Below are 71,725 nucleotides of genomic sequence, written 5' to 3' on the forward strand. Positions count from 1 at the left end.
TACAAAGTAAATCTATTTGTATTTTAGACATTATGAGGCTGTTGAGATGCTGGGATTTAGGCGCCTAGAGAGGTATGACAACGTCGTCATTCTCCCCAACGTCACCCTTTTTGGAGTCGCCAACGGCACACAAAAGTGTATCAGCGTGCGGCAAGGCGTGCGCTTCCTACCCCGACTGTTCACTGTTCTCCTACAACAGAATCACTTCCGAGTGCAAATTATTCCCTTTGGCAGTCTATCCTGCCGATACATTCACTTTAACGGCTACAACGCCAGGGCTGCGATATTACGCCCATCATCAAGGCAAGTTTAAAAATAATTAACTCTTTCTCTGGCTTGTTCCACAAGTGTTGTCTTTAAACCTGCTTGGTGGTAAAGACATCATCTTAATTAACAACTGAGGCGGCAGAAACTGACATTTTTAGTCCACTAGTCCTCATAATGATAACATATAGCAAAACCTTTTGGCAAATTTCTACTAGCCTTTATGATACCTTAACTATTGGGCAGTTTGGCAAGGACTACAGGACTAGTGCCAATTTCTAACGCTGTACGGCCCAGAGAAAGACGCAAGACGAGAAATCTATAGCAGAAGACGAGAAAGGATGACACGAGACGAGAAAGCGGTATAACTGAGTGTGTATTACTTTCTCACCTTGTGTTATCGCTTCCTCGCTTTCTCATGGATGTTATCAAAGGCGGTAAAGCGATGTCCTCACTTGGCCACCATAAGTTACTTTAGCCAGGGCATGCTTCAAAATGCTGAGGCTGTATGGATAATTTGTTTTATTACTATCTGTAATTCATGTACTTTAATTTCTCTGATGCGTTTTGGCTCACCACAATTCCATGCTGTAAGTGGCGACTAAAGGGATCGGGTGGTCATGGTCGCTGACTTTGTTGATGTATATCATCGTATCTCAATTGTGTAGATCAATGCTTATGATTTCAATAACTCAATTGTCTGGACCATACTGAATTATTCACAGACCGCCGTCATATCGATTGGATATTACTGGTTGTTGTTGTTGTTGTTGTTGTTGTTTAACGCAGCACCAACAACACGGGTTGGCTTTACCACAGCTTCGAGTTATGACTACGATTCAACTTTCAGATTGGTGCCCAGTGACGAATGGCTTCATATTGGACACGGAGACAGACCTATGTTTCTACGCTTCAGAAGTGAAGAAGAGCTGGGCCGATTCTATTACGGCATGCCAAAACATGGGAATGGGAGCACGACTTATGATCATTAAAGATGTCGATAAACAACAAAAGCTCACAAGCAGCCTTGCAAGCGATGGCAGTAAGTTGACACGGCTATAAGTTATGATGACATCGTACGAAGTGGAATGAATGGTAGTCATGACTACAGCGTCGCTCAGGTCTCATTCGAAGACCTCGTTTGGATTCCTTACATGAATTACGATGTTTTAAGCTCGTTCTTTGTGCACGTCAATACGAGATGACTTGCATATTGCTACAAGCGGCATATATCCATATTCAACCACTCGAATATCTCCCTTTGGTGTTTTGCATGAAGAACCTGATGAGTAAGCTTTTGTAAGCTACCACTGGCTATCGCCAAACTTCATAACTTAACATACTACAGCTACTCTAACATCTTATTGCGGTGATAATTAAGATAATGACTTTGTTCATAATGGTCGTACAGAAAAAAATATATTCAATTAAACCATAGTCACATTAAGTTAAATGAACGGTTTTTTTCTCGCTCTGCAGAGATGCATCCGTTAGACGCGCCAGGATCCGATGGTCATTGGGTCGAATCCCAGGCTACACGAGCATCATAAACGTTCTGTCACCACCACACTCGTGCTCGTGTTTTTAGCCTAAAGAGAAAATATCGACAACTTGGGTTTCCTTCAGCTACATCGGAGCTTAGTAAGGATGCCATTTATGGATGAACAACTTACACTTACAATCAGGAGCGACGTTTCGGTGAAGGTGATGGGGTTAGACCCTACACTGAAACGTCGCTCCTAATTGTAATAAAGAATTGTGCATCCATATATCTTATCCTTACTTAGTACTCCAACTTCTAAATGCCTATCAAAGAAGTTACGCGAATCTTATTGGTTGTGTCAATTAAACATTATTTTGCTATTTAATTCTTTGCTTTTTTAATTTAAAAAAAATGAAAATACCTTTTTCAAGTATTGCTACTATTGTGTTTAAAATCTACCATTAAATCAAAAAATGTTTTGCCACTGTTTTCCATTGTTTTATTCCCAAACATTCGTAGTTTTGAAACGTAAAAAATATATTTATCCCTGGATTTACCTGGGTCCAGTTCCTCAAAGCGACCTTAGTGCTGCGACTATTGTAAGCCAAATCATGTCAAAGTATGGGAGTTACGATCATCTTACAGCTAATATCATTTTGCGGAACGGGGCCCAAAATCATAATCATAATCATAATCATCAATCCAAACTTTTACTGACAGCAAATGGGCAGGATAATCTCTCTTCAATCATAAAATGCTTCTTGTCATTTCCTCAAAGTGTTCACACTAGAGTTGCCATGCCATTTGTCAATCCACGGCGTTTCTAGATTTTTAAACAATTGTGTATAACATGTCATGCATGGTCTACGTGTTATTACAAGTCCATGTATATTGTTATAGCTGTTAAGTTTTTATTGTATTTAAACCCTCAAATGCATGTCATTTGGGAGCAGGCATACCGTGCCGGTTTATCTCAGGCGCTATGTGGCTTGACATAGTTCCGGCCTGATTGCAATACTGCGCTGTGTGGAAAGATCATGTTTATCTAATTCATTACGTAAAAGAGGTAATCGCATAGTAGTCAAAAACATGGTGTAGGATTTGAAACAGAAAATGAATTAAAACCAATATTTTGGACAATTATTTTACTGTAAGACTTGTTTTGCCTCCGCGTTGATGCTCCTCAACAAAGTCTTCTAGTGATACATATGTCTTGCTATTTATTTCTTACAGCCGTGAAAGGTGACACTTTCTGGATCGGTGGATCTGATCTTAACACCACGGACGGCGTGTTACAGTTTCACTGGATAGACGGGACAAAGGTTGTGAACACATTCTGGTTTGGATCTCAACCTAACGGAAAACTGTACAACGAGAACTGTCTCTGTGTAAAAAAAGCCTGTTTGTATGACCGGGCTTGTGCCCATCTGTACCGATACTTCTGTGATATTCCAAATTAATCATATTAATGTTTTGGCCCTTGTACAGAACTTGTCCTGGTACCTTTTTTTCGAATTTGACCATATTCCTTTTTCTCAGGTTTTAGCCCGGGTTCCCGTCCGTGTTCTCTTGATGTACAATGAAGTAATATCTTTGCTAAACACTACCTTAGTGACCCGGGTTAGCATAGGTTCACGGCACTCTGTTACTCTAAATTGGATCTGGTGGTCAGGCGTATGGACTTGTTACATTGCGTGTCATCGTACGCAAAATGCATGGACGTTGCTCATGATATCATCCTCTGTTTTGTGTGGCCTAGACTCGATAGTTATAATTATTGTTGTTATGTAATTGGAATATTTCTGAATTCAGAGTAAAACAACACCACTCTCTCCCTCTGGCTGATTCAGAGCCTGATGCTTGTAACCATTGTACGTTTTATGTGCTTGAGTGAGTAAGTATGGTTTTACACCGCTTTTAGCAATACTCCAGAAATATAACTGCGGGTTACACCAGAAATGGGCTTCACACATTGTACCCATGTCGGGTCTGCGGCGTGACGGCCGAACGCTTTAACCACCAGGCTACCCGACCGCCCCTTTTATGTGCTTGAATGAGTGAGTTGGGTTTAACGCCGCTTTTAACAGTATTCAAGTTATATCGCGGCGTGACAGCTTAATGTGGGAGGAAAGCCCGAAGTGATGCAGGTCTTAGACGTTTACCACTTCGGTGAAACCCACGCGCACTTGTATGGTGCTGACAAACCTAGAAACATAATCGGGGCGAACCGGGATTCGAACCCACAATCATAGGTTTCTGGCGTGACCAAGGGACGCAACTCTGCACAGCGAATCGACTGGGCCACCCGTGCCCCCTATTATGTGCTTGAACTCACATGTTCCTCTGCTAAATAACTTCAAGACATTTGGTCCTTTGTCAGTAATTTTAGTCCAATTCAATCTTCGTGTCCTGAATGTACACTAAATATTCATTTACTCTAAAACCTGTTAATAGTTAATATAAGCAACCAATGAACAAACTTTCACAATACTGTCATTCATAAATATAAAAGATGAAACAACATTATTATTGACATACATACATCGGTTAGCCGGTTTTAAATCGGTTTGTAGGTTCACGACACAAACACGAGTTCGTGGTTCATTGTTCTTAACACATGAAAATGATCTATGAGGGAAGTGAAAAAACAGGCCACGACCGAACATTTTAAAATGATACCGTCAACATTAGGAGAAGACAGCGCGGTTTGCAGTCGATCGAGTCGAACCCTACTAAGTTCCCCACTTAGTGACGAGCCTTGCCGGTCTGATCCAGTCGTGTATTGGTAGATGGACTGAGAGTAAGTAAAACTAATGTGAGAATAAAGGGTTTCTTTATTATGCGAGTATAAATGCCGATGGAGACTATTCGGAGTAAGCGTCGATAGACCAATCACTCCTTGACTGAGATGACCTGATGCTGACAAGGCTTGCTGCACAGTCATGGCTTAACTTAACGACAATGCGTTAAGGTAACTGTAGTAGGGTCCTATTTGACGCCCTAAAGCAGTTACGACAATACGCACATCCTCACTAACCTCTTACATTGACATTCACCCCTACCCACCCCTTGTATCTAATCACACACACACACACACACACACACACACACACAACAGTGCCCCAGCGCAGATGCACTCATCAATACCCTCACAAACACACACGCACGCACGCACACACACAGACACTTCGTGGATGTTCAGACACACTACCTCACACCAACCTCTTGCACGCCCCCCGCCCCCAACACATACACAAGACACATAGGTGTATATATAAGACTATTGTATACCATAACTCTTGTGACCATTGCAAAATGAACAGACGAACTCACATATTACATCTTTCACCGAACATACTCGTGTGGTGGTTAAGTACAAATCAAACCTTACATAACTTTAGGAACATATTTGAGTTGTTCAGAAAAGTAAGCACTTAAAATGCTCGCGTTTACTTGCATTTACACAATGCATACACAACGTTTCTGTTGTTATATTTATTCTTCAAATTGTTTACTGTGATAATATTTAGTTTAAAAGTTTACGCTTTATCTTCCTAATGTGCTTGCTATTAAATATCCCTCGTTAATGTACTGAGCGTCCTTTGTCAAAGTTAACGAGCTGTGGCTTTGTTTACTCAGTCCACAGGGATATCGAGATCCAATTAATATAATCAGTTATATGTCCTTGTATTTCCCATGTATTTCATGAAATTGATTGAGCAGTGGTGCCTGTAGATGGCCATGAAAGGAAATAAAATGACACACAACTCATTGATTTTTTTTTTTATTTCTCTGAGTATTCAAATGTGTGGGTGCCAATCATATGTGCCAAACCTGCGTAAAGCATTTGAAATTGTACATTTTCCTATTTATTTCTGGAAACTGGAAATTTAAAGAAAATGTTTCATTTCTAACGTTTGAAATGAGGTTTGAAGTTCTATCCTGTCCATATTATTCCAGTTGGTGTGCACACACATGTAAACGTCATTAATATGGTTTTGTGTCGCTACCCCCTGGTATATATGACATTGCACCCCTGGCAGGATAATGTTTGTTTTGTTTGTTTGTTTGTTGTTTAACGCCGCACTCAGCAATATTCCAGCTATATGACGGCTGTCTGTAAAATAATCGAGTCTGGACCAGACAATCCAGTGATTGACAGCATGCGCATCGATCCACGAAATTGGGATCGATGACATGCATCAACCAAGTCAGCGAGCCTGACCATCCGATCCCGTTATTCGCCTTTTACGACAAGCATAGTCGCTTTTTACGGCAAGTATGGGTTGATGAAGACCTATTCTTCCCCGGAATCTTCACGGGTAGCCAGGATAATGGACGACTCTGGACACTGATGTAAATGTGGGAATTTCTACATTTCCCTGCATTCCCAAACTAGGCATACATGTAAATATGACCAGTTGATATTGAATACCAGGAAATTGGAACATTTTCATTAATACCAATACTATTCCAAAAATGAGGAAAGTGAGGGGGTTTTCATGAAGTGTCAATTTTTAAAAGTTGTAATAAATAAACCATTTCTTTTAAAATCAAAAGCCCTATTCATCAGTGAATGCGATTTCCCTTTCAACTTCATCTTGAGAAGTTGTGTGAAGGTGGGGTGACTTTTAACCTCCTCTGAGATAAATTCAAGATAATATTTTGAAAATTTCAATATCCACATGTGATTAAGTCCACTTGTCCGAAACAGTACTTAATCAGGTCTTGACTGTTGTCGGAATTTTATAATGTGAAGCCCGTTTATGGTGTCCCTGACGTGATAGTGCTGGAATATTTACTCACTCAGTCAACTGAAGGTAGCTGTGTATGAATGTTGACAGCCCGCACCTGCTCTGTTTCATACGAACAAAAACGAATCCCTTTGGAAGGCTGTATGCCACTGTCCTCCCCACAGGCATTTAGGTACGTCACGCAGCTCGCTGTCCTCGCTGTTGCTGGTGCTTGTATCAAGACCAGATGGTCAGACCAAGGTGCAGGAGGAGATTGATCAGCAGATCGACAGGAGTCGTCTCCCTTGTACAGACAATAAACATAAATGTCTTCCATTTGAGTTCCACGGGATCGGGTGGTCAGGCTCGCTGACATGGTTGATGCATGTCATCGTATCCCAATTGCGTGGATGGTTGCTCATGAAATCAGTAACTGGATTGTCTGGTCCAGACTCGATTATTTACAGACCGCCGTCATATACCTGGAATATTGCTGAGTGTGGCGCTAAACAACAAACAAACACACAAGACATATTTCTCAGATTTTATGGTACCATTCACAGGCATTAAAGTACACACAATGCTTGTGATGCATCCCCAAACATGGCGCCTTCATGCTCACCAGGACACCTCTGTTTCCATTTATCTTCACCCTTTCGTCAAACAGACCCCTTTTATATAGCTGGTATATTGCTGAGGGCGGCGTTAAACAACAAACCAAACCAAACCCAAAGCAATCGGTGGATTTAGTCCAGATTATTTAGAGGTCGTCATGATGTAGCTTGAATAGAGATGACTGCGACATAAAATAGCATTAGTTCACCGACTCACTCACTCACTCATAACACTATATGAACATTCAAACCCTTTCGTCAAACAGACCTCTTTTTGTCTCTGTTTCACCACATCGGAGTCTCATCTGAAAACTTAACCCCAACATGTTCAGCCGTCCTGTGCAATTTTAAACGACACAATTCCAATCTACGAATCCTATTTTCTTTTTACAACTTTTCTTAGGTAACCATGAAACCTTAAGCGTTTTTAAACACAATGTTCTTCTACCGCTATTTTGTACAATCGTAAAAGTTGCCGATCTCCCCGACTGCCACGCTTTCTGGGTTCGTGTCGTTTCCAGCGATCCCAGTTTCATATCGTTTTAGGAATTTTGCCAATGTAGATAAGTTAGTACGAAACTTTTCTGGAATGTTTGGACAAGTAAAGAGTGAGTGAGTGAGTGTGTATGGTTTTACGCCGCTTTCAGCAATACTCCAGCAATATCACGGCGGGGGACATTAGAAATGGGCTTCACACATTGTACCCATATTGGGAATGAAACCCGGGTATTCGACATAACGAGTGAACGCTTTAACCACAAGACTATCCCAACGCCCCTTGTTGTACTAACCTAGTAGTTTAATAAGCTCATAATTATTTGTTTCTTCTGTCTGCTTAATGCCTTTCTTTTTGGTGCCATCATGAAGCAGACGACATATAAACCAAGGACGACAATTTTACCAATTTCCTGTATTAACCTTAGGTGCTGACCCAAAGAGTAAACCAATGCAAAAGATTCTGCTAAAAAGTTTATCATTTATCATTGATTAGGTTTTCTAAAAATCAATACAACGGCAGCCATCTTGTGGAGATATTTCTGCCCCTTGGGTATATGTTACAGGTTTTCCATTTTCAATAGAAATCGCTGCCAAGTGCAAAGTCGATGGTACGATTCCGACTATATCATGAGCTTGTGTTTATGAATCACTATCGGATAGGGATGCTATCAGGTGTTCCCGAAAAGGTGGGCATATCCTGCTCAACCGGTGGCACTCGTCACAAACACACGCAAAAGCAAAAATCACGGAAACATATGGTCCAAGTCAAGGGAGTTTTGTCACACTAAATCTTTATGCACATATCTAACATGAAACAGAAGAGGCGGTTTGAACGGTGTCCTTTAGTTTTACGTAGCTGTTATCAAAGAGGAAGTCCGGCAATTCACATATTGTTTGCTCAATAATCTACTCCAGATAGCACACATGCTTTCGTTTTTTTCAAATTGCCCTGAACCTCTGAAGCTCCTCATTGATCATGAGGAATAGTTGAGTAAATGTTTTTCCACGTCTGAAATGGGCAACTTCTAGAAAATCTTTTGAATTTTCAAGATCCATATGTGATAAGCTCCTCTTGTGCCATATGTTCTCAAATAGTATTTAATCAGGTTTAAATTGTTGTTAGAATTATTAATGCTCGTACATGTGAAGCCCATTTCTGGTGTCCCGGTCGTGATTTGCTGGAATATTTACTCACTCAAATGAACTAAAGCTGATAAAGGTAGCTGAATATAAGTGCTGAGAGCTGAACAAATTTTGAAGCCCCTTTGAAGGTTTTTTTTCAATGTCCTCACCACAGGCATAGGTACGTCATACAGGTCGCTGTTGCTGGTCCTTGCATCACCGTGAAGATCCGGGGTAGAATAGGTCTTCAGCAACCCATGCTTGCCGTAAAAGGCGACTAACGGGATCGGGTGGTTGGAGCATGCCATCGATCCCAATTGCGTGGTTCGATGCTCATGATATCAATCACTTGATTGTCTGGTCCAGACTCGATCATTTACAGACCGCCGTCATATAGCTGGAATATTGCTGGGTGCGGCGTTAAACAACAAACCAAACCGAACGAAAACAGAACTCCATTGTTCACCATTAAACTATTTTATTCAACATAAACATAATGTAACAACAATATAAAATAACAATCTTTAACAATCTGTGCAGTGTAGAAGCCACCGGTTTTGACATTGTTTATAATAAACGACAAATATAAAGCAAAACAGTTGTGGTATAAAAGACATAACATTGTTTAACTAAAGTTTTGTTCATTGTCATCACAGATTCATAAACACTGATGCACAAATGTACACTTTTATACATACATAATATCTCCATATCTAAAAACATGTGATTGAGGTGTGTAGCCGGTTAGTAAACTGTAAATATACATATACATATATATTGCTAAAAAGAGGCAAGTACCTACAACATCTTACGTCTTTAATGAAAACTGTAACTATACATTAAACAGAATATGGCGGCCATTACTGAATCATTTTAATATGGATACTTCATGGATCATTGTTTGTTAGAAAAGCAATCCTTAAGCAGGCCTTGGTGAGATGTAGACCATTACTGGTTACCGTGACAACGTATGATGCTAGTTACTGGGGCGACAGTATCCAGGACTGAGAGTCGCCTTTATGAGTCGCGTGTTACCATTTGATAGAGTTGCGGGCGAGAAGATCAGACGACAGCAGGGGGTTTGAGGCTGGAGGTGGCGAGGGTGAAGGCTTGGGCTGGGGTAGGTGGGCCGGTGTGACCTAACTGATGTGGTGGCAAGGATTTGAGGGTGTGGCATGGAGAATTGTTGGAAGGATGGTGGTGAAAACGATATGGATAAACGTTTAAGGTATACAATAACCACGGGTTATATATAAATTTTGTCATAAGTTGGTTTGAAAATAAAATTACATTTTCGTTCATGGATCGAATATAAGCTGTTTCGAGTTTAGCTGCTTCCGAAAAAAACTAACCTGGCAGATCGATGAATTTCATTATCAGTTAAAGGAGAATATTCGACACGTCTGCTTCAGATCTCCATCTCTCATCCATAGTGACCATCCTTTGTACCCATCCATCCACTTAATTCATGTCACATCGGGTCCATCCTCTCTATTCATGTCGCCTCCTGCTGTTCTCAGAGGCTCTTGAGGTCCGCCCACTCTCCTGCTCAGCCTGGTGGTCACGTGGTACACTGCCGACAGACGATGTTTCATGGATCTGGGAGAAAACAAGTGGAATCCTGCTGCGTCGTCTGGGAGCGTCTGCACGTGGACCTGCCGGTGGGGTGGGACAGATGTTGCCCAAGGATGGAAGATGGGTTGGAGAGTTACCTCCCTTCTCCTTGGAAGACATAACGACCTTGTTGTTGTCTGTGATTGGCGGCAGAGCTGTCGTCTGCTCATCTCTAGTTTTGCCTGTGTACGGCCGTCTTCGCCTGTGGCCTTCAACTGGAGAAGGTGGCACCCTTGGGACGAATTCTGCCTTCGTCTCCTCGTTTTCATGTATGTGTCCATCAGCATCTAAGTTGAGGGCCTTGAATTTGTTGTTTTCCTTCTCGAGGCGAGTAATTGTGTCCTGCATTCGCCTCATCTGTCTCTGGTAGGTGTGCAGTGTCTGGACACGAGCCTTGAGGTCGTTGATCTCAGCCTGGTCCATGGTCCAGCTGAGTTTGTAATTGTTGAACTCGACCCGGTAGTGTTTCAGATCCTTCTCCATCTTAGTGTTCTTCTCTCTCTCCAGACGGAGTTCCTTCCTCGTGGCCTCCAGTTGCTGTCTGTAGTCCTCGTTGAGGCTCATGAGATGTTCCACAAAGCTGCATCAGGGAGAAGGATCATTACGATAAAGTCGGAAGAATACAGACATTTTCTGATGTAAAACTCAAATCAATCAAATATGTTCCTGTTTTTCAAAGATAAGTGCGTTTGGTTTGCCTGAATCTAACGTTAAGCCGAGTGTGAAATGTGCACAGTGTGCGAAACCCATGTTTGTGGCTCAAATATTTCTACAATGATGCTCAGTGCAGTGAAAAAACCCATCCATTTTATCTTCTATCACGGCGACAGTGGGCAATGACCTGAGCCCATGTTTCCAATTGACACGTTACATACGGGTTCAAATTGACATACCTTTCTTCAACGTTGATTCTTTGGCATTTAGGACTTTCCAGTGTACTGCTGACATCAGGCTGTGCCATACTTGTCTCTGTGTCAGTTATTGCTGTACTACCTGTGTCATGGTCAGCATCTGAAGGGAATAAAATGGTACATTTGTTGAGAAATAAGAAGAGAAAATGATTAAAATTTAGTTTTGCTATTTTCTCATTTTTTGTTAGTGTTGGATAGTGTTGAAAAAAACCCATGAGCTTATACATTCTGCTCTTTTCAAAAGTACAGAACGATAATTTATCAATTCATGCAATCAACAATATTATTTACAACAAACGTGATTTTTATGTACATGTTGTTCAAATTTTCAGTCAATACTAAGTACAAAATATAATACGTGTATGTGTCTGACCACGTCTATGGACTCACTCACCGCTGACTGGGGTGGGGGACGTGGATGGCGACTCCGGGATGGGGGACAGGACCTGTGTCCCTGCTCTCGTAGCTATCTTGTGTAGTAACCGACCCATCTGGGGAACAGGTATTGAAAGGATGTAAATACACGCCTGTGCACGTATACGTACATGATTTAATGGCCTTCATTTTTCAGCATTTTGTAGACAGACATTTAGTTTTATACAGAACAAGAGACAGACAGTTTTTAAAGCATGATCGTGCATGCGCATATTATGTCATATTTAGAATTGGGTGTTTTCTTGTTATAAATTTATTTACATGAAATAGGAATAGACTGACATTTCTGATAGCAAGATGGAAATAAAAGTTTTAATTGTGGGATCTTTACTAAAATATTTTACAATGCACTTGTTTCTCAATTCAGAGTAGGAGTGACATACATAGAAAATGTGCATTTCATCAACAGCAGATTAGCCTTTTAGCTTACATGACGTACAATATCTTTCATTATTATTTAAATCTTATATCTGCCAGTCTCAACAGCAGCTTGAAACTCAACATTTAAATCTAGAATAGGATGTTCGTAAATGTTGAGGATGGTCACCTATGGTTTAGTACTTTTCAATATTTAAAGTCGCTATATGGCTGAAATAATGCCGATGAGACGTTAAAATTAATTTTAACTCACTCATTCAATATTCAAAAGTGATTTAAACTAGTTTAAGTAAAAACACTAATGATTTGCTGGGTACCGTTTCACAAAGCAGTCGTAAGTGTTACGTGCGTGTAAAACTGGCGTAACTCGGAAATACTGAACTAGGGGCGTTTCACAAAGCTAGTGTAATATTACGTCTGTGTAAAATTGGCGTAAACTCTACGTGTGGTCTTGGGGTGGTGTAAATATTTACGCAAGCGATAAAGATGGCGTTCAATCCAAACACGGAACAGATTTCCAAAAAAGTATGTAAGCGAGAACGTGTTTTCCGCGACAGGTCGAACCCCTCGACGATTTGGATGATCATGACATCATCGAGAGGTACCGCCTATCACGACACATGATATTTTCTATCATTGGTAAAGTGAGTGACAGACTTGAACATCAAACCCAGCGTTCCCATGCAATACCACCTTACCTTAATGTTTTAATTGCTCTGAGATACTTTTCCAAGGGTGGGTTTTACAGTGAGATTGCCGATATCCACGGTGTGAGTAAATCCTCCGTCTGCAGAGCAATCCACGCAACAACAGACGCATTATGTGCAACCATGGGTGATTTTGTATTTCCCACAATGCCTTCCACTCAGAAGAGTACCAAAGAATCATTCTTCGACATAGCTGGATTCCCTAAAGTACTCGGTGCAATTGACTGCACACTCGTACCCATAATGGCGCCGAAACGTGACGAAGTAGCCTACGTTTGTCGGAAGGGTTACCACGCACTGAACATACAGGCAGTATGTGATGCCAACATGAGGTGAGATACATACACACATGGTAGATATGTCTTTTAGCATGAATCAATTATTCCTATTCCTCTTGAACAAGGCACGACAAAATGTAAACATTACAACATGAAATAGATGTCCTTGACATTGACGCATGCTGCGCCCCCTAGGTAACGTTTTGGGCGAGATAAGTCATGATGCATACCAGTAAAAATGAATCCATTGTGATAATGTTTTCAAATTTCCATTGTTTCAATGGAGTATAACTGTTCCATAATTAAAATGTGAATTAATAGTGTTTATTTGTAGGCAGATGTAGATCTCTCTATATATACATTAAGTAACTAAATACGTATATGAGCTTTAAAAAATTATGCATGTGCATTTTAAATACTGGATTTGTTATATTTTTCTCTCAGATTTACAAACTGTGTCTTCAAGTGGCCTGGCTCTGTCCATGACAGTTATATATGGAATAACTCTGCCCTTGGTCAGTACTTTGAAAAGAAGAATATTGATGGATGGCTACTTGGAGACTCTGGGTAAATAAAAATACAACATATATACCTGAACTTCACTTACATTTGCTAAATACAGTTGAATTTTACAATGTGTGATAAACAAATCTGACAAAACTGCACTCAGTAAAATATTGATAATATTTTGATGACCTGTCTGGATATAGTGTTATCCTTATTACTTATGTTACAGATATGCCTGCAGACCATGGCTGCTGACCCCTGTGCTCAATCCCAGCTCAGAAGGACAGGAGAAATACAATAGATGCCATATCAAGACACGGAACACAATAGAGAGAGCATTTGGCTTGTGCAAGTCAAGATTTAGGTATGGTTTTAAGTGGTAACAGTAAGTTGGTAATGTAACCAAGAAATTATTGTAAGTGAAATAGTTAAATATTGAAGGTACAGTTACAAGAGGAAAACATGTAATAGTATCTATAACATGGTATCATTGTTGAAAACTTGAAAAAAAATGGAGTTACTTCTTATCTCAAACTGAGCTTTTTTAAGTTTTTGTAGTATTTTAAAAGAATTGTTAAAAAACATTATCAACTTAATTTTGAACAAAGTGATAGCCTGTCTAACAGGGGTCTGTGAAGAAGTCGGGAAAAAAACTTATAATACAGAAAATGTGTTTCATCACATTTCCAGATGCCTTCACAAGACAACTGGTGTATTACAATTCACCCCAGAAAGGAGTTTGTGTGTTGTCCGGGCTTGCTTCTTGTTGCATAACATGTGCATCCATGAAAGAATACCACTTCCCCAGGGCATTGAGCTACTCAGAGGAGAGGGAACTGCCACCGAGTTGCCATGTGCTGCTGACTTCCCAACAACAAGCTCTGGTTGTGATGGACTGTCAGCAAGACATCAATTAATTTTGCATAAGTTCACTTAAATTACAGCCTTATGCTATTGTTTTCATCATTTATAATAAGCACAGGAATATAAATCATGAGATGTAAGTGACTTTCTACTCTGTATTACTAGACAGTCACAACTTAAGATAATTTCATATTATACAAAAATATAAAATTCACAGCTTTTGTCATAATCAAAAGAATTTTATTATGGGGGATACATTTTGGCCATTAAGGGGAGAAACATGTACAAATTCCCTGAGCAGCTTTAGCTTCTCCTCCTCAATCTCTACTCTTCTATTCTCAGCCAAGAGAATCTGGCTCTGTACAGCTATTAATTGCTTTATTGCGTCAGCAACTGGATCTGGTCCTGTAATAAAACATTGTCTAAATCAATATTGCAGTCTTGTGTATTTTAGGGTTTTTTGTAAAACTCATCACAGCTTGATATTCAGCCACAATTATGCAGCAAATGTAAAATTACAATATTTTATATAAATAAAACAAATCCTCCATGCATGTTAACAAACACATAACTTGACTTAACCCTGATAACAGGACCGATGAAGAGGAAGATATTTTAATGTCTGTTTTTACATTAATATTGCATTCAATTTCACAGCCAAGGGCACTTAATTTGGAATCCTGGATAAATTCCTACATTCATTATAAAGAAAATCATTAATCAATTTCAATGTGACTAACAGTGCCAAGTGCCTAACACCTTTGAATATACAAGCCCCAACTTGAACCAGAGCATCATTATCAGAAATGTATTGTGCTACATGGATAAGTATTACCTGATCTTTCTATACTGAACACAATGTTACCAGATTCGAGCTTCTGACACTTCGCTGATTGCACTTATAATTTAATAAAAGGTAATTTTAACTTTGTTCTGTTCACATATTGATAAACTGATAAAAATGTGTGACTAAATGTTGCATAAATCTTTACCTGGTTCACCTTGTGCCTTTCTAGCTGTGATGTCTGAAAATAAAATGTTTGAGCACATTTATAATATATTTTGTGCAGTACATTGTTCAAAACTGACAAATGTCTCTGATATTGGAGTACAATGACTGTGTTGATGCCAAGTTATTTATAACTTTATATGTATTATATTATAATATGATGTGATTTATTGGTAGAAGATCAATACCTTCCATCATAATTGAAGTTCCTGTCCCTGCTGGGGTGATACACATTGCTTCTGTTGTGTTGCAAGTGACTGTGTCTGTGAAAGAAAGACAAATAAAGCAGTTCATCATCAGAAGTAACTCAATTTGTGTGGATAACATTTGTATCTCCCACCAAAATAAATAAAGCAATTTGAAGCTGTCACATGTACACAAGTTTTATGACATGTCCATGTCAGTATTTAGCATATCATCAAACAAATGGGTTTGTTTAAAATTTGTTTGATCTATATATATCTTTCAGAAAATCAATGTTACTATGAATATCTGAGTTGAGTATCTGTTTTGATAGGACCAAATAACTAAAACATCAACTAGTCTAATAATGATTTTTTTAATGTTTGCAATAGTTATTATAATGCTTTATCTCAACTTATTTCATACATAAGGTCACAAACATTCGAAAAACTTATATTTGTGTATTATTTTTAATTAATGCCTACCATTAAAGTCACAGGTTAATGAAGATGTAGCCATTGCTGCTGTGCTCATATCAGGATCAGCCTCCAAAGCATAGTCCAGAAACGACCCATCAACTTGAAATATAAATGGTTCAACACATGAATGATGACTTATGTAAATTTGCTTATCTGGGAGCATATCAATGAGTTGACTATGCCATGAAGATAATGAAAAAAAACATTTATATGGTTTGTGAACCACAGTCACTATTCTTAAATCAGTACTGTCAAGAGAAATGGCATGGACATATTTACCTCCCGAATCAAATCCTCCAGCAATTCCTTCAATCTGGCAAGGAGGAATCAAACTCACAATCTATAATTAAAGAAATGAAGAACACAGTTAAATTACTTCATGAAATATGAGACAAGTAAATAACTAAATGGTATCAGTATTTTGCATAAATATTTCCCCTATGCCAGTAGAAATAAAGTCAATTTAAGCTTTTTATAAGTCTGTTATATTATTATATATATAACACAAATAACTAAGACAGGTAACATTTGTTTTTCTAGGTATCATATCACAATTTCTGGCCCAATCCATATGTTCATGCATAATCCATAGGTCATGCATTTGGGCAATTAGACTATTACATATGATCTGACATATTCTTCCTGTTGTGTTTCATACCTTCTGTTCAACAGTAGTGAGTTGTGTAGGAGGGCCACCTCCACCAGTTCTCACACTCTCCTTCCTCCTTGTCACCTCCTTCTTCTTGGCTGCAGCCCTGAGGTCCTGCCATTTCTTTTTCAGCTGAGGCACAGTCCTTACCTCCGTGTTATTGGCGTTGATCCTGTAAACAAAAATTATTTCAAAATTATAACATGTTTTGCTCGATGTCACCCATGTTTGACAATTGCCTTGTTGTTGTCTACCATTAAATATGAAGATGTTTAAAAATAAGTGATTCTGGCGTTTTTTGTTCCTAATCACTGAGCCGGACATTTAGGAAATTTACGTTTAGTCTATATGCAATTTGTTTTATAATGTGAAAATAGTGATACTTCCGCGACCTCTTATATGTGTGCATACATGTATATGCATATTTCAGATCCGTATCCCGAGCAATAACAATAATTCCCACCTTTTCAAATTTTGCACTATCAAAGAAATATAGGCCTCTCGCAAGTTCAAGTAGATCTACAGTCACCTTTTATCGCTATTTGTTTACTTCCGCATAACAACAAGCGCGATAACTCTAAATGGCATAGGTCTATCACTTCCAAATAAAACACATCCTTCATATGACAGATGTGAGTTCAATGCCGTGAAATGCACTCACTTTGTCAGAATATCCTCCCATATCTTCTTCTTCCGATTGTTTGTGATGCAAGAAGAAAAAGATGAAAACAACACATCTGAATTGCTGCCAACTTCTTCTGTAAGAATTTCTACTTCTGTGGCCGAAAAGTTTCTCTTCCTCGATTTCTTGTCGCTAATTTCATCCATTTTAATGCGCTTCGTCGTCTGCTCAGAGCACCTGCCACGGTAGACAACTCTAGTGCGGATTTTCCTACCTCACAAAGGGAAAGAGCTCCAATCGTATTTTTTACGTGCGTGTAAGTTGGCCGAGGTTACGCCAGTTTTAGCGTAGCTTTGTGAAACAGTCTTAGACTATGGCGTAAACATTGCGCAAATATGGCGTAAAATCTACGAGCGTGTAAATTTACGACTGCTTTGTGAAACGGTACCATGTGTACTTCTAGATATCAGCTGTAATGCGGCTGCTACACTTGCAGAGCTCGGACGAACGTAACTAATAACCACGCCTCCGAGGTGTGATTGTGATGACGTCATGTCATGTGACAAGTCGCTGAGGAAGTAGAATACACCGCGCGTCGAAATCGTATTTCCCGCGCGTATAACTCCATCATGGTACCGTTTCACAAAGCAGTCGTAAGTCTTACGTGCGTGTAAAACTGGCGTAACTCGGAAATACTGAACTAGGGGCGTTTCACAAAGCTAGTGTAATATTACGTCCGTGTAAAATTGGCGTAAACTCTACGTGTGTTCTTGGGGTGGTGTAAATATTTACGCAAGCGATAAAGATGGCGATCAATCCAAACACGGACGAGATTGCCAAAAAATCACGACACATGATATTTTCTATCATTGGTAAAGTGAGTGACAGACTTGAACATCAAACCCAGCGTTCCCATGCAATACCACCTTACCTTAATGTTTTAATTGCTTCAAGGGTGGGTTTTACAGTGAGATTGCCGATATCCACGGTGTGAGTAAATCCTCCGTCTGCAGAGCAATCCACGCAACAACAGACGCAATATGTGCAACCATGGGTGATTTTGTATTTCCCACAATGCCTTCCACCCAGAAGAGTACCAAAGAATCATTCTTCGACATAGCTGGATTCCCTAAAGTACTCGGTGCAATTGACTGCACACTCGTACCAATAATGGCGCCGAAACGTGACGAAGTAGCCTACGTTTGTCGGAAGGGTTACCATGCACTGAACATACAGGCAGTATGTGATGCCAACATGAGGTGAGATACATACACACATGGTAGATATGTCTTTTATCATGTATCAATTATTCCTATTCCTCTTGAACAAGGCACGACAAAATGTAAACATTACAACATGAAATAGATGTCCTTGACATTGACGCATGCTGCGCCCCCTAGGTAACGTTTTGGGCGAGATAAGTCATGATGCATACCAGTAAAAATGAATCCATTGTGATAATGTTTTCAAATTTCCATTGTTTCCATGTAGTATAACTGTTCCATAATTAAAATGTGAATTAATAGTGTTTATTTGTAGGCAGATGTAGATCTCTATATATTTACATTAAATAACTAAATACGTAAATGAGCTTTATAAAATTATGCATGTGCATTTTAAATACTGGATTTCTGTTGGATTTATATGGATATAAATTGTTATATTTTTCTCTCAGATTTACAAACTGTGTCTTCAAGTGGCCTGGCTCTGTCCATGACAGTTATATATGGAATAACTCTGCCCATGGTCAGTACTTTGAAAAGAAGAATATTGATGGATGGCTACTTGGAGACTCTGGGTAAATAAAACTACAACATAAATACCTGAACTTCACTTACATTTGCTAAAAACAGTTGAATTTTACAATGTGTGATATACAAATCTGACAAAACTGCACTTAGTAAAATATTGATAATATTTTGATGACCTGTCTGGATATAGTGTTATCCTTATTACTTATGTTACAGATATGCCTGCAGACCATGGCTGCTGACCCCTGTGCTCAATCCCAGCTCAGAAGGACAGGAGAAATACAATAGATGCCATATCAAGACACGGAACACAATAGAGAGAGCATTTGGCTTGTGCAAGTCAAGATTTAGGTACGGTTTAAAGTGGCAACAGTAAGTTCGTAATGTAACCAAGAAATTATTGTAAGTGAAATAGTTAAATATTGAAAGTACAGTTACATGAGGAAAACATGTAATAGTATCTATTCATGGTATCATTCTTGAAAACTTGAAAAAAAATAAAATGGAGTTACTTCTTATCTCAAATTGAGCTTTTTTAAGTTGTTGTAGTATTTCAAAAGAATTGTTAAAAAACATTATCAACTTAATTTTGAACAAACTCATAGCCTGTCTAACAGGCGTCTGTGAAGAAGTTGGGAAAATAACTTATAATACAGAAAATGTGTTTCATCACATTGCCTTCACAAGACAACTGGTGTATTACAATTCACCCCAGAAAGGAGTTTGTGTGTTTTCCGGGCTTGTTTCTTGTTGCATAACATGTGTATCATTGAAAGACTGCCACTTCCCAAGGGCATTGAGCTACTCAGAGGAGAGGGAACTGCTACATAGTTGCGATGTGCAGATGATTTCGCAACAACAAGCTCTGGTTGTGATGGACTGTCAGCAAGACATCAATTAATTTTGCATAAATTCACTTAAATTACAGCCTTATGCTATTGTTTTCATCATTTATAATAAGCACAGGAATATAAATCATGAGATGTAAGTGACTTTCTACTCTGTATTACTAGACAGTCATGACTTAATATAATTTCATATTATACAAAAAAATTAATTACCCAGCTTTTGTCATGATCAAAAGAATTTTATTATGGGGGATACATTTTGTCCATTAAGTGGAGAAACATGTACAAATTCCCTGAGCAGCTTTAGCTTCTCCTCCTCAATCTCTACTCTTCTGTTCTCTGCCAAGAGAATCTGGCTCTGTACAGCTATTAATTGCTGTATAGCTTCAGCAACTGGATCTGGTCCTGTAATAAAACATTGTCTAAATCAATATCGCAGTCTTGTGTATTTTAGGGGTTTATGTAAAACTCATCACAGCTTGATATTCAGCCGCAATTATGCAGCAAATGTAAAATTACAATATTTTATATAAATAAAACAAATCCTCCATGCGTGTTAACAAACACATGACTTAACCCTGATAACAGGACCGATGAAGAGGAAGATATTTTAATGTCTGTTTTTACATTAATATTGCATTCAATTTGACAGCCAAGGGCACTTAATTTGGAATCCTGGATAAATTCCTACATTCATTTTAAAGAAAATCATTAATCAATTTCAATGTGACTAACAGTGCCAAGTGCCTAACACCTTTGAATATACAAGCCCCAACTTGACCCAGAGCATCATTATCAGAAATGTATTGTGTTATATGGATAAGTATTACCTGATCTTTCTATACTGAACACAATGTTACCAGATTCGAGCTTCTGAAACTTCACTGATTGTACTTATAATTTAATAAAAGGTAATTTTAACTTTGTTCTGTTCACATATTGATAAACTGATAAAAATGTGTGACTAAATGTTGCATAAATCTTTACCTGGTTCACCTTGTGCCTTTCTAGCTGTGATGTCTGAAAATAAAATGTTTGAGCACATTTATAATATATTTTGTGCAGTACATTGTTCAAAACTGACAAATGTCTCTGATATTGGAGTACAATGACTGTGTTGATGCCAATTTATTTATAACTATATATGTATTATATTATAATATGATGTGATTTATTGGTAGAAGATCAATACCTTCCATCATAATTGAAGTTCCTGTCCCTGCTGGGGTGATACACATTGCTTCTGTTGTGTTGCAAGTGACTGTGTCTGTGAAAGAAAGACAAATAAAGAAGTTCATCATCAGAAGTAACTCAATTTGTGTGGATAACATTTGTATCTCCCACCAAAATAAATAAAGCAATTTGAAGCTGTCACATGTACACAAGTTTTATGACATGTCCATGTCAGTATTTAGCATATCATCAAACAAATGGGTTTGTTTTAAATTTGTTTGATCTATATATATCTTTCAGAAAATCAATGTTACTATGAATATCTGAGTTGAGTATCTGTTTTGATAGGACCAAATAACTAAAACATCAACTAGTCTAATAATGATTTTTTTTTATGTTTGCAATAGTCATTATAATGCTTTATCTCAACTTATTTCATACATAAGGTCACAAACATTCCAAAAATTTATATTTGTGTATTATTTTTAATTAATGCCTACCATTAAAGTCACCGGTTAATGAAGATGTAGCCATTGCTGCTGTGCTCATATCAGGATCAGCCTCCAAAGCATAGCTCAGAAAAGACCCATCAACTTGAAATATAAATGGTTCAACACATGAATGATGACTTATGTAAATTTGCTTATCTGGGAGCATATCAATTAGTTGACTATGCCATGAAGATAATGAAAAAACATTTATATGGTTTGTGAACCACAGTCACTATTCTTAAATCAGTACTGTCAAGAGGAATGGCGTGGAAATATTTACCTCCCGAATCAAATCCTCCAGCAATTCCTTCAATCTGGCAAGGAGGAATCAAACTCACAATCTATAATTAAAGAAATGAAGAACACAGTTACTTCATGAAATATGAGACAAGTAAATAACTAAATGGTATCAGTATTTTGCATAAATGTTTCCCCTATGCCAGTTGAAATAAAGTCAATTTAAGCTTTGTATAAGTCTGTTATAGGTTACATTTGTTTTTCTAGGTATCATATCACAATTTCTGGCCCAATCCATATGTTCATGCATAATCCATAGGTCATGCATTTGGGCAATTAGACTATTACATATGATCTGACATATTCTTCCTGTTGTGTTTCATACCTTCTGTTCAACAGTTGTGTAGGAGGGCCACCTCCACCAGTTCTCACACTCTCCTTCCTCCTTGTCACCTCCTTCTTCTTGGCTGCAGCCCTGAGGTCCTGCCATTTCTTTTTCAGCTGAGGCACAGTCCTTACCTCCGTGTTATTGGCGTTGATCCTGTAAACAAAATTATTTCAAAATTATAATATGTTTTGCTCGATGTCACCCATGTTTGACAATTGCCTTGTTGTTGTCTACCATTAAATATGAAGATGTTTAAAAATTAGTGATTCTGGCGTTTTTTTGTTTCTAATCACTGAGCCGGACATTTAGGAAATTTACGTTTTAGCAATTTGTTTTATAATGTGAAAATAGTGATACTTCCGCGACCTCTTATATGTGTGCATACATGTTTATGCACTTATGCATATTTCAGATCTGTATCCCGAGCAATATAACAATAATTCCCACCTTTTCAAATTTTGCACTATCAAAGAAATATAGGCCTCTTGCAAGTTCAAGTAGATCACAGGAGTCCGTATCTAAAAATAGACGCCCTCATGCATATTCATGACCATCTCCGCGAGCGATGAATATGCATGAGGGCGTCTATTTTTAGATACGGACTCCTGTGCTTCAACCCTAAAAACAAACATGTATATCTCCATGAGACACCGTGCAACTATTTATTCCCTATTTTATTATTTTTATATCAATAATTCGATTTATGATATCGAAAAATGCATCAGACTTTTTGGTATCTCAAAATTTGAATTCTTCCCAACACTAAGTTATTTTGTGATAACTAAAAATCGAATTATCAATATACATATATTCACAGACCTTTTCAAGAAAATGTCATTGAAAAGTCGTATGAATAGAATGAAAGATACGCTGCCCCTCAGAAACTCATCATCTTTGTCATAATTTACAACAGCATATTCTTCTAAAATAGACAAGGGTATTGTGAAACGTAAACTGTCAAGTGATGTATTCAAGATGGATAAATAATGCCGGTAACAAACAAACTAAATCAAGTGCACAAAAGGTAAAAATAAAAATCCTTTAAACGTCCCTTAAACGCCATATTATTAGCTGTAGAACAGTAGGATTGAAAACGTTAAACCCAACTCTCCACAAATTCAGGACATTTATTCAAACACATGCGGGGCCGTTTAGCCTGGTGTCAGGCTCGAGCACACTGGAACTTGAGGTCATGGAAGACTCATTGGTCTGACGAGAGTCGGTTTTAATTGCACCACACTGATGGTAGGACTCAAAGGATGTCTGGAAGCAAAGAGGAACAGTTTATCATCAGCGCAACATCCACAGTTCAGGGGACATTAAATGGACAAAGGTACTAAGATACCATATTGGGCGGTTTTTGTGTGCCCCACTTTGCCTTTAACTATGCACTGGCCACACGTCATGTCTTCATGAAAGACAATGTCCGACCCCACCGAGCACGATCTGTGACTGGCCATCTCCAGAACAACGCCATTGTGACTCTGCCTTGGCCTTCTCGAAGCCAAGACCTGAATCCAACCGAGTATCTATGGGATCAGTTGCGTCGTCCGGTTGGGGCATGGACCCTCCAGTACAAAATCTCGAAGAAATTACCCAGTCATTGCATCTGGAATCGAAACGCATCCCTAATTTGAGGACCAGACGTCTGATTTTGAGCACGAGAAGGTGTCTTGCAGGTGTGATCCGTGTACGGGGTGGCAACACTAGATATTGACTGTTGATCATTTAACTGTGGCATGGGTACAACGTTACCAAGACAAGTACGTGTTGATCTGTCCATCTCATTCCATACTTATACTGACTCTATTAATCCCTAATTACAGTCCTTGTAGTCTCTGGCGAATAAAAGTGGATGTGTCAATTTTTCCGATTATTCATAAAATCAACATCTTATTTGAACATTGCTACTTTTCATTGCTTTTGTTTCGCTATTCAGCTTCTCCTTACCCATTTTTTTCTGATTGGTGGGATTCGCTTTGCAGAGTTGCGTCCCTTGGGCACGCCAGAAACCTATGATTGTAGGTTCGAATCCCGGTTCGCCCCGATTATGTTTCTAGGTTTGTCAGCACCATACTCGTGCTCGTGGGTTTTACCGAAGTGGTAAACGTCTGAGACCTGTATCACTTCGAGCTTTCCTCCCACATTAAGCTGACACGCCGCGATATAACTGGAATACTGTTAAAAGCGGCGTTAAACCCAACTCACTCACTCACTCTGATTGGTGGTGCGATACTTTTGACGAGGTGTATATATGACGGACGATGTTTTTCTTACTATATGAGACGTACCTTTGGTATATTTTTATCTGTAAGCTTCTCTTTCAAATGTGCCTCCAACAAAGGTATCACTAAAAGATGCATTGTATATCAATACAAAGATTAAAGGCCCATTATAATTCCTTTAACGCCTTCTCGTTGCCTATATTTGTTTGTTTTGGCCCTATGGTCAATATTATCGCCAATCCGATTGTCTCGCGATCTTGTTACTGCCCGCAAAACATTTTTGATTCATTGTACATGTATTTAATGTGCATTTTCATGTGCTGTTTGGGATATTTTTTTCAGCACGGGAAGACATGATCCGGTATCATGTCACTCCTGCTGCGAGTTTATGACCGTCGCTGGATGAGGAATCCGACTGTGTATGTAGTTTATCTGGTCATACAGCTTACTTCTTCTTCTTGTCCATGTCTTCTTACGCATACAAGTGACATTAAATTTTATTTTCTGTGTTCTGGTGTGCTGAAAAAATCAGCCCGAGGATATCCCTCTCCCCTTTACACATACACATTTCTTTCTAACAGTCTATCAGCATGTTTTTCTTGTAATCCCGTCTCATGGCATGTGTTATCGGTGACTGTGCACTCTGAATTTCTCTTGCAATTTCCTCCTATAAACCTCGTCCAATGACCCTCCTTCCCTCCCCAACACAGAGAGACGCTACCCGACCCAGTCACCATCACCGTCGTCGGCCTCTACCCTGCACTTACTGACGACGACAGTGACTACTGGGTCTCCCAAGGACGAGGACAAGGATGACGACAGCTTCGTGGAGGACCGAGAGGTTTATCCTCTGAGGAATGCGCTGGGGGGAATAGCTGCCTTCTGGAGGATCCCGTTAGTCGCCTCTTAGACAAGAATAGTCGCCTCTTAGGAAAAGCATGGGTTATTGAAGACCTATTCTATCCCTGGACCTTCACGGGTCAAGTGCCAACTAAAACGATAATAATGAGGTTACAAAGTGTTATGATGCTGACATTGTCATCCCGACCTCATCCTTGCTCTTACTATAAAATACTAATGTTGCCTGGCCGATATTTTTATCCAGACGGAAAATCAAGGACTCCGGCGTAAAATAACGCTCACAGGCTTTCATACTTGCGTCACTGACAATACTAAATGGCATTCTTTGGGTGCTCATACAGTAGCCTTGAAACATTTCATCAAGGGAATGACATGACACAATCCAATCATTTTATACAAATATTTACTTTCGAAATACAATTTATACACACATATTTCACGGAAATGTACAGTAAACATGCCGGTTTAATACTATCGATAATGTAACCAGATCCTGAAATGAAAGACACTAAGAACTGATGAAACCAAAAAATCACTGTATCTGATTGACAAACAAAAGGACAGATTTTGACTTGCTTGAAACAGAAACCTAGGCGAGGTGTGTTCGACAGTATTTGTACATTTAATAAACCAGATATGGCAGTTTCTTCAGGAATGTGCCGTCTGTCATGATTAGATCACAGAAACTGTTAACAAGACATTAGAAACAACTAACACTTCTCTTGATAGTGCATAAGATATGTGTCCTCATACATCCTCCATATCTCCGGGGCTCTCATTGCGGTTAACCCACACTAACCCCTGGACCCGTGGACCCGTGAGGATTCCGGGGTAGAATAGGTATTCAGCAACCGATGCTTGCCGTAAAAGGCGACTATGCTTGTCGTAAAAGGCGACTAACCGGATCGGGTGGTCAGGCTCGCTGATTTGGTTGATGCATGTCCTCGATCCAAATTGCGCGGATCGATGCTCATGATGTCAATCACTTGATTGTCTGGTCCAGACTCGATTATTACCCAGCCTTGGTTTTCATAACATTTTACCAAGCAATAAAACTTCAAGATAAGGAAAAGGAAATGGGTAAGGGACTTGTCATCGCCAATTTTAATGGACAGGAAGGCAACCTTTCCAACAAGAAGATTCTTTAGGGCTTTTTGCGTGTCAATCAGTTTTTCAATTTTGAATTTCTCACAAACACTATCGAAATCAATGAGATCACCAACTAACATTCACGCTGGTTTGTAAATCGCATTCCAATTGGTCCGTCAGACCAGCAATCCGATTGGTTAAGGTATTCAGGGGCGGGTAATTTGAGATCGTGAGAACAACAGGAATGGATCCAGGGGTGAAGGTAGGTTTACCGAAATGGGAGCCCAGGAGATATGGCGGATTGTCCTCAGTGTCAGATGTCGACTGATGAGTTGGTGCAGTGATGGCAAGTGAATGGTGCCAAAGGTGGTCAGGGACCCCTAAAGTCATGCCTCAGACCCCAAAAATGTATTACTGTGAATCCCCTGGCAGGGTTAGAACTTAACACTAGCCTTCTAGTCCGGGTCTAGTACAAATTCCTGCTGGCTAGAACAAATTTCTAAATGTCCCCATTGTTTTAGCATTATTAGGTCATTTTATCTTTCCTTGGGCTAGTAAAGCTTGAGAGTTTAGCTCTAACCCTGCCTGGACTCAAAAATAGAAGATGAGTCAGGAAAATCCCTGCATATTATGTATCAAACAGTCATGTGTACATACACTCACCACTTTCTGCAAATAAGGAAGGACAAAAAATCATAGATGTCGAATCAGGAATTTCAATTTCAAAAGTTTATTTCCAGTTGTTTGATAAATTATAATAAATTCCAAAATATAACATACATTACCCTGTCCTGTGTTAACATTGTGAAGTTGTAGCCAGGCATAACACAAGATGGCATCTCGAGAAGAGACCTGTTCAAGTATTGGAGTTACGATCATCTTAGCACTAAGATCCCTACAGGGCCCGGGAAATCATCCAAATAAAGTAAAATGGGTGTGAAAAAAATGTTGTCTTTACACATAAAGATGATGCAGCACAAAACCATCAAGAACCAGTCTCCATAAGAAGAGCTCCATGCAGTAGCAAATGCAGTCATGAGCTGCTTAGGATGGACAGAGGTACTGCTGTACAGTGAGTGAGTGAGTTGGCTTGAATGTCACTTTTAACATTATTCCAGTTATATCACCGCGTGTCAACTTGATGTGGGAGGAAAGCCCGAAGTGATGCAGGTCTTAGACGTTTACCACTTTGGTGAAACCCACGTTGACAGATATGGTGCTGACATAATCGGCGAGTCGGGATTCAAACCCACAAGCAAAGGTTTCTGGCATACCCAAGGGTACTCTGCACAGCAAATTGCGGCGCCTTAGACAACTGGGCCACCCCTGCCCCCTGCTGTACACAACGTGGAGTAGGTTCACTGGACTCACAGAACAATGATGTCACGTCTTATTGCAGATTAATATTACATAGTAATCAAATATACAGTGCCTTACTTATCAATGACATAGAAACATTGCTACACTGGTGGATCAATAAGATGCTGGATACAGTCTCTTACATTCAGGGCTTGATAACATGATTACACCAACATGTAAGGACAACGTATTTCACAAATTGTCAAGTAAATCACATCGAGAGAACAGTTAGTTTAACTCACAGCAATATTCTAACAATATGATGGCGGCATATAAATAATCAAATCCTGGCCAGCCAATCCAGTGACTGATATTGTGAGCAACGATCCATGCTGTTGGGTTACGAGGACACGCCATCATGTCCGGAAAGCAGAAGCTGACAGTCATGTGACTTGGTCATAGATATATATTTCTACTCAGCAGAAAATGAGTGAGTGAGTTGGGTTTAACGCCGCTTTTAACAGTATTCCAGTTATATCACAGCATGTCAGCTTAATGTGGGAGGAAAGCCTGAAGTGATGCAGGTCTCAGACGTTTACCACTTCGGTGAAACCCACGAGCACGGGTATGGTGCTGACAAACCTAGAAACATAATTGGGGCAAACAGGGATTCGAACCTACCATCATAGATTTATGGCATGTCCAACGGACGCAATTCTGCACAGCGAATCACGGCGCTTTAGACGACTGGGCCACCCGTGCCCCCCAGTAGAAAATGAAGTTGATCAGACTCAAACACTGGGTACCCTCCTCCACAGCCTAGAACATGGTGGCTCATGGTTTTAGTGAACAAAGTTCAAAGCATTCTTACGGCCTTTCAAAGGTAATGATCACACTTTTCAAGGCAAAAGTGAGAGAATATATCAGGACATTCTTACTCGTTTCACTGTAATCGTCTTCCCAAGGCAAGGGCGTTAACTGACCATAAAAGTCCAGTTTCCACCCTTGCCGAACTAGGCTGGAATTCTGAAGTTACATTTTGGTGGAGTCTATGCATAGTTCAATCAAAATTGCGTAACGAACTAGACATCTGGTTCATAAACAACATGGATTTCAACATGCAGATTTCTGTCAACTGAAGGATTTGCAAAGCATGTGTACTGCCAACTGGGCGTCAACAGATATTTTGCAAATCTTTTCATGTTTTTAATCAGGGTGCTCAAGTAATCTGATGCACTTCGCAAGGTAAGGCCTGTCTTATTACAATACAGGTCTTGACTATCGATCAGATGATCTTGACTTGGTGCCGCCATTTTGATTGAAGAAATTGCAAGTGATAGAAGAGGTGGAATCTGATTGGTCAATGGGAGGGACATAAAAGGGACATAACTCGTAAAAGTCCCTGGTGGCGCTATGATAAAGCCTGGAAAATCCAGCCTAGCTCAACAAGGGTGGAAACTGGACTTTAAAAGTCAGCTAATGCCCTTGCCTCAGGAAGATACACTGTAATGAGTTCTGAGTAGTTGGTGCCTGCCCCTGATTATTAAGATTTTAATCTACACCAGTGTTTTCACATTACTTCTCCAGTGATCGACAAACCTATCTCTGACTTCATATCATCATAAAACCGTAATTGTAAAATATTTTAACCTTGCTTGTCAATTCAAGACATTTTTTAAAATCCAAAACTTTTTCAAGACATATTCAACCTTAAGGTCTTTTCAAGGCCAGACAGTCAAATTTAAGGCCCTTGCAACCCTGTGTGAACCTTGCAGTAGAAAGGCCAGTGATTGTTGCGGTACCTAGGCAGGGTTGGATGTTGTGTCCACAACACTACTTCCTGATCTTCTCTCATAAAAAACTTAAGTGTTGAAACGGAAATAGCACTTGTCGATGCATTAAAATATCCAGTCGTTATGTCTGTGCATGTGAGTAGTTCATTGTTTTTGTTCATTCCTTGCACACATCACTGTTTAGCTGTCGTCCATACTGGTCCCCAACTGAAGCCTGAAGGTGATGGAGGTGGGTGTGGTCACATCAGCTACATAGATCTCCTGACCATTACGTAGACCTAAATCTGAAGTGACACACAAATGAGACAACATATATATTCAGAATCCACACCTCAAATCACTTAATATAAGCAACAAAACCATTTCCTTAATCATAAAATACACCGCTAAAACAGAGTCAATTGTACAATTTGACTATGTCATCAACATGTGTTAATGAATCACCATCAAACAATGATGAAACAGGGTTTTCGCAAAAAACTAAGTGTATCCTTCCCCACCAGTGGCACTCATCACAAACACATGAAAAGGCAAGTCAATTGTTCACTAGGAAACATATGTTACATGTCAAAATAATGACTTCATTTCTGTCACTGCTGTATGAAAATTTGAAATGTCCTCCACATGTCTACCAAAGAACTTTTTGAAAGCTTTACTAAGGCCTTGAAAGTTGTAACCCTGATCAAACAACATTTGAGTTAGAGTCATATGGCACTCTTTGAAATTAATACAGAAAGTCCGAAGCTTCTAACTACCTAATAAGAAACTTATATGCACCGGTTTAATCACATCCCTTCTAATTTGTGAAAACACATGTTTAACATTAAAACAGAAAATCCCATGCCTTGGGTTACGTTAATAAGACAGTTAAATGCACTTCAGTTGAATGACCTAGACCCTCAATTTCAGCCAATCAATTGCTTGATTATCCACTAGTTGAAACCATGGGTGCTAGCTCTTAGACATGGCATACGAACACAAGGATTAATTCAGTACACAGTAAGAAGCAGAACTACTTTACGAATGACCATTCCATTGACCTTAAAGTTCAGTGAAGTCCCTCAAAGCCTTATCATTACATTGCCCCACCCTGAGGATGATATATACTAAATCCCTTACAAAGAACACTTCTTGAGTCATCATACGATTGTCCTAACTTATTACCCATGAGGAGTATTCAAATATTATAACTACTCCATGTAAAGAGACTTGAAACTATCTGCAGAAAAAGGCATTAAAGTTAAAATGGCAGACATACTTTATGAATGAGCAACACCTTACACATAAGGTCCTTTTCTCAGGCTCTGACCTTGAGGTTGACCTTGACCCTTGATATGACATTAAATGTTCAAAAGAAAATTCCCAGGAAATAAACATTATGTGATATCCTTGAAATGTCCAAGCTTGGCATATTTTTAAAACAGTGTTATCACTATACCCCACCATGGGGCACATTAGAATATATTTTTTTTCATAGTCTATATGCACCATTACAGGAATCGTGTCCTATTTAAAGCCTTTAGAAGTGATAAGACTTGGGCAGCTTAATGTCATCAGTAAGAATGAAGTGTTAAACTAGTATACACAAAAGGCCCCTTTTCTGGAAAAAACAACTCAGTCTTGATAAGTATCTCTTAGATAAGCTAACTTCAGTAGTTTCTGAGAAAACTTGTCCGTATTGCAGACACTATACACCAAGTAAAATAACATGGATCAAGGGCTGTAACTCTGTAAAAAAATAAGTTACAGCACAAATTTCTCAAACTCAGAAATGACAAGTATTGCTTAAATAAGCATGCAAACTTTCATTCATGTAACTTCAGTAGTCTGTGAGAAAACTTCCCCATTTCACACAGTATGCACTCTCTCGAAAAGCATGAAGCAAGGGCCTTAACTCTGTAAAAATGAATTTACAACACCAATTTTGAAATCATTGGACGTCATGACCAGTAATACCAGTGTGTTAAATTTCTGACTAAAATAGTTTTTGAGAAAATTTGTCCCCGTTGAGAAGCGGATGGATGGAAGGACGGACGGACGGATGGACCGACGAAAACAGTTCCTATATCCCCGCCCCACATCATGGCGGGGTATAATAATTAAGTGTGGCAGCAGTAGCCAAGTTCAGAAAAGATACAAAGCATCCTCATTTACACGGGGTTGCTTCAGAATCAATAACCTCCTCTAGGTTAACACAAATTCTGGAGAAAGTAATTCTTAAAAACAACATGTATTATAATGCGATATTTATATGAATGGTTTTAATGTAGATACTCACCTTTAAGACTTTTCTTTAAATTTTCTTTTGTTTTTTCTTCTATAGATTTCACAGTCTGCATGTACAGAGTTTTGTTTTTACCATCTACACAGGTAGTAATGCCAGGGGACTTCATCTGACTGAAACACAAACAATCCTTGAATCTGTGTGTACCACAACAGCAGGCCAGTATATAAGTGTGAGTAAAAAGAAGACTGGACAATACACCAAGTTATGCTACGATACATGTTGGTTGGTTGGTTTGTTGTTTAATGCTGCCCTCAGCAATATTCCAGCTATATGACCGCAGTCTGTAAATAATGGAGTCTTGACCAGACATCCAGTGATTGATATCATAAGCATCGATCCACGCACTTGGGATTGATGACATGCATCAACCAAGTCAGCGAGCCTGACCACCCGATCTCGTTAGTCGCATGGGTTGCTGAAGATCTGATTCACATCATGAGCATCGATCCACGCAATTGGGATACGATGACATGCATCAAACCAAGTCAGCAAGCCTGACCACCCGATCCCGTTAGTCGCCTTTTACGACAAACATAGTCGTCTTTTATGGCAAGCATGGGTTGCTGAAGATATATCATGATACAGGATGCCACATATCAGCATCCCATCAGACTTGCTGTTGCCTACATAGGAGGCCTCAAGTTGCAATCAAGCAAATCCTTTTACAACCGTGGCAAGTGCCCTGACTATGATGATGCTCTGATGTGTAGTGTTGGATACCTACTGATAAACAATGGAACATAATGTCGGAGGGTGTAATGATACACCACACATCTGATGCACTGCAATACATGGCCTTCGATATCATACATGGTACATGGACCTGTATCGTGACTTCCTATAGAAATGTGCATGCATTTGTGTATGGCTGCTTGTACTAGTCTTCGACTTATACCGGTTTTAAAGTGCTAACGACCTGAGAAGATCCGGGGTAGAATAGGTCTTCAGCAACCCATGCTTATCGTAAAAGGTGACTGTGCTTGTCGTAAGAGGCGACTAACGGGATCGGGTGATCAGGCTCCTGACTTGGTTGATGCATGTCATCGTATCCCAATTATGTGGATCGATGCTCACGATGTCAATCACTGGATTGTCTGGTCCAGACTTGATTATTTACAGACTGCCGTCATATAGCTGGAATATTGCTGAGTGCGGCATTAAACAACAAACAAACAAACAGAAAAATAATAGTGATAGCCCACTGAGATACCATGCCACAGCTTAACATGGATAAACGTTGAAGGCTTTTTCAGTCTTTCAAATCTGATTTTATGGAATAATACATAACCAATCAAAACATCAAAGACACAGATCTGAAAGTTTCTTCAATGCAAAAGAACAAATGTTAATGAATAATATTTTGATTTTATCTTAGAATCTGACAAAGTTCCGAAAGTACATGACTGACGATAATAGACTGATGTCTCCGAGGTGTAAAACTGGTCTGCTAGTCTGTGTACAGTGATGTAGGTACATATAAACTGTAGTCTCTGTAATTCCCTCATGAAATCTGAGGTGATGCTGTCCGTATTATTTCTGCAAAGTACTCACTACGTATTACTCTCGATGAGGTGTGTGATGACGTCCTGCAGCTTGTCGTTCTCGGAGAAGGAGAGGGCTTGAGGGATCTGGCTGCAGCCCATACAGTCCTCCTGATACAGAAGGATGGGGGTTAGAAAAGGATGTCAGCCAATATCCAAAACCAAAATTGTGGTTAAGTAACTCATAGAAATCTGCCACTGCTTATTTTAAAAGTAAGTAGTCTGTTTTGACATTCATTCATACATTGGAAGAAATATCTGGTGTCACACATGGTCACAGACCACCTACAGCAGGTCTTTTGTCACAGATTTCTACACACCACCTACAGCTGTGATATGCAGGTCTTTTGTCACAGATTTCCACACCACCTACAGCTGTGATATGCAGGTCTTTTGTCACAGATTTCTACACACCACCTACAGCTGTGATATGCAGGTCTTTTGTCACAGACTTGCACACCACCTACAGCTGTGATATGCAGGTCTTTTGTCACAGACTTGCACACCACCTACAGCTGTGATATGCAGGTCTTTTGTCACAGACTTCCACACCACCTACAGCTGTGATATGCAGGTCTTTTGTCACAGACTTCCACACCACCTACAGCTGTGATATGCAGGTCTTTTGTCACAGACTTCCACACCACCTACAGCTGTGATATGCAGGCCTTTTGTCACAGACTTCCACACCACCTACAGCTGTGATATGCAGGTCTTTTGTCACAGACTTCCACACCACCTACAGCTGTGATATGAAGGTCTTTTGTCACAGACTTGCACACCACCTACAGCTGTGATATGCAGGTCTTTTGTCACAGACTTGCACACCACCTACAGCTGTGATATGCAGGTCTTTTGTCACAGACTTCCACACCACCTACAGCTGTGATATGCAGGTCTTTTGTCACAGACTTGCACACCACCTACAGCTGTGATATGCAGGTCTTTTGTCACAGACTTCCACACCACCTACAGCTGTGATATGCAGGTCTTTTGTCACAGACTTCCACACCACCTACAGCTGTGATATGCAGGTCTTTTGTCACAGACTTCCACACCACCTACAGCTGTGATATGCAGGTCTTTTGTCACAGACTTGCACACCACCTACAGCTGTGATATGAAGGTCTTTTGTCACAGACTTGCACACCACCTACAGCTGTGATATGAAGGTCTTTTGTCACAGACTTGCACACCACCTACAGCTGTGATATGCAGGTCTTTTGTCACAGACTTCCACACCACCTACAGCTGTGATATGCAGGTCTTTTGTCACAGACTTCCACACCACCTACAGCTGTGATATGCAGGTCTTTTGTCACAGATTTCTACACACCACCTACAGCTGTGATATGCAGGTCTTTTGTCACAGACTTGCACACCACCTACAGCTGTGATATGCAGGTCTTTTGTCACACATTACCACACCACCTACAGCTGTGATATGCAGGTCTTTTGTCACAGACTTCCACACCACCTACAGCTGTGATATGCAGGTCTTTTGTCACAGATTTCTACACACCACCTACAGCTGTGATATGCAGGTCTTTTGTCACAGACTTGCACACCACCTACAGCTGTGATATGCAGGTCTTTTGTCACAGACTTCCACACCACCTACAGCTGTGATATGCAGGTCTTTTGTCACAGACTTCCACACCACCTACAGCTGTGATATGCAGGTCTTTTGTCACAGACTTCCACACCACCTACAGCTGTGATATGCAGGTCTTTTGTCACAGACTTGCACACCACCTACAGCTGTGATATGAAGGTCTTTTGTCACAGACTTGCACACCACCTACAGCTGTGATATGAAGGTCTTTTGTCACAGACTTGCACACCACCTACAGCTGTGATATGCAGGTCTTTTGTCACAGATTTCCACACCACCTACAGCTGTGATATGCAGGTCTTTTGTCACAGATTTCTACACACCACCTACAGCTGTGATATGCAGGTCTTTTGTCACAGATTTCTACACACCACCTACAGCTGTGATATGCAGGTCTTTTGTCACAGATTTCTACACACCACCTACAGCTGTGATATGCAGGTCTTTTGTCACAGATTTCTACACACCACCTACAGCTGTGATATGCAGGTCTTTTGTCACAGATTTCTACACACCACCTACAGCTGTGATATGCAGGTCTTTTGTCACAGATTTCTACACACCACCTACAGCTGTGATATGCAGGTCTTTTGTCACAGACTTCCACACCACCTACAGCTGTGATATGCAGGTCTTTTGTCACAGATTTCTACACACCACCTACAGCTGTGATATGCAGGTCTTTTGTCACAGATTTCTACACACCACCTACAGCTGTGATATGCAGGTCTTTTGTCACAGATTTCTACACACCACCTACAGCTGTGATATGCAGGTCTTTTGTCACAGATTTCTACACACCACCTACAGCTGTGATATGCAGGTCTTTTGTCACAGATTTCTACACACCACCTACAGCTGTGATATGCAGGTCTTTTGTCACAGATTTCTACACACCACCTACAGCTGTGATATGCAGGTCTTTTGTCACAGATTTCTACACACCACCTACAGCTGTGATATGCAGGTCTTTTGTCACAGATTTCTACACACCACCTACAGCTGTGATATGCAGGTCTTTTGTCACAGACTTCCACACCACCTACAGCTGTGATATGCAGGTCTTTTGTCACAGATTTCTACACACCACCTACAGCTGTGATATGCAGGTCTTTTGTCACAGACTTCCACACCACCTACAGCTGTGATATGCAGGTCTTTTGTCACAGATTTCCACACCACCTACAGCTGTGATATGCAGGTCTTTTGTCACAGACTTGCACACCACCTGCAGCTGTGATATGCAGGTCTTTTGTCACAGAATTCAACACCACCTACAGCTGTGATATGCAGGTCTTTTGTCACAGACTTGCACACCACCTACAGCTGTGATATGCAGGTCTTTTGTCACAGACTTGCACACCACCTGCAGCTGTGATATGCAGGTCTTTTGTCACAGATTTCAAAACCACCTGCAGCTGTGATATGCAGGTCTTTTGTCACAGACTTGCACACCACCTACAACTGTGATATGCAGGTCTTTTGTCACAGACTTCCACACCACCTGCAGCTGTGATATGCAGGTCTTTTGTCACACATTTCCATACACCGTCTACTGCTGTGATATACAGGTCTTTTGTCACACATTACCACACTGTCTACAGCTGCCATATACAGGTCTTTTGTCACACATTACCACACACCACCTACAGCTGCCATATACAGGTCTTTTGTCACACATTACCACACACCACCTACAGCTGCCATATACAGGTCACAAATGTCATACAAAGACACCCATTTCCACACACAACGTGATGGCCCATGTAACACATGTCATACCCAACCTACAGCTGTCATACACGAGTCAAACGTAATTAATAACTCCCTGTGGAAAATAGGTTCATGGGCTGGAGTTAACTAGAGAGGATCAAAAGGGCTACTAGATGGTTCTATGCTATCATATCACAACAGCATAGGTGCTCATGAACTCAACCACTGGTTTACCAGACCCAGGTTTATTACAGGCCACAGCTTTTATATTCACTAGCAATTCCACAGTCCCGCTTCTCAGTCAAGGAAAACTTCAACAACCCGAGAGAATAAGAATCTTACCCTCTTCTGTGCCTCGAATGTGAATGTGTACACCCCTTCTGTGTCGTTGAAGTTCATGTAGTTGTTGAGAGGATGCGAGCAGCTGGAACAAACATTTACCATGTGATGCAGATATGTAAAGCATCTTAAGGCCACAACAAATTAATTATTAGATGTTCATTCAATTCTTAATGCTCATGATGTCAATCACTGGATTGTCTGGTACAGACTCCATTATTTACAAACTGCCGTCATATAGCTGGAATATTGCTGAGTGTGGCGTTAAACAACAAACAAACAAACAATTTTTAAAAACACAAAGGCAGATTGCATATTATTTTTTATACATTTATTTTAAACAAACGACTTCAGAAATCACATGAATAAATTAATCAATGTTTCGCGAGGACTACATATTGTTATATACATGTACCACAAAAAGAAGTTAAGGACCACCCAATTCTTTCATATTACTATAGTTAATCAGCTTCCTCACATATATCCTACAGTTGCTGCTTCAATACACTTAGAATTTGCACCCCCCCTTCCAACCATGGTATAAAAGCATAGTATACGACAGGGTAAGTTTAAAAATTTGTAAATTTTAAATTAAATGATATATTTACATACTTATCCTATCCCACAACCTTTGTTTAGGCACATTTCAACTTAGGATTGAAAGAAGAATAAGAAATGCATAGCGCGAGATTATGATATTTTTATGATATAAATTTATTACAGCCTCATTTTATACAAATATAACCAGGGCCCACTTGCACACAGCGATCTTAGCGCAAAGATGATCGTAACTCCCATACTTTAACATAGGCTTACAATAGTCTTAGCGCTAAGATCGCTTTGTGCAAGTGGGCCCTGGTCAATATCTGTGCTAATCTACCTGACAAAGCTGCTAGTTGATTGAAATAAGAAAATACACAGCAAAGACCAATATGAAGAAAGTAACATCACAGGCTAGGTGATGTGAATTGGAGTTTATGTTCAAGATAACTACACTCGTAACACGAGTGTATGTCTGGCTGCTTGTACTAGCCCACTGAGATACCATGCCACAGTTCAACATGGATACTCTACTCAAGGCACATGATACCAAATCCAAGCCAAGTGGTCCTTGTTTTATCCCCTTAATGCAAAGTGCCAGGCAGGATAACAACAAATACCATCTTTTAACAATCTCATAAAAATCTAATCTTTCTGCTCGCTATTGCAACAAATAACAATATTGCAGCGAGCACTAAAATCTGATTACAATGAGATTGCATCCATAAACTTCCTTTGGTATGACACGGCCTGGGGATCAAACACCAACCTTCCCAGATGTAAAAACATAAGCTAGAAAGATCCTGTACCTTGTTGCCACCTTGAACACCTCCGTAGCACAGGCCGCTGGAATCAGTAAAACACTTCCATTATTTGACTACTATAATCTGTACTGTGAATCCATTATGATGTAAGTCATAGCCTTTCACTTCAGTTCATTAAAACTATTTCAAATGTTGCATTTACTGACATTTCCATTCTCATATGGCATATTACTTACATATTCTATTCAGACTCTCCATTTGTAAGTATCTTCATTCAATCACTGAGTTTTGTTTCAACAAGGAAATTCACCTCTAATAATAAGCGCAGGGCTTGTGATAATGCACAATGTTCTATATATGACAGTTTTAAAGTTTACTGTGTCACACTTTGCCAGCCTGTAAGGGTCAAGTAGGTGATGGTGGTCAACCGAGGATTCCTGTTGTCATACCTGGACTCCCAAAGCATTGCCAGGACTCCCACAGAGCTACACCAGGCAACACCGGTGGAGACTGTTTGCTCCAGTGGGTTTGGCTCTATGCATTGTTAGCAATATTTCAGCAATCATGTCAAGACACACATTGTGCTCATGTGGGGAATCATACCTAGGCATTTGGTATGACGAGTGAACGCTTCAACTACTTGGCCACCCCAGCGTCCCACAAGCCACGGAGCAAAAGATATGAAGTGTTATGAAGACAAGGATTTATTCCTTCATGCAACAGCTGCAATGGGGAACAGTACTGTGTGAAGCAATGGCGAACAGCCTTGTGTGAAGCAATGGGGAATAGCCTTGTGTGAAGCAATGGGGGAACAGCAGATATACAAAATCTCACCAATTATAAATGATTATATTGATAAAGATTGGTTTTCTTGTTTTTACCATGTTCAGATTACAAATCAAATCATTTTATTGTCCTGGATATCGTTCCAAGTTTCATAGCATGTGGTCCTACCTGCTATCACTGCATTAGTAGACGCCACCGCGGGGATGATTCTCTTGACAACACCTGCACAGGAGGAAGGAAGCATGTACAATAAGACTCCTACAGCATGTTGTCCCCACAGATATACATCCACAATTATCACATGTATCATATCTTCATTCAATGATGATAAATACCCTCGACCCACTCACCATTACGTTACACACGACATATCACTCACCCTGTGTGAGTCTGTACGTTACACGTGACATATTAACCACCCTGTGTGAGTCTGTAGGTTACACATGACATATCACCCACCCTGTGTGAGTCTGTACATTACACATGACATATCACTCACCCTGTGTGAGTCTGTACATTACACGTGACATATCACTCACCCTGTGTGAGTATGTACGTTACACGTGACATATCTCTCACCCTGTGTGAGTCTGTACGTTACACGTGACATATCACTCACCCTGTGTGAGTCTGTACGTTACATGTGACATATCACTCACCCTGTGTGAGTCTGTACGTTACATGTGACATATCTCTCACCCTGTGTGAGTCTTTACGTTACACGTGACATTTTAACCACCCTGTGTGAGTCTGTATGTTACACGTGACATATCACTCACCCTGTGTGAGTCTGTACGTTACACCTAGTATCCTATATTCATCAGCTCTCTCCTGGGACTTCTCAAGGATCCAGTTGATGTGTTTGGGGTCATCTCCATCTATAGCCACACCCTCTGAAACAACAGAGGGACATTGCTCCATCAGTTAGGTTTTAATAGACAAAACAAAAAATACCTTGCAAGTCCAGTTGGCCGCAATAAGGTTGTTCATTAAACTATTAAATTTATGAACATTGTAAGTATTATGCCACCATCGTTGACTCAATGGTACATATAATTGATATTTCTATTCTGGTAAAAAACAACACTCAAAATTCAGGGTGCCAATGGTCAATTTTCTTCAATCCAACATTGAAATCCCCATCTATAAGAGGCTAAATATGACATCAGTAAAATTCATAGACATAAGGTAAAGCATCCAACATCACCAGTTCATTTTCCAAGCAGAAGGATAGTCATGCTAACTTAACAGGTGAGCTTAGAAAATGTGTCATGGGTCCCGAACAATTGTTCAACTCCTCAGAAAATCCAATGGTCAGTCCCTACACACCACTACATATGCAATCACATCCAAATCAGACCATTTACTCTGATACGATTACCTCTCTACATGAAGATCTGACTACACCTCCATAGGGTGTCACGTCAGGTGAACTTTCTAATCAACCAATCCGTGTCAAGACTTCAAAATACACGGTGCAAGTGAGCAAAGCATTCAGACTGTATCTGCATATATCCAAAAGGGTGTACGATCAAGGGTATATTTGTGTTCTGTGGCAGTTTTCTATTGCTAGGATAGTAATTTTCAAATCAAGGTAGTAAAGAAATGCTGAATTCTTTTAGAAAGCTGACGTTTGACTGTCTCTAGATCCTTTATTTGATTGGGCAAAGTTGGCTCAGGGTCCACCTGATGGGTCCACCTGATGGGTCCACCTGATAGGACCTCCAAGGGATGTGTCCTCAGATCTTCACACAGCAAGGTATCATTTGAGTAAAACATCACGTTCGGTTCTAAATTCCACTTTAAACCTACAGGTATCTCTACATTGAAAACACAGTATGTTTAGCTTCTAATTGTAGGCCTCTCTGACATAACTGTAAAATATACCAACAACAACATTCACTATCCAATGACAGATCAGCACAACTCCATCACTAACACACAGCACCAGGGGTTCTGCTCACCCCCGAACGGCTGCTCCTTGGGCCACAGCAGGATCCTGACGTACTCTATACAGTGCTCCGGCAGCCGCGGCGTGTGCGCAATTGTGCAGAGGGGGAAGTTTACCTGGAAGAACACAAAACTTCATGATTATGAAGATTTACTTGTTCCCTGAATAAGAAACTCCGCTGATATCACCTGAACATGGTTCACAACACCCCACCCCGCATGTGAGTGAGTGAGTATGGTTTTACGCCGCATTAAGCAATATTCCAGAAATATCACAGCAGGGTACACCGGAAAATGGGTTTCACACAGTGTACCCATGTGGGGAATCAAACCCGGGTCTCCGGCGTGATGAGCGCACGCTTTAACCACTGGGCTACCTCACCGTCCCTGGTACATAAAACACAGCACGTAGTCCTATGTACCGCACACAGGTGAGGTGAGGTGAGGTGAAATTGGGTTTAACGTCGCGTCCAAGATTATTGCACTTATATAGCGACGTGCATGTACGTGTGAGTGTTTGTGTGTGTGGCTGCTTGTACTAGTGCCGATTTATAGTGCTAGCACACTGAGAAACCATGCCGCAGTTTAACATGAATACCCAACTCAGACACAGTATACTGACTCCGAGCCGACCAGTCCTTGTTTTAGCCCCTTAATGCCGAGCGCCAGACAGGGTAACAACAAGTACCATCTTTTAACGTCTTTTGGTATGACGCGGCCGGGGATCGAACCCCGGACCTTCTGCTCTCCGGACGGACGCTCTACCATTAGACCACGGAGGCGGTTACCGCACACAGGTCACAAATCAGGTGAAGTTAAGCAATGTTGGTTGCAGAGAGAAGTTGGATGGGTGACCATGTTAGACAGGTTGATTCCTGTGAGTTTCTAGGGCCTTGGTCCTGCCCCACACTGAAACACATATGTGGTGTCTCCTGGGGCAAGTGACATTGTTCGAAATATGCCAACGAGTGAATGGGTACCTGGTAGGATGGGATGGTAATTTGACTGTTAATGTTCTAGCACCTAACAGGCTGTTTGCGTTATATACTCCCCAGGGTGATGAGAATGAAAGTCGATGCTCATTGATTCACTGACCAGAGTAATAATGTAGGTCTGACATCGTCTAAGTGCATTTGAGAAGCTATAAATTGGAAAGTGTGCCACACAAATTCATTAATTAATTTAACACCAGCCCACATGGTACACCACACCACCCCATACGGTACACCATGTCTCCACCCCATGTGCACACCACCCCACATGGTACACCACCCCACCCCATACGGTACACCATGCCTCCAAACCCATCCCACCCCATGTGTACACCACCCCACATGGTACACCACACCACCCCACATGGTACACCATGTCTCCACCCCATCCCACCCCATGTGTACACCACCCTACATGGTACACCACACCACCCCATCCCACCCCATGTGTACACCACCCCACATGGTACACCACACCACCCCATACGGTACACCACCCCATACGGTACACTACACCACCCCACATGGTACACCACACCACCCCATACTGTACACCACCCCACCCCACATGGTATACCACACCACCCCATACGGTACACCATGCCTCCACCCCATCCCATCCCATGTGTACACCACCCCACATGGTACATCACACCACCCCATACGGTACACCATGTCTCCACCCCATCCCCCCCCATGTGTACACCACCCCACATGGTACACCACACCACCCCATATTGTACACCATGTCTCCACCCCATGTGCACACCACCCCACATGGTACACCACCCCACCCCACATGGTACACCCACCTGAGGGGGATACAAGTCCAGCGTACACTCTATACAAGCTGTCATCCCCGGCAGGACAACACGGGCGTTCCCCTTGAAGCCCTCTGTCCCCCCATCCACCATAGGGATGATGGACGACTGGTCCAGCTCTCCATCTTCATAGTTCAACAAGCTTATCTGCAGACATCAATAAATATTGCATTAAAATCAACTGCTTTCACCTGATTCATATAATAGGTTCCATTGTCCCCTATTTGCCAAACAGGAAGTGGTTTAACAATGACATGCAGAAAGGAGGAAGGATAACGGCCCTTTTTGGCCCACTTGGAATGTTGAAGTAGAAAATTGTGGAAATAATTATCAGAATCATCATAATGGCTAACAGCTAGCCTTGAACTTTTCATGCACTTGCAAGTGTTGGACTTCTAACATGATTAATACATGAGAATGCTTAAAATTAGTGAAAATTATGATTTTTCTAAACCCAACCACAGCAAGTCCATAACCCAAGATGATTTCTTCATCATGTTTATACTTATTCATCGAAATTCAGCTGGGGTCAAATATTAGAAGACAGCTTCCTGAACACCTGTGAAATCATCCTTTGTGACACGTTTCAGCAGTAACTGCTTGTTGCATGTTGTTTTAAGTCCCAAACATGCAAGAGTAAAGTCTAATACTCATTTACATGAACACATCGGATAACGCTCATAGCGATTTTGTAAAAGATGATCTCATTTCCTAAATTATGAAGATCTTCTGGGCCAAAAATGGTTCTTTTGATCACTTATCCTTTCAAAAACAGATGATTCTCAAAACTAAACACTGGCAGGACGTGACAACTTCGAGTTTTACAATGGCAACATAATCCCTGAACACCACCAGTGACCTTCACATGCTGTACCTTATTAGAGATTTGAACATGTGTTTAACCACTAGCACCCAAGCACAACTCCACCAGCAGTAGGAGGTTAAGAATTAACATTTGAGTATTTCTGCTCTGTGAAACTGTGTATTCAGGGATCATTCATACAAAGTTTCATCTCCATAGGTCTTGTAGTTTCAGAGTTGTCAAAAATGTAAAATTTAAAGACGAACGAACTGACAAGGTGTCACAACAAAAGCACACTTGAAATTCAGTCAGGTGAGCTAAAGAGTGCAGCGCTTTTCTCCACGGATTACCAGCATGCCGTTGATCCAGCGCCGCGCAATGATGGAGTCCAGGCCGCACACAATGATGTGGAAACCTGCAACATGAACAGAATTTGTCTTCACTTTCCAAGACTGCAATGAAGAGACTGCAGTACTGGGTTCAGGGATATATTTACTTTCAAATGTGGGCATGGCACTCATTACCATGCTTAGTGTTCTCTTTGCAATTTCAGTGAATCAAAAATAATAATCCTCTGATCCGTCTTCTACATGTTCAAACTTTGTTAATGTCAATTCACTGGAAACCACGGCAACCATAGTGCATCCTACTCACCTCTGTAAAATGCCTCATCATAGTCTTGAATCTTTGCGTAATGTCTGTTGGATTGTGTTAAGAAAATAGGAGAACTGATTATCTTTTAATTCAAGTGCAATCTCCAAGTCTTATGTCAGGACATCAGCCCACAGTGTCGTTACAAGTGAGTAAAACATTCAGACCAGCATATCTCGTTTCTGTATCTCAAAAACGAACTAAAACGACCAGTTCTGAATGTCAATAGTTCAGGTTGGATATTTTATACATCCTGTCATTTCTGAGCTCAATGGCATCTACACCCAAACAATCATCTGCTGATGGTCGCTCCTGACTAGCCTTGACGACTCTGATTCCGTAACTAAGACGACTCACAGAGAATGGCAACACTGAACCATGTCTAATGCCTGATCCAAGTGTAGATCTTTGCTAAATACAAGACAGGGGTACTGGCTGGGGACTTTCACTGTTTCGAAATTCCCTTTGCAACCGCTTGCCCCTAGCCAAATTGCGACTCAATTTGAATGAGACAAGCCCCCTCCTCTTAAGCATCAGTGGATTTATATCTTTAGAAAATGTCCTCTGTCAGGTTTACAGGAGAATCCTCACCTTAATCCAACCTTACATTAATCCAATCACACACCAAATAGCACTGCTTATTAGCGCTGAGTAGAGTACTTCCGTTAAACAATACATGCGTGCTGGCTTGTGTCGGCCTTTGACGCAGTCGCAAAGAACAAAGACACCATGTTGTGTGGGTGGCGTCTGTCTGGACCAGTGACCAGTGATGACATAAGTGAGTAGAACTCTTGTCTTGACCCCAGCAGTGACAATTCACAAGATGTAATTAGTGTTTGAAGAAATTGTTTATATACTTGTTACAAGTGCTGCTCAACAAAGTGACGTGGAATACATAGTTGTTTGTTTTCAGCGTATGTCTAAGTTGGTATGTCTTATTGTTGATATAAATGCGATGTTTAATAATGCGAGCAAAGACCACTTGCATTTTTCGCATTTAATTCAAGCTCGCATTAATTTCAAGATTTACAGAATTCAATTGACATAGTAGAGGCAAGCTAGTGAAATTCCACATCAGAGAGACTTGTCACCCTTCAAATCCTGGAAGCCATTTTCTGGGGTACTGGTGCCCAAATTAGTGGGCCTGTACTACCCCAACACTCAAGTGCAAGGTTATTGAAAGTGTTGGGCAAATGTTTCACCCCACAGTCAGCAATATTGCAGCCATATCACTGCAGCCTATAAATAATCACGTCTATCCAGGCCTTGAAAGCATCAAGATAGATTTAGGGCTGGGATGAGTCCAAATTTACTTCTTGGGTACCTGACCCCCTTTCACCCAACCCTACCCGTCGTAGGTCTCAAGAGCTGGCTACAAAATGTCTGCTTGCGAATTGTTTTACCGGAGCCCTGACAACAAGATACATATATGAAACAATCGGATCATGCATTCACTGAAGTTGACTGAAGCTTTATCTTAATTCATTGTTCTGCCGAGGCAGCGGCCTCATGGGATTCTTGCAATAATTTATTGATTGGTGCATAATATTTACGCTCAGTGGGACATCTGGTGCATTCATATCGATGGGTTTATTTAACATAACTATGGGAGTCACTGACTGTCTCAAATATATTTTACATCACTTGGACAGCTGCTTCATTTATTGAATGTAAACATCCAGATTTTCATTGTCTTATGTGTCTTAATTTACTCTCAGCGCATTTCATTGGCCGAAAGCAACAAATGGTCGAACAGAATCTGGCGTACACATTCAGTGTATTGCAAACGTTACGTGTGGACAGTGATTCTGCATTAATTACCTGCATATCAGGTTTTTAAGAGTGGCCCCATAAGTATTGAAAATGACCCCCTGTATTTGTGTTGAAGAGGTCCCTGTCCCCACTTGTTCAGTTTCTTGGCAGAACTCTGTTTTTTTCTAAAATATGAAAGTCAGAAGGAATGTGAGCATAGTCAGAAATAAAAGTAAACAGTGACTTTTTTTGTAATTAAACATATTTTCTGAGTTACCAGAGTTTACCGTCCCAGCCCTAAGATGATGTCACAAACAGTCTGATCACACATTGTAACACTCAGATTTTCAGATTGAAATTTTTATAGTACACTGGGGATCTATTCTACTTAAAGAAGGGGGCTCAAGACAAACATGGTGTAGAGTACTGGGGATCTATTCTACAGAAGATTCCAGAAATTGGGGCTTCAAACAAACAAGGTACATTGGGGATCTATTCTAGCCAAAAATCCAGTGAAGGGGCCTAAAAACAAACATGGTGATCTGGGGATCTACTCTATCCCATAATCCTCTTTAAGAAGGATACGCTGTGACTTTGCATCCTGGGACTCGATTGTTGACAAAATCAGCTGCAACTTCAGCCTTAGCTTTCCCAACATCCTTTGGTCTGAAACATGTAAATACTAAATACCTCACACTCATGAACAGTGGCTAAGCAGTAACAAAATACAATACAATCCTTTACATCGGCATGTTTAAACTACTTAGTAACCATCCAGTGATTCACATCATGAGCATCGATACACGCTATTGGGATACCATGACATGCATCAACCAAGTCAGCGAGCCTGACCACCCGATCCATTAGTCTCCTCTTATGACAAGGATAGTCACCTTTTACAGCAAGCATGAGTTGCTGAGGACCAATTCTTATCTGAACCTTCATGGGTTGGATATCACAATGACTTCAACCTGTTGTCAGACTGTTCGGCATCTTCTTACCATCTAAGTGAGAGAGGGCTGGGTTAACCGTCTCCCTGAACAGTTATATCACAGCATGTCAGCTTAATGTTGACCCAAAGTGACACTGTTATACACAAAACTGGTGGGAGACCATGGAACCATCAGGTATGGTGCAGACAAACCAAGGATGAGCATCAGGGTGAATTTGGGATTCAAACCCACGACCACTGGGTCATGGCACAGTTAAGGGAGTAATTCTCAGCTGCAATCATCTGCCCGTGGCTCTTATAGATATGATATTGCTACCCTGAATGCTACCCACCTGAAGAGGAACTGCCTGTTGAGATTGGAAACATCAATGATGTCCATATCAATCACGTCAATATTGCGAAAACCAAGCAGCGCCTGTCATGGAAACACATCTTCCTTGAAATCTCAAATGGCATATTTTCTTCTTTCTATGAGTCAATCATTACATTTAGCATGTTAAGCTAGACTGAGGCATATAGAAACATAATATGTCTGGGTTTTTGGTGGGTTTTTTTAATAATGGACTCAGCAATATTCAAGCCACATATGAATATGATGGCAGTCTGTAAATAATTGAGTCTGGCCCAGAAAATCTAGTGATTGATATTGTGAGCAACAACTCCAATCTAAGGATACAATGACACGCAATCAACCAAGTCACCAAACCTGACCACCTCTTGCAACAAGCGTAGGTTGCTGGAGACCTAAATTCTTATCCATAATCCCTCTTGCAACAAGCGTAGGTTGCTGGGGATCTAAATTCTTATCCATAATCCCTCTTGCAACAAGCGTAGGATGCTGGGGACCTAAATTCTTATCCATAATCCCTCTTGCAACAAGCATAGGTTGCTGGGGACCTAAATTCTTATCCATAATCCCTCTTGCAACAAGCATAGGTTGCTGGGGACCTAAATTCTTATCCATAATCCCTCTTGCAACAAGCGTAGGATGCTGGGGACCTAAATTCTTATCCATAATCCCTCTTGCAACAAGCGTAGGGTGCTGGGGACCTAAATTCTTATCCATAATCCCTCTTGCAACAAGCGTAGGGTGCTGGAGACCTAAATTCTTATCCATAATCCCTCTTGCAACAAGCGTAGGATGCTGGAGACCTAAATTCTTATCCATAATCCCTCTTGCAACAAGCGTAGGATGCTGAGGACCTAAATTCTTATCCATAATCCCTCTTGCAACAAGCATAGGTTGCTGGGGACCTAAATTCTTATCCATAATCCCTCTTGCAACAAGCGTAGGATGCTGAGGACCTAAATTCTTATCCATAATCCCTCTTGCAACAAGCATAGGTTGCTGGGGACCTAAATTCTTATCCATAATCCCTCTTGCAACAAGCGTAGGGTGCTGGAGACCTAAATTCTTATCCATAATCCCTCTTGCAACAAGCATAGGATGCTGGGGATCTAAATTCTTATCCATAATCCCTCTTGCAACAAGCATAGGTTGCTGGGGACCTAAATTCTTATCCATAATCCCTCTTGCAACAAGCGTAGGATGCTGAGGACCTAAATTCTTATCCATAATCCCTCTTGCAACAAGCGTAGGTTGCTGGGGACCTAAATTCTTATCCATAATCCCTCTTGCAACAAGCGTAGGATGCTGGGGATCTAAATTCTTAGCCATAATCCCTCTTGCAACAAGCATAGGTTGCTGGGGACCTAAATTCTTATCCATAATCCCTCTTGCAACAAGCGTAGGATGCTGGGGATCTAAATTCTTATCCATAATCCCTCTTGCAACAAGCATAGGTTGCTGGGGACCTAAATTCTTATCCATAATCCCTCTTGCAACAAGCGTAGGATGCTGGGGATCTAAATTCTTATCCATAATCCCTCTTGCAACAAGCGTAGGATGCTGGGGATCTAAATTCTTATCCATAATCCCTCTTGCAACAAGCGTAGGATGCTGGGGACCTATATTCTTATCCATAATCCCTCTTGCAACAAGCATAGGATGCTGGGGACCTATATTCTTATCCATAATCCCTCTTGCAACATGCATAGGTTGCTGGGAATCTAAATTCTTCTCCATAATCCCTCTTGCAACAAGCGTAGGTTTCTGGGGGCCTAAATTCTTATCCGTAAACCAAATGGGGGATAATTACAGTAAGACATACCAGGTTTTTCAGCAACTCACACCCAAGTCCTCCTGCTCCGATGACAAGGATCTTACAAATTTCTTGCATGAACTGCAGAGTCTGAAAGAAACAACTAAAATCATACAATACTGTCTTCACTGTATGATGCAAGCTGTCAGTCACTTCCAATATAATGCCATGAAAACAAATTTCACTATTTAAGGATTGACTGTGTATTTTTTTCGGTTCATTGAGGTATGAATCGAAAAACCAATGTGCAAACTGTATGAATCCGCGTAGCGGATTCTTACAAAAGTTTGCACATTGGTTTTTCGATTCATACCTCAATGAACCGAAAAGAATACACAGTCAATGCTTATAATTAAATTCGACAGCATAAAACATGTTTTATCTACAATAGTTTAACCAAAAACAGTTGTATATATCAAAACAGACAAAAATGACGAGATTGATAAACATTCCAGGTGTAGGAATACATACTGTGCGTGACATGAATCAGGTGATTGTTTAATTTATGCACATAAATTGACACGCCTACACTGTCAGTAGCCAATCAACGGAGAGCAGGATCAAAACAATGTTCATTGGACCTGTCAGTTAAGACAAGAGGCGAAAAGAACTGCAACAGTCAGACTGTAACGAACTGGAAGAAATATGTCCGGGAGAAGGCGGCTGTTTCAAATTACATGGTCAGTTACCGCCAGATTCAAACATTACTTCCCTGATTACGGTAAAACACAGTTGGAAAAATGCTAGTTAGAAAGGAAACCCGAAGACATGAAAGTTGAACCGAGGCGAGCAGAAAAAAAACAGGCGAGCGAGCCTGCACGTTTTCTGTTTCATTCATTCTCGGCCATCGGTTTCAAAGGGTAGTTTGGACAATGCATATGCATGAAAGTCGCTAAATGTCCTGTGCATGACGATACACGTGAGCAGAAAGGGAATTCCCTCGGCTTTAATATTGGGATTCCCCGACATTCCGAAGTAATAAAAGTAGTGCGCCTCGGTGGGCGTGGCTTAATTTTGTACATTCATTGGGAAATGAATGCAATAACACGTGACCAATTCAGCTAATCAGAATACAGGAATTTCAATGAACACAACAAAAATTTAATTATTTTGAAATAAACGTTGAATAAAATGATTGCAGTATATTGAGTACATTGCATCTCATAGAAATACAAATTGAGAACAAACAAAAATATATATTTACATTACAACGTCCAGTGGGACACAAAATAGTATGGCTGTTTGAATCATTAAAATGAATCAAAATTGTTGGTTACATGTTACCAATGTGACATTTCTATTGTTGTGCATGTTTTATATGATATAATATGTTTTAATTAGGTGTAGATGTTACCCAACACGGACATTTCCCCACACCTTATATCAAATTGGGTATAAATAACAAAAATTGTGGAACTGACATGTGGGGTGTTGACCATTTGGGGATGTCAGTGTGGGATAATGTCCGGATCCTGTTGTCCGCTCTAAGATCAGAGTGCCAGCGGTGGATTCTTTTCAATCTAACATTCAAATTCCCAAATACATGATCTATAATAGGCTGAATATTAATGAATATGTGCAATTATGTGCCACTAGTATAATGTTGGGAAATTCAGTGATCCATGCCACATGTTGCCAGCCTTGGACACACCCCAAAAAAAAAAAAAACAACAACAAAAAACTTAGTACTGAGAGACCCCTGGACTCAAACTTACAAAGACAAAAAGGTAAATCCAAGGGTATTCAGAACTTAATTCTAAATTGATCGATTATCATGAATTATGGATATTTTCCACATGGAATGGAATTTAGGGGTTTTCAAATCTCACTAGAAACATAACATGACACAACATGAGAAGGGAAGTCGGGGCTATAACAATAGCATGTCTCACTGCCAATAATTGAAAAACATCATCATAGTGGGAAAAGTCAATACCTCTGAACTTGGTTCAAAATCAGGGTGAGCAAAAGGTCCATCTCTTTCCAAGAATTTCTTGACATGGTTCCAGCGCCCAGGCCAATCACTTTCCATTTCTAAAGTTGCTGTTGGACCAAGGGTTAAATTTTAATGAATGGTATACAGGTTAACATTTTGATTGTATCACTGTATTGTGTCTGTGAAACATGTAAAGTAACACTGCAATACTGTACTTTGAATCTGTGTGAATTTTCAACAGAAATAAGAAACTACATTTTAGATTCATGAATGATGAATATTAAAGGGGCACTGATCTAATGCAATTCCCCGGGACTGGTTGTTGCCTTTGTTATTGTTTTTTCCCCAGTGAGTACCCGGATGTATAGCAGAAATCTAGACTAGTTCGCGACCTCTGCTGCACCATTCGTAAGCGCATTAGTCACTTTTATGGGTAGTAATAAGGGCGTATGGTCACATTGATCAACAAAATGAAATACAGTTTTCGAGATAATAAGGAAATGTAGGTATCTTTGCGGGTAGCATCGGTAATGGTGACGAAATTTTGATAAGTCACTTGCTTGGTAATTTTGCAATTTTCGTTTACACTATTTTGACTTGCAACACAAAGCAAATATTTCACCTGAGCATTGCTTTTTTTTATAGTGTGTATATTTTTTTACTGTCAAAATGTGTAACATTTTCAAATTTATTAAACGCCTAAATATTCAGTTATTTTACAAAGTGACTGAAAAACATTTCCATCGGTATTATTATGATAACGAATTCCAAACATTTTGATGTTTAATGTCATCACCAAGAGACTGAAAATGTTACGATGAAAAGTACATTTCTATGTTGTTTGGCTTCTAATCCAACATAATAATCTGTTGTGATGTTGTTAGGCCCTTTTGATCGTCTTAATCAATTTTAGTCAATCTGAAGAATTTCCCAACCAAGACGTAGAGGAACAAGAATGAATCGGTTCAATGCTACAGCGAATGAAGGAAAACAAAATGCAAATACCATAATTACAACCTACCAAATTTATGTGGATAAATTTTGGGCAGCTTCCTTTTTCGAGGAATGTATCCGTGAATATCCACACAAAGGAACAATATCACACTCGTCTGCAGCTGTACAAAGAAACTTATTCAATGTCACGTGTCTCTGTAACAATCAAATATTGTTAAAGATATATATCGTTTCGGGATATTATAACCCGTGTTCCTTTCTCAACTGATCACTTAGATTGTTTCAGGTGTTTCACATAGGTGTCAAGTCTCAAGGGTCGGCTGAGAAAGCCCACATGACAACTATTTTCATAACGTCCACGGTTCCTAAAAAATCCATTGAGTGATAGATAACAATGAGCAATCAATCAACGTATTATTAGTTAACCCTTTGAACAAAGTATGTTGTTTTTACATCGACACTTCACGCCATGATATGAGTGTATTCCCTTTGTTTTAGTAAACCTAGACATGTAAACACTCCCTTTTGACATATCCACTGTGCAAGATAACAGTGATTAATCAATCAACGTATTTTCTGTTAATCCTTTGATGACTAGGAACGATCCGTTGATTTACAAAAAAAGTAAATGAACAGATCATTCACCTCTTGCTGGGCTGCCACGTGCATATTACATAACACACATTTCACCTCACTTCAAACCTGGATTTAGATTGAATAATTACCCCAGACACAATAAATGCCAAATGGGAACCTTTGTCAGGTAATCTAAGTGGTGCTACCACTAATTGTACCTGTAATAAATTCATTAACTGAGCATCAAGTGTAGGGTTATACCAGAAAACGTGGATGACAACAAGGGAGTAGTAATCGTATTATCGACGCAATCCGAAATCCGAAAATGCTTTCACTGCATGGATACTTTTTTTTATTATCAAACTATAACCATCTGGGGTATTTCCAAATGACGACATACGATGAGCTCCGCCGTTCTTTTGTCTGTTTGTTTAGGCTGAAGAAATAAATTAACATGTGCCTTTTGTCGAAATCTTTATAGATCACAGTTAAACTAATCAGTGTTCAAAAATGCGTAAAACAAATATTGCCTCCAGCCTCCAAGTTTATTTAGCTGTCCTTGCAGACGGTAGCCCAGTCTCTGGTCACGCTCAGTTGCGTTGCGTATCATCCGGGTAATCACGGGGAAAAAACAATAACAAAGGCAACAACCAGTCCGGGGAATTGCGTTAGATCAGTGCCCCTTTAATAAGGAAAATTCTATGAGATACAATGACAAATTAATAAATTTTCAATATTATTATTACCATAAATATTGCATTATAGTGTAGGCCTATGCACTCATTAAGGGGGGCAAATTATTTTTCCTTGGAAAGTAAACACTGCCAAAATAAAAAATACAAAACACACTTATTTGTCATTGTGTTTGTATATTACAAGGAAATGAGAGCACATTTTGTAATTTATATTTTTTTTCACTTAAAATCTGCTTACTCATTTAAGTTAACACAATCGACACTAACATGCTGAATTGGACTTGAAAGAGTGGCTATAGGGTCTATTAGAAACCCCGAAGGAGTTCATTTCTACTCCTAATATTGACCCGATGGTCAATTCTCAAGACCCCTTTTCCACTTTTGTTCTTGACTCCGCAATTCATGTAACTGACTGCATCAGATACAGAATAGACGTTGACGATGAAAGTGAAAGTTCAGACATCTCTTCAAACACTTACAGTCACCTACGGACAATGATATCATTAGCCAAGAGGCGCGATGGAAACTGACAGTCAAGAAATGGCTGCGATGGTGTTCGACAGTCAAGACAAGACGCTACGATGCTACTGCTACATCAGGGTCATGTCATGTCTTACTGTCAGTCCCCATCGTGGCTCTAGGCTATGACATTATATGGTTTGAGAACTTATGACACAAAAAGAGTAAATCAGATGATTATGTTTATCATGAGAACAGTCATTAAGATACGCTGCACGTAAAATATACCAAAAGCACCTTTTCTCGATAGTTGTGCTTGAGGTCCAAACTATAACAGAGTTGTCGTTCTTTAACGGAAATCATTAAGTACTAGTCTACCTACGCTGTATAATATATGAGTAACTGTAAATAATTATTTTTTCCCCATCATGTGTGTTTAATATTTCAAAAGGTTATGCCAACCTTTATAGGATTTACAACATATTTTAAACTATTAAAGAAGAGACAAAAAATTACATGTAAGCTAAATACAAGATTAGGAAATTTGTCTATGTTATGAGTTTTAGGCATAATGTATTGGTCGCGATGTACCTTATAACATACGCAAATATATTTACCTATTGCCAAAACTAAAGTTTATCTCGATTTTCTTATAAATGAATATATTATATTCGTATGATTTAAATGGTCTCAGATGAACCTGGAATACCATAAAATTGTGACTGTAATTTATCTGCAATAGTAGAGGTATTTGTTAAGGACACAAGGGATTGTAAATTGACAACATGGGCGAACAAGTGCAGGTTGCCCCTCTCCGATCTTTGGGAGATTTTATCTTGGAATCGGCACGATTCCAGATCCCGAACATAAAAGATGCCGACAAATGGGCTAACAGGGTTTTGAACAATCTGCTTTATTATCAGACGAACTACTTCCTGACGGCGCTTATAGTTTTTCTACTCATTGGGTGAGAACCTATCATTTGTATATCTGACGTGATCAGTGACGTGGATAGCTGCGAAATCATAGCTATCTACGTAATTTCTCCGCTTTTAGTGTTCGACATCCACTGGTCGGTGATACATAGCTATGATCCATGCCTTTAATAAGTTCTACTAAATGTTGATGCTTATTTTGCACGGGTATTCCAAAGCTCAGTCAGAGTGCGAAACCGTCGAAATTTTTATACCCCTGCTGGTTGTAGTACGTTATGACGGCGTGTGTATTAGCTATGTATTTGCGACCCAAATATTATGATTAATGTACAGAAATGCAATATCTATGATGTGCATGCCATGCTATACATATAGGGACTTGCAACATAAATAACATTCAAACTGTTTTGTTTATGAATATGACCAGTGATAACATCCTGTGCCAAAGACTTTTTAGACTAGACCTACATTGCTCTTGGCTCATTTTCAGTAGAATTTAGTGTTATTAAATTACTATTATTTACTGAGCTTACACGATCCAACAGAACTGTACTAGACTTCGGTTTCAGACTAATGGCAAAATTCGCAGACTGGATAACATTTGTCAACTTGTTTAAGATTCTGTACATTTCCCTTATACACATGATACTCAAACAATGCTAATGAGAAGCATCTTAGTTTTGTGGCTAAAGACATTGATAAATGTCGACCAATACGCAGATGTAGGTCAGTTGATCTATTGCACATGTGGTCAACAAACAGGACCTGCACTTCTAAATCTATGTATGGTATTTGTCAAATATAGATAGATATGAACTGGTTAATATTTGCTGTAATTATATGAGAAATAACACATCACCGCAAACATTGTCAGCTCGACATTTCATCTTAATGCAAATAACCTGTCTGGTGATGTTTAGTGCACATGGTGATTTGCTACAGAACAATAATCTATTTTGTATTAGCTTATTAGCATCTCATTGTGAAATACTATCAGTCCCATCCTACTGATGCTCCAGTAAAAGAATAAAATTCCAGTTTAATGCTTTTTTGTTAACACCGAGCCTCATGATCACATTTTTTAATCATAAATCATAAATTGTTTTCCTGCCTGACTGAAACAAGTGATACGTGCCCAACGATTCATAATTGGTTGCTCGATAGGTAAATACTATTAATTGCTTTAACGGATTTCAAAACGGTGTGGCTTTGTTTGCATATAAATGTTACAAATATTTTATTGCAAGAGTCTAATTTATTTGTGTCGACTTTAGGTTTTGACAAACATTTGAGAAATGTAGTCCTAAACCAACTAATATATAAAAGAAAGGCCTTACAAAATTTCAACCTAAAATGAAGCTGTTCCCCCCCCCCAAAAAAAAATATATATATATATATATATATATATGTATGACATCACCGAGCGATCAGCATGGTCAGTTTCAACAAAATACAATTAAAAAAATATTCAAAACCCAATTACTTTCAATTAACTTGTGTACAGAAAGCATGCATTAAATGAAAAACTCAAATGTAAAAAACAGCTCACCTAAATACACAATGAAGCTTTTTCAACATGCGTACAAAGGAGCTAATTTCCGAAACACAATTACAAGCTAATTTACTTTCTGAGTCAAGCCTATATATTTAGAAAAGCTATATACATCTAAAACATTATATCATATTTTTTTTAAATCTTAAAATGTTAACTAATTTTTGGAAAAAAACAATAGAGTAATGAATAGATGAGTGAAAAAATATTGGTTACCCAATGAAAAATGTAATAACCCAATTGAAATAGAAACCCTAGAGTAAAAACTCAATTGCTCAAAAAGTTATCTGGAGCTCTGTATATGTTACATAGTAGCATATATATAACTCATTTACATAATTTTTTAAACTTAATTATATGTTACTGAAGATGGAACTGTAAGTTCCAACACTAAAATATATTTTTAAAAACTACATTAACTGTTTAAGGGGCGTTAGCAGGGCCCTTGAGGTTTGTTCCTATCAACATGGTTTTATGCAACGCAAAAATGAAGGGGAATGACGCATGAAAAAAGATGCTGCGTCCTGACGGATGCACCATAACATTCATTGTACCCAGAGCACAAGAGCAGTTATGGGTGTGACTGTCTGTTATTTCACCCATTAATCATGACCACTGTCCACATGATCAGTGATTCATTCCAGGCTCTAAAGTAATTATCTAAACGTACAGTACACTACACCATTTCTTTAATTTACAGGACCCAATTTACTGGGGGTCCTCTGAACTCCCAATTTTGTAAGTCGAGGAAAAACCCTGGTCCCCCGACTCGTGAAAATCCAGGGTAGAATAGGCCTTAAGGAACCCATGCTTGCCGACTTTGCTTGTCGTGAGAGGCGACCAACGGGATCGAGTGGTCAGGCTCGCTGACTTGGTTGATACATGTCATCGTATCTCAATTGCATGAATCGATGCTCATGGTGTCAATCACTGGATTGTCTTGTCCAGACTTGTCTATTTACAGACTGCCGTCATATAGCTGGAATATTGCTGAGTGTGGCAACAAACAAACAAACCAACTTACAGACTGTCATATAGCTGGAATATTGGAGTGTGGTGTTAAACAACAAACAAACAAACCCTGGTCCCCCGAAATCTTTAACATTAGGGCTATGACCATGGTAGCAAGGGCTCCTTGACTTACATACATTACCATTACTTACCGGATGTTTATATTTGTTTTTATACTGCAGAATCATCCATCCTGTAAAGATGGTGTTTGGGTTCGTGGCTATTGCTGTTGCGTTTGGAGGCTTTGTGTATTCCACCAACAATCAGTGGCGAACCAGGAAATTCAAGCGCGACCATCCCCTGCTCAGTGTGCTCATCATTCTGGCGGCCGGCTACCTCGTCGTCTACATGCTCGGCGCTGTCATCGTCTTCATGTTCGGAATAGCTTTCCCCTTGCTATGTGAGTAGTCAGCATATAATCACTGATGATAACTTGTAAATCAAGTGTGTGTGTGTGTGTGTGTCTGTGTCTGTCTGTGTGTGTCTGTGTGTTCTAGAGAACTATGAATGTCGTATCAGCATGATCCACTCATCCTCATGAGGATTCCGTGTTAGAAAAGGTCCCCAGCAACCTATACTGGTCGTAAGAGATGACCAAATCAGGTTTAGAAATTAACACTAGCCCGGGGCGAGCACAGATTCCTGTGAGCTAGTACAAATTTCCGAATTTATCCATTGTTAAACATTACAAGGGCAGATTTTTTCCCCGGGCAAGTGAAATGTTTGAGTTTAGTTCTAACCCTGCAAATGGATCGGGGTGGTCAGCCTCAGTGACTTGGTTTATTGTGTGTCATTGTACCCCTGCGTCAAGGATCATTGCTCACAATACCAATCACTGGATTATGACTGATTATTTCGAACCCGCCACCATGTTTCTGAGTGTGGGGTAAAACAAACAGACAAGGATAGAAACATATATATTTGTAACTCATGCGACTCATAAAAATGTTAAGTTGCCTTTTGGAATTAAAGTGTGCGCACTAGATGAATAATTGTGATCCATCATGAAACTCCGTGAATGTCATGTCACCAAGGCACCCGTGAAGATTCCGGGGTAGAATAGGTCTTCAGCAACCCATCCATGCCGTAAAAGGTGACTATGCTTGTCGTAAGAGGCGACCAACGGGATCGGCTGATCAGGCTTGCTGACTTTGTTGATGAATGTCATCGATCCCAATTGCGTGGATCGATGCTCATGATATTAATCACTGGATTGTCTGGTCCAGACTCGATTATTTACAGACCGCCGTCATATAGCTGGAATATTGCTGAGTGCTGCGTTAAACAACAAACAAACAAACAAATCATGTCACCAAGGCTGGAGTTGTAACTTTCCTCTCATGTTCATTATTTTACACATGTTTGTCATGTTTATTTGTGGTTGTCACAATATGCACACGGTATTGTTGTTAAAGAAATGGCTTTACCAAGTGTGCCCTTTGGGCACCAGATTGGAGGAAGTTATTTTGACCATGCCACTACAATTATAACTGTGCCACCAGCATTTCATTAAAATGAATTTGAATCCTGCACACAAGGGTTGCTTATTAGAGCAGGGCTTTTAATATAGTGAATACGGTACACATGGTACACGCAATGCAAACCTGTCACATAGAAATTGTATCCATGGTATGTGGAAAATCAACCAATTTTGAAGACATGATGTGGTAAAAGTGAAGTACTTATTCATGGTTAAATTTAGTTGATGTGTGCATGTTGTGACTTCTGTTTAAAAGTTTTAGGACAAAATGATAAAAGACAAATGATGATTACGTTTCCTCAAACGATATTTTATCAGTGGATCAGTAAAACATTCCTCAAAACATTCTGCGTTTTGCTATTAATTGTCAACAGACCCGTGAAAATCCGGGGTAGAATAGGTCTTCAGCAACCCATGCTTCCCGTAAAAGGCTACTATGCTTGTCGTAAGAGGCGACTAACGGGATCAGGTGGTCAGGCTCGCTGACTTGGTTGATACATGTCATCGATCACAATTGCGTGGATCGATGCTCACGATGTCAATCACTGGATTGTCTGGTCCAGACTCAATTATTTACAGACCGCCGTCATATAGCTCGAATATTGCTGAGTGCTGCGTTAAACAACAAACAAACAAAACAAAAATTGTCAACAATTCACGATATGGTAATATCCTCCACATTTCAGTGATAATCCTTCATGCATCTTTAAGAATGAGGAGCTTTAAAAACAAAATCACCAACAAGATGGAGTTTGTTGGCTTGAAACGGACTCCGATGGGTATCATCTTGGAGGGACTTGGACAGGAACAGGAAGCAGGCTCCTAGACTGTCAGCATCCATGGATACATTGTCGCTGGCGTTGTAACAAGTTGTCAAGAAATATTTTGTACTTCAAATATTTATGGTCATACGTCTTACGCTTTTGAAGTCTACTTTTTGCAAGAAAGCTTACAAATATAAGCTTACGTTATGAATGAAAGGTTCTATATTTGAATCTGTTTCTAAAGTTATTATGATGTAATTATGAGTGACAGGTTGTTATGCTGGAATTATTGTGTATGGTTGACACATATTTCATTCAGTCTACATAATTGAAGAAAAAAACAACTTATTTTTTTATGTAAAATTGTTAGATTTATTAACCTTTTCTCTGTGATGTAACTGGTGCTCTTGCTAACAGGCTGTAAATCAACTGTCATAGTCTGCTTCATGCAGATATCAGGATCAGTAATAATCAGTAATAATGTTGTATAATAATGATAGTGTAATAATGGAAATGTAATGATGATAATGTAATACCGTATTCGACGTAATAAGCACCCTGCTCTAATAAGTGCCCACAGCGATATTTACAAATATATTGGCTAGTGAACAATCCCAATTAGCACCCCTTCCGATTGATCAATGTACACTTATTTATTTGTGCATAATACACACTAGTGTGTTATATGCCCCCTTAATAATGGGCAATTAAACTCTGGAAAATATATCTGTCGGGTATGATAAGCACAGACTTTTCTTTGATATCATTTCAGGGTGTGAGCATAAACCAAAAAAATTGCGATCTTTCAACTTTCTCACCATATATTCTAATAAGAGCCCCCTATTTCTAATTTTGAGAGCGTCCTGGGCACTTATTACGTCGAATACGGTAATGGTTATGTAATATGGTTATGTAATATTGGTGCTCTTTGAAGTCATTCATTTAGAGCACATTACGATATTTGTAAATAATTAAGGGTAGGCCCTTACTAATGACTACCTACTTCATTTGGTTTAATTAGGTTAAGCTGTATTTTTCCCTGGTTAATCTTGGTTTTTTTAATAACTTGGTTTTCATTTAGCTCACCCAAAATAACAAAAATGTGGAATATAAAAAAAAATGAATTGATCATTAATTAAGTCATGTGAAAAAGTTGGTCAATGCTAAAGGGACGTAACCTTTTCATTTATCATTAAAAAGATTGTTTTAATTTTTTTTATAGATTTTTAAAAATGTTTTAGGATGTTGGCAAAAGGTTCCGCAGACCAAGTGAGTAAGATAGAGGCTGAACAAAGTGTGCCATGACCATAGTTTATTGCTTCTACTGTTTGGCACGGGATGGTCATTCTTATGGATCATCCTATCCAAACATACCAACATTCTCATCATATACATGGCAAGTATAGCATGTACCTTACAATTGAGCTGGAGTGTTGGAAGCAACAGATGATAACAATAACAGGCTCTTATGTTGTTTTTGTTCAGCCTTATCAAAACATTGCTGTGTCATTGATAATCTCCATCTTTGACAGTCTGGATGATGGTTCAGGTTTTATCATCGGACTTACAGAGTATTGTAATGACATGCTTTCTGCAGTATAACAGTACAGTTTGGCGAATATTTGAATCATGTATTACAAGTTTATCCTTGGGAACGCATGGATTGTGTTAAGAAGATGCGAAATGAGTTTATGTGGATTTATTAGATCTCTGTTGTCAAAACATAGTGATCACTTGATAAAAAAACAGGGTGAAAAGATTAAAAAAAAAAAACCCAGACAGAGTTCAAACCTTTTGACAGTAGTCTAGTTTGACAAATGGCAGTCAGTTGTGATACTGATGATGATGGTGGTGATGATGATGATGATGATGATGATGATGATGATGAACGAGGGCTTCCACTGGACCTGATTTGTCACTCAGGAATGGTTTCATTATTTGTGCCCTACAGTCATCCTTGTTTGATACAAGTAAATAGTTGTCCACCTCTGTGATAGTTATATAACATTGGCATAATGATACAGGTGATAACTTTTGAAATGTTTGTTTTTAAGATGACTAATTAACCTATCGCCGGAGCAGAATTCAGCACACATGAAAACAATTGGGAGAAATAGTCATATAAACATCTGATGTTTTTGTTTTAATATATATATCATGATATATGACACAGTACGTTTCCGAAGATACTGATGTTTTATGCCATGAGTGACCATATTGAATGTATTTTGCACATCTTCATCTGAATGAATAATTTATGTATATATTTTTTAAATGTCAAGATAATCTTTCTCTCATTTTCTGTGTTTTCTGATTGTTCGATTTGTTTAGATCTATAAGATGAGGACTATATTCTACTGTCCAGAAAATATCTTGGATATAACCGCATTGTCGTTTGCATGCTGAGGTTTGACCTGAAACATCTAAGTGTCACATCAAATAAAGTTTTGAACAGGTTTGAAGTTGTCAAACAATATGGCGGTTTGTGCATCACCTTGGACTTCCTGATTGGTCCATTATGTAGTTTGATTGGCAGGTGGCGATAGGTTAATTGTATAATTTACTATTTGTGAGATTGTTTTGTTCGTAAGATGTTAGAATGTGTTTCACTGACACCAGAACAAAAGGACTAATTCTACTTATTTTAATTCTGAAAGTAACAGTTGAAAGATACAAAGGATGATATGTGTTAATGAGATGATTGTATTGACATCAATAACAGCACTTTTTGCCTACAAATATATGAAGATTGTGGTTCGTATTACTCAAATAGCTGTGAAAAGATATTGTTTTATTTTAGCCTTAAGATTTGTCCATCTGGTGAGCCTTATTTTGTCCTGTTTTGCCTGGTATATTACTAAACAAATACTTACTGAAAAGGATGAGTTGACGAAGAACAAATATCTAATTAGTTTGCTATGGCATTACCATGGTAACTACGAATGGTCACTGACATGTAATTGATCTAAAAATGATTCTAGGATTGAACCTGGTGAAGTTACATCACGAATCTGTCATTGTTTTGGGGGAAATACGTTGTGGTTTAAAGGAAACATTTGTTCTAGTTATCCCACACTTGAAATTAATAAAGTGAGTGTTAATGTGATAGAAATGCTTATAGAGAGTAACTCTTCTGTTCCAACAAGATAATGTATTTATAATAGTGGGGATCCGTAGATATAGAAATCAGTGCAATATATAAATGCAATATCATGAAAGTCTGATCTTTTCCATTTATATGATACATCTCTACATGAAGACCTTACAAGCCCCCAATAGGAGGTCAGGGGTTAGGTGAATTTTCAAATCAGCTTTCAGAGTTGACGCTTCTGAATTCTTGGTAGGGAGCAAAGCAGTCTGATCCGACCATTTGATTTCTGTATCTCGAAAATGAAGTTCATCGGCCAGATCCAAATGTAAATGAAAAGGGCATTTCCATTCTATGTTTGTATGTGGTGAGGAAATTAAGCCAAATTGTTTTGGAAAGCTGTCATGTTGATTTACCAAAGGTACCAACCTATAATTAGAATGAACGGTCAGAGTCTGCTCCGAGTTTACCTGATGCAACCTTCTGTGGTGGTGTCCTCAGATCTTTATGCATAGAGGCATCACATCGAAGTGCCAGATCTTATTTCATTGAGAATGTATGTCAATGTGATGATGGGTCCCTATTGTGTTCAGGTGATACAATGTTGGCATTACTGCTACCTGACGTACAAAATAGCGTGTAGACTGCTAGAGTCTCAATATGTAATATCAGGACTCAGGATGTCACACAGGCAATTTCCTAGTTTATTTTAACCTTTTTAATAATAATACCTAACACTTGTTATGTGATTCAGCTTTCCACAGCTAAGTTCATTCAATAAAATTATGATTGTTAAAAATCTATGCTTGACAGCTTCATCTTTATTGGATTACAAATTTTTTTATAGAAAACCACAAGAAACTACACAATGTAATGATAGTGTGAAAATATCATCCTGTATTTAACAGTACAAGCATTTAATTTTCCCATTTCATCAGGCCCTCCCAAACATCTTCATCATGTTCATGCTAAATTCGATAACAAGCTATTGAGCTTCATAATGTTTTGTATTGGTGGTTTTTTTACAGACAAGCAACTTACGTATCAAGAAACTGTAAATCATAACATTAAAGTGTGGTGTTGCGCATCTACTTGAATCAGCAGCGGAAACTGATGCCACTTATCATGGTACTGTATTTCACCAAAGTCAGATTAGTCTGTCTCCCAGACCCTAGAGGAAAAGTTTAAAAAGGAGTCCAACTCAAGTCTAGAATGAATTTGTAAGTCTTGATTGCCTCAGCTCTATGGCGTCCTGAATTAAAGGATTGTTCTGGGCTCCATTTTGATTCTTTTTTATTTTATTTTGGAGGTATGTTTTTAGATAAGGCAGATGTACATTATAACAGATTTCCAAGGAATAGCTCTTATTAATAACTACCACCTGCACTTTATTTTAACTAAGGTTAGTTTCTGATTACAGACAGTAAGGAAATACATGTGTGTTATCTTGAGAATGGACACCTTGAGATTTGGTAGTCACTACATTAGGACCCTTAATAGAACAGGATTTTACTATGTTTAGTGCGAGATATTAACAAAGGGAAACAAACATTCCACATTTCTGTAAGTTCTTATTAAAACGGTAACTACTTAGTGTTATGCCAATCTGTTTGGACGAGAAGATAGGTGACAGATATTTGGCCTGTGAATATATAAATACTGTTCAATTAATTCGTCCACAGAAAGGAATAGAAGTAACCTTATCTCTATAAAGACACACCTTATTAGTCCGGACACTGTTAATCCGGAAACTTTGCGGTCCAGACGATTACTAATGGAAACATTTATATATGTGATATTACTTTGCACAAATGATTCACTTTTGTGTAAATGTGTTAATCTAGACAATATCAAAGGGAACAGCACTGTCCAGATAAACAGGGTTTCACTGTATGCATCTACTCTGACTTACTAAGTTATATTGTGAATTATCACCAACTGTTCCTACAACCCACTGCCTACACAATGTAACTTTTAATTACAGATTTGGTTTATTAAGTCATCAACATTATTTATTCCACGTTTCAAAATTGGACCTGTTTAATTTGTGGTTAGTATGATCAAAGAATTGAAAAATAGTTGACCTGATGAGAACTTTTATCAGGATAAGTATTGTGAAGCTGGCATTAATTGAAGAATATGTGTATGGTTTCACCCTAGATTGTCTACAGTTTCAATATAGATAAACAGGGTTATGTGAGCTCAAGACAGTATTACACTTTGTTTCATGGAGAGTTGAACATTTTCTGTTAGCGGGGCATGTGACATAAAAAATTGTAGAGCATGTGCTTATTTTTTTGTGACAAATGAAATAGTGCTGAGAGTGATGCTATGTTTTGCTGCATATATCATCATCATTTGGTTTTGATGAACATCAGTTTGCTATGGGACGTTCATTATGAACTTGGACCCTATGAATTTCCGTATTTGTAAAAGCTTTTTTGAATTTAGAATATTGCTCAAATATCTCTTGATATTCTGAGAAAGTGTCAGTTCAATCTAGTCTTCTGGTGTAATTTTGTTGTCTGCTGTTTAGAATCTTATTCCACAACGATCTTGGCACTATAATGATCTTAGTGCTGATATTCTTCTGTGGAATGGGGCGGTGTGTATCTTTTCACAACTGTAACCCTGGTAACTCATGGTTGGAGAGAACACACCAAGTTTGTTCATTTTTGAATTCGTTTTTGCTTTTGCATGTGACTGACATTTTGTTGTTTTATTATCCTTTGCTAAGTTACCAGTTTCTTGCTTGTGTTCATGTTAGCGATCTAGGTGTCTGTTGATGAGGATGATCATTATGACTGTGACTACGCAGTCCATTACACAAGATTTGACAGCAGTATGGACCTCATGATTTGTTACATTGTCAGTAATTCACGAGCTTGTATACACTGCATCCCTCCATCACCTGTGAATACATTTGGCCGAAATGCGGTATAATTGTGACTTTGGTCTATTTTTAATCAGGTGAAGGAACAAAGCCATTTACAGTGTTAGAAATTAGCACTAGTCCTGTAGTCCTTGCCAAACTGCCCAATAGTTAAGATATCATAGGGACCAGTAGAAATTTGCCATTTCTGAGGGTTTTGCTATATGTTATCATTATAAGGACTAGTGCCTTTATAACTCAACAAACCCTACTCTGTTCATGAACATTATGCGAACCTTACCATTGCCCAATATTGTTTGTTTGTTGGTTAACACCGCACTCAGCAATATTCCAGCTATATGACGGCAGACTGTAAATAATCAAGTCTGGACCAGACAATCCAGTGATTGACATCATGAGCATCGACCCACGCAATTGGGCAATACCATGACATGCATCAATCAAGTCAGCAAGCCTGGCCACCAAATCCCATTTGTCATCTCTTACGACAAGCAAGGGTTGCTGAAGACCTATTCTGACCTGGATCTTCACATTGAAGCAATGGGTAGAGTAGAGGCGCAAGGCTAGGACAGAGGATGCAGACGAAATACAGTCAGTGTAATTTGAGCACTCGTGTTCCACGTGGAACCAGGTCAAGGCTTGTTCTTTGGATAAAAAGGGGCGGTCAGGTAGCCTCGTGGTTAAAGCATTCGCTCGTCACGCCGAAGACCCGGGTTCGAATCCCGACATGGGTACAATGTGTGAAGCCCATTTCTGGTGTCCCCAGCCGGACATATTGGAATATTGCTAAAAGCGGCATAAAACCATACTCACTCACTCTTTGGATAAAAGTAGTAACTACACCGCTAATCACGGGGGATGAAGGAACATAGTGAATACAACTCGTGAAGTATTTAAGATGGATTTGTAAAGGGAGAAGTCAACTGTGAGAAAGATTCATTGTCCATACAAGCGTGTGTGTTAATCTTGTACTGACTTCTCCGTGCTGTGTTCCTGCTAACTGTTCACTCCTAACCATTGTGATAATCATCTGGAAAGTGTTTATTTTTTATGGAGAGTGTGACTGGTGTATTATTTTTATGGTGAATGTTTTGTACTTTTCGAAGGGGCATTCTAACATCCCATTAACAGATATTGTAATAACACTAACAATTATGGTCACTTTTATCAATGAATGTTAAACACATTGCTTCTGTATTAAACATATGGGCTGGAATCTCACTAAATACAAAGATGGATATATCACCTCTTGAATCGGATATTTTGTCTCCGAGGTATGAATGTATATGCTGTTTAATGGCACACTTCTTAGACAGAAAAAGTGTCCATTGTGTTCATGGTCTCTAAATTTATTAGAATATGTTCTTTAGGCAAAAAATAAATAGTCTTGGTTCTCAGGAGGCACCGCCCACATCATCATAAAGTCCGCCACACGTTTCGTATTTATTTCCATTTTTTTTCCCCGACTCGAATGCATGACCCCGGCACTGAAATGCTACAATACTTAAGAACATTATGATTTCACTGAAATTATTGTAAACAAAATTTGGTTACATACTAGCTTGAACAACAACAACAACAGAAAAGCACCACCTGCCTGCACGATATTTTCATAAAGCCATAGCCTAAGAACCAATTCTTTTATTTTTTTAAGCATTATATATTTTCAGCTTTAGCCTACTTAACAAGCTGCTTGTAACATGTTGATTTATATCATGTTAAGCTGATTAGATTTCTGCTAGTGAAAATGCGGAAATATCCATGGCATGTTTCTAGAGTTTTAAAGTTATAAGATATTAGGAATTTCATCTAAGGGGCTGACACAATTTTCTGGGGAGAGGGGATTTCATTTTTTGTGTAAAGATTATTTTTTCAGTCACTCCCTCAAGACCTTCAGTGAACAGTTTACTTTTGAGGGTATAAAACCTGAGGCAAAACTTTATTTATTTTATGTCCAGTGAACAGGTACTTTTAAAACCTGAGGCAAAACTGTTATTTTTTTAGTAATTTCATGAACCTTTTTTTTTAATATCCCCTGCTTCCCAAAATGGTCAGTGCCCAAGCATTGCTTATGTCTGTTAAGTGAGTTAATGGCACGAGGCAATCAGTATTATCAACTGTTTATATCTACATTCAGCAGACACCCTTCACTCCCTTTGTAGCCATGTTGTTTCCTCGTGCTTTCTCTTATACACTTGTAGACTATACCACTTTGTATACACGTGCTACTAAAGCACCTGCCTGTTTGAAGGACTTGATTCCATTGTAACCACGGTAACAGTGTGTACTGTTTGTATGTTCGTCACATCCAGGCTCATATTGCTAATGACCCAGGGCCCAGTTCCACAAAGCAGTCTTAATACTATGGCTGTTGTTAGGCTATGTTCAAGTATAGCTGTTAAGATAGTTGTAGTGCCAAGATTGCTTTGAGGAACTGCCCCATCATACTGCTATGGCTGTCATGATTTAATGCCGACTTATGTCGGTCTTAGTGCTAAGATCAATTTGTGAAGCCAGGCCTAGTAGTAGAGCAATCAAGTCAATGATTTCACCGTTTCATCCAGTCATAAAGTTTTTAGTTCATAGCAGACTGATAACATGAAGTTCAGCCATAGAAGGAATATTGACTTTGCAAGGTTATTGTAAAGGAGGGGCGGCCGGGTAGCTGAGTGGTTAAAGCGTTCTCTCGTCACGACGAAGACCCGGGTTCGATTCCCGACATGGGTACAATGAGTGAAGCCCATTTCTGGTGTTCCCCGCCGTGACATTGCTGGAATATTGCTAAAAGCGGCGTAAAACCATACTCACTCACTCACTCAGTATTGTAAAGGAGGGTGCAGGACCACTAGCATAGACTAGGATAATCGTAGTGCTAAGATGGCTTTGTGCATGTGGGCCCAGATCTGTCACCCCAAGCTGACACCTCTCTGTCGTCTCATATCTGAGGGAGGAATCAAAGTAACAGATCTGAATTGACGAGGCTGCACCCATGGAATGCATTTACTGGAGGAGGGTATTATATGGGGGTGGTGTTACATGGGGATGGTATTATATGGGGGTGGTATTACTCGTGTTCTGTACAGTTGTTGTTTTGTGGAGGCGATCTGCCTGGTTTTGTTTTCAACAAATAAAATGGCTTAGAGCGGTGTCAGGTATTACCGAACAATTGGTTTAATGTATTAGCAAAATAAGTTCTTAGATCTAGAATTGTTCACAATCACTTCTTTTAAAGTTTGAAGTTCTCAAATTTTCAAGATGTGGTTAGTATGATAAAACTTCACATATACAGATTAAGTGCAATTGTTGAGATTAGGTATCTTTGAATCACACCATACTAGTTTCTAAAATACATGTGTATGGAGCAAGGTCATACGTTGTAAATAAATCATGATTTCAAGACAAACAGATCTAGATATCGAAATCCATGAGCTTTGTCATTACAATGTGGATTTGAAGACAGCCCTGGGGTCTAGTGTCGAGTGAGAGCAGCCTGGGTGTGTTTGTGTCATTGTGTTGAGCACAAGTAGCCTGTGAGAACATTGTGTTATATGTAAGGTGTACATATTTGTGCAATATTTGCTACAGTGTCAGCTTTTGCTACAATCTGAATAACATGTATCTTAACATAAAGTATTACCTCTAGTTACTTCTGGTCAAACTGTTGAAATATTACGCATTTAGCTGTTATGGATCATTGAAGTATTGAGATTCAGAATATTCGACAGGGAATGTTTTCTTTAAACACTAGACGAGCCACTAGGTTCTGGTTTTCCCACCACACTATGTTGACTGGAGTGTACGTAGATCTTGGTGCCACAGTTGTTAGATCTATAGCTATACGGTAACACAACTTTCATCTTCCAGATGGGCAGGGCACAGTTGTTGAAATGTAAATCATCAATTAATATTGATTTCAATATATCATAATTATTCAAAGATTACATATAGTCATATACACCTGTCTATGAATTTGTCTATGTAGGGTAATCATTAGTATCTTTACCTCCTCTATTGAGCTGGCAGATACACACATGGGTTTTGAATGACTTGCTTGTCACAGACGTATTCTGCGGTACCGCAATTGCAGACAGATTTATAGAAAATGAAACTCAGAACAGAATTGCATAAACATGATAAAGGCTGCAGAATTTAATCAATACATTCATTTTATGGTCATATTTTTACTACACAATTTTGTCATTTTAGCAAAAGAACATTGACAATTATATTGCAGAATTCGTCTGGGACTGACTTGTGTCGAACTTGCAAACTGGCAAAATTTTTAACTCTCTTAAAGATGATGTAACAGCATCATCACGCCGATGTAGGCTCTTTCCCTGCCTCAAACAACGAACAAAATAAATAAAATGACTTGCCTCAAACTATGGATAATTATAGTTGTCATTGTCTCCAGCATGTACCAGCTAAAGGAAGCCATTAAACAATTCCCAAGGGCTGGAAGACCTATAAATAATGTGACCTAGAAACACCTCATTCTTTTACATCACTACAGCTAACATATCATGCTACGACTGATGAACTATAGTGATGTGAGGAAATGGTCTGTTATTTAACTAATTTGGAGTAGTATATGTCAGTGAAATTCCCTTTCTGCACGACACCAGACAAACTAGCTAATGTGTAGAGGAAAACTGATGCTGAAAAGTAGTGTGACAACATAAGTCATGATGAGGGATGTGCAGCCCTTGGAATTAGTGCTTGATGGCTACCTTTAAGAGGATTGTCTGCACCTACATGTCTATTTGGGTCCTTCCTTGTAATACTTGTACAGTACAGCAAGTTGTTTCTTCGGATGTGTGTTTGTTGTAGCGTTGCCGCTTCTCTGCTCATGCTCTAAGTGTATTTGCACCTTGATGGTGGAGAGCTACAGGGACCATCCTCGATGTGACAGTGTACGATAGTGCTCATGCTGACTGACAGTTGTACACACACTGGGTCATGTAGGTCTAAGTATCTATGCAAGTTCCCTCAACCCTGTTACAGTGTAGTGGTGTGTGGAAACAGGAATAAAATGTCCAATAAATGCAGAAGTGTTTGTTCTTTGTATCCTGTAAACCATTAAATTAGTGTGGCACCAATTTAATGCAAGTGTTGATCCCTGGCCTAAAATGGGCCCTGAACTGATTATTATACCCCTGACCCAAGAGGCTGGGGGTATATAGTTATACCAAGGAACTCTGTCCTTCTGAGCACATTTCTTTTTGGGTGACCTATATCTTGAAAACGACTGCAAAGATTCTTTTCAAACTTGAACACTTTTTATACCAATAGAGGTGCAGTGTGAGGTTTGATTTCAATATTTGGATTTTCTGGAAAAAATAGGTATTTTTCACTTTTTTGTCTTAGCATTTTTTTACTTACACATTTGTATGACCTTTTACTACTACATGTAGTCTGTTCAAATTTAGGGAACAGTTTCCAAGATAATAAAAGAGGTGCAGTGCAAACATGGCAAAGTTTGATTTTGATATGTGAATTTTTAAGTGTTTTTTCTTATTTGCTTCAACATTTGACCTTGCAACCTTGACTTGAGAACTACAATCTTTTTAAATTTAAGGAACACTTTCTATACTAATAAGAGAGGTGACCATTTGTGTGACCTTCAACTTAAAAACTCGAAAGGTTGCACGGGAATCACGCACGCACGATTCGCCAACGCTAACACCATAATCGTGCGTGCGTGATTCCCGTGCAACCTTTCGAGTTGAGTTGATTGGTTTTTATTCATGCACCGATTGTCTTTAAATGTAACATCCAGTTATGTATGACTGTTTACTAATCTCATACCAACTTTGACTCGAGTAGGTCCGATAGTTTTTTAGATATTGTAGTAAACGTTGGTACCTTACATTACCTTCCAATGAAGGCCAATTTAGGGGATGGTCCATGGTCTACTGACTACAGCCTGTGCCAAGGTCGGTGGTTCCCTGCAGTATGGTACATGTACTTGTTACACCTGGTGCTCGACACTGAGGGCATCAAGAAAGGACTGGTCGGCTCAGAGACTTGTTACACCTGGTGCTTGGCACTAAGGGCATACAGAAAGGACTGGTCAGCTCAGAGACTTGTTACACCTGGTGTTTGGCACTAAGGGCAGGCATCAAGAAAGGACTGGTCGGCTCAGAGTCTTGTTACACCTGGTCCTCGGCACTAAGGGCATCAAGAAAGGACTGGTCTTCTCAGAGTCTT

At 39.5% G+C, this 71,725-nt stretch overlaps 6 protein-coding genes across 9 annotated transcripts; 3 read left to right on the forward strand and 3 right to left on the reverse strand.

The window, feature by feature from the left end:
- The first annotated feature begins 12,592 nt into the window (after positions 1-12,592).
- On the forward strand, positions 12,593-14,650 carry LOC124126673 (putative nuclease HARBI1). Its single transcript, XM_046490173.2, has 4 exons — positions 12,593-13,091; positions 13,482-13,604; positions 13,774-13,908; positions 14,235-14,650. The coding sequence occupies exons 1-4, from the start codon at positions 12,673-12,675 to the stop codon at positions 14,479-14,481; spliced, it is 924 nt and encodes a 307-aa protein (XP_046346129.1). The 5' UTR covers positions 12,593-12,672; the 3' UTR covers positions 14,482-14,650.
- On the reverse strand, positions 14,627-17,817 carry LOC124112555 (nuclear apoptosis-inducing factor 1-like). Of its 3 annotated transcripts, none has more exons than XM_048401757.1 (7): positions 17,390-17,817; positions 16,738-16,900; positions 16,359-16,419; positions 16,086-16,178; positions 15,606-15,680; positions 15,410-15,433; positions 14,627-14,813 (listed from the first exon to the last, which is right to left on the reverse strand). In XM_048401757.1, the coding sequence occupies exons 1-7, from the start codon at positions 17,554-17,556 to the stop codon at positions 14,638-14,640; spliced, it is 759 nt and encodes a 252-aa protein (XP_048257714.1). In that variant the 5' UTR covers positions 17,557-17,817; the 3' UTR covers positions 14,627-14,637. The 3 variants fall into 3 exon arrangements, with proteins under 3 accessions (XP_048257714.1, XP_048257713.1, XP_048257715.1); XM_048401756.1 differs by having other exon boundaries at positions 15,401-15,433; XM_048401758.1 differs by having other exon boundaries at positions 14,627-14,817; positions 15,406-15,433; positions 17,390-17,816.
- Positions 17,818-18,320: 503 nt separating this feature from the next.
- On the forward strand, positions 18,321-20,156 carry LOC124151803 (putative nuclease HARBI1). The gene is made up of 3 exons (XM_046524440.2): positions 18,321-18,609; positions 19,026-19,148; positions 19,318-20,156. Exons 1-3 carry the CDS (start codon positions 18,401-18,403, stop codon positions 19,475-19,477), a joined length of 492 nt encoding a protein of 163 aa, XP_046380396.2. The 5' UTR covers positions 18,321-18,400; the 3' UTR covers positions 19,478-20,156.
- LOC124151802 lies at positions 20,041-22,342 on the reverse strand. The gene is made up of 6 exons (XM_046524439.2): positions 22,236-22,342; positions 21,894-21,954; positions 21,623-21,715; positions 21,142-21,216; positions 20,937-20,969; positions 20,041-20,354 (listed from the first exon to the last, which is right to left on the reverse strand). Exons 1-6 carry the CDS (start codon positions 22,338-22,340, stop codon positions 20,179-20,181), a joined length of 543 nt encoding a protein of 180 aa, XP_046380395.1. The 5' UTR covers positions 22,341-22,342; the 3' UTR covers positions 20,041-20,178.
- A 6,488-nt stretch (positions 22,343-28,830) lies between these two features.
- Positions 28,831-54,146, reverse strand: LOC124151800 (NEDD8-activating enzyme E1 catalytic subunit-like). 2 transcript variants are annotated; one of them, XM_046524436.2, is made up of 16 exons: positions 54,090-54,146; positions 51,109-51,215; positions 49,182-49,262; positions 47,343-47,425; positions 46,644-46,724; positions 44,310-44,353; positions 44,006-44,070; positions 42,845-43,000; positions 41,055-41,157; positions 39,870-39,983; positions 39,259-39,312; positions 38,350-38,386; positions 37,004-37,085; positions 33,344-33,444; positions 31,784-31,902; positions 28,831-29,789 (listed from the first exon to the last, which is right to left on the reverse strand). In XM_046524436.2, exons 2-16 carry the CDS (start codon positions 51,202-51,204, stop codon positions 29,686-29,688), a joined length of 1,320 nt encoding a protein of 439 aa, XP_046380392.1. In that variant the 5' UTR covers positions 51,205-51,215; positions 54,090-54,146; the 3' UTR covers positions 28,831-29,685. The 2 variants fall into 2 exon arrangements, with proteins under 2 accessions (XP_046380392.1, XP_046380393.1); XM_046524437.2 differs by having other exon boundaries at positions 54,081-54,105.
- Positions 54,147-54,570: 424 nt separating this feature from the next.
- LOC124151799 (PRA1 family protein 3-like) lies at positions 54,571-59,991 on the forward strand. The gene is made up of 3 exons (XM_046524435.2): positions 54,571-54,759; positions 57,473-57,690; positions 59,457-59,991. The coding sequence occupies exons 1-3, from the start codon at positions 54,578-54,580 to the stop codon at positions 59,594-59,596; spliced, it is 540 nt and encodes a 179-aa protein (XP_046380391.1). The 5' UTR covers positions 54,571-54,577; the 3' UTR covers positions 59,597-59,991.
- Positions 59,992-71,725: the final 11,734 nt, after the last annotated feature.

Source organism: Haliotis rufescens, unplaced genomic scaffold (genome assembly GCF_023055435.1).
Source record: "Haliotis rufescens isolate VD_foot unplaced genomic scaffold, xgHalRufe1.0.p SCAF_23, whole genome shotgun sequence".
NCBI lineage: Eukaryota > Metazoa > Mollusca > Gastropoda > Lepetellida > Haliotidae > Haliotis > Haliotis rufescens.

What these genes read in the sequence shown, in the direction of transcription:
- LOC124112555 (XM_048401756.1), bottom strand. Translation starts at nt 17,556, where the DNA reads ATGGATGAAATTAGCGACAAGAAATCGAGGAAGAGAAACTTTTCGGCC. An exon ending in TCACTACTGTTGAACAGAAG is followed by an intron (nt 16,420 to 16,737) that starts GTATGAAACACA and finishes CTTTAATTATAG; the next exon opens with ATTGTGAGTTTGATTCCTCC. An exon ending in ATTAACCTGTGACTTTAATG is followed by an intron (nt 15,681 to 16,085) that starts GTAGGCATTAAT and finishes TTTCTTTCACAG; the next exon opens with ACACAGTCACTTGCAACACA.
- LOC124151799 (XM_046524435.2), top strand. Translation starts at nt 54,578, where the DNA reads ATGGGCGAACAAGTGCAGGTTGCCCCTCTCCGATCTTTGGGAGATTTT. An exon ending in ATAGTTTTTCTACTCATTGG is followed by an intron (nt 54,760 to 57,472) that starts GTGAGAACCTAT and finishes TTTATACTGCAG; the next exon opens with AATCATCCATCCTGTAAAGA. An exon ending in AATAGCTTTCCCCTTGCTAT is followed by an intron (nt 57,691 to 59,456) that starts GTGAGTAGTCAG and finishes TCCACATTTCAG; the next exon opens with TGATAATCCTTCATGCATCT.
- LOC124151800 (XM_046524436.2), bottom strand. Translation starts at nt 51,204, where the DNA reads ATGGAAAGTGATTGGCCTGGGCGCTGGAACCATGTCAAGAAATTCTTG. An exon ending in CCAGGATGCAAAGTCACAGC is followed by an intron (nt 44,354 to 46,643) that starts GTATCCTTCTTA and finishes ACAATCCAACAG; the next exon opens with ACATTACGCAAAGATTCAAG. An exon ending in GCTGGATCAACGGCATGCTG is followed by an intron (nt 43,001 to 44,005) that starts GTAATCCGTGGA and finishes TGATGTCTGCAG; the next exon opens with ATAAGCTTGTTGAACTATGA.
- LOC124151803 (XM_046524440.2), top strand. Translation starts at nt 18,401, where the DNA reads ATGGGTGATTTTGTATTTCCCACAATGCCTTCCACCCAGAAGAGTACC. An exon ending in GTATGTGATGCCAACATGAG is followed by an intron (nt 18,610 to 19,025) that starts GTGAGATACATA and finishes TTTTTCTCTCAG; the next exon opens with ATTTACAAACTGTGTCTTCA. An exon ending in TGGCTACTTGGAGACTCTGG is followed by an intron (nt 19,149 to 19,317) that starts GTAAATAAAACT and finishes CTTATGTTACAG; the next exon opens with ATATGCCTGCAGACCATGGC.
- LOC124126673 (XM_046490173.2), top strand. Translation starts at nt 12,673, where the DNA reads ATGATATTTTCTATCATTGGTAAAGTGAGTGACAGACTTGAACATCAA. An exon ending in GTATGTGATGCCAACATGAG is followed by an intron (nt 13,092 to 13,481) that starts GTGAGATACATA and finishes TTTTTCTCTCAG; the next exon opens with ATTTACAAACTGTGTCTTCA. An exon ending in TTGTGCAAGTCAAGATTTAG is followed by an intron (nt 13,909 to 14,234) that starts GTATGGTTTTAA and finishes TCACATTTCCAG; the next exon opens with ATGCCTTCACAAGACAACTG.
- LOC124151802 (XM_046524439.2), bottom strand. Translation starts at nt 22,340, where the DNA reads ATGGCAGGACCTCAGGGCTGCAGCCAAGAAGAAGGAGGTGACAAGGAG. An exon ending in ACACAACTGTTGAACAGAAG is followed by an intron (nt 21,955 to 22,235) that starts GTATGAAACACA and finishes CTTTAATTATAG; the next exon opens with ATTGTGAGTTTGATTCCTCC. An exon ending in TGGAGGATTTGATTCGGGAG is followed by an intron (nt 21,716 to 21,893) that starts GTAAATATTTCC and finishes TTATATTTCAAG; the next exon opens with TTGATGGGTCTTTTCTGAGC.